The sequence below is a fragment of the Dasypus novemcinctus genome, chromosome 6, assembly GCF_030445035.2.
Source record: "Dasypus novemcinctus isolate mDasNov1 chromosome 6, mDasNov1.1.hap2, whole genome shotgun sequence".
NCBI classification, from domain to species: domain Eukaryota; kingdom Metazoa; phylum Chordata; class Mammalia; order Cingulata; family Dasypodidae; genus Dasypus; species Dasypus novemcinctus.
In genome coordinates this window covers 54495836-54567924 of record NC_080678.1, presented here as the reverse complement: position 1 = coordinate 54567924, position 72089 = coordinate 54495836, and the positions used below count along the sequence as shown (strand labels likewise).

Here is a 72089-nt window from a genome sequence, read left to right as displayed (position 1 = left end):
GATTCTCTTTTAAGATGTTCTGTCCAGAGTTGATAGTGTTGTATTAAAATCCCCCAGTATAATTGTAGATGCATCTATTGTTTCACTTAGTTTTTCCAGCGTTTTCCTCACATATTTAGAGGTGCCCTTGTTAGGAGCATAAATATTTATGATTGTTCGATCTTCTTGACAGATTTTCCCTTTCACTAAAATGTAGTATCCTTCTTTGTCTCTCACAATTTTTTCACATTTGAAGTCTATTTTGTCTGATATTAATATAGCTACTTCTGCTTTTTTTTGGTTATTGTTTGCTTGTATGATTGTTTTCCAGCCATTCACTTTCAATCTCCATGCGTCTCTGAGTCTAAGATGTGTCTCTTGTAAACAGCATATGGATGGGTCATATTTCCTTATCCAATGTCTCAGTCTGAATCTTTTGATAGGTGAGTTTAACCCGTTGACATTCAGTGTTATTACTTTCAAGGAATTATTTGTGTTAGCCATATTTTGATTGGATTTGTGTTTGTCATATTTTGTTTGTATTTTTTTCCCTTCTCTTTTTGTCTTTTTGTTGTTGTTGTTGTTGTTGTTGTTCTTATACTCTCCTCCAACTTTGCCTGTCGTGTTTTTTCCTTTCTTCCTGCAGAACTCCCTTTAGAATTTCTTTAAGGGGAGGTTTCTAGTTGGTATACTCTTTCAGTTTCTGTTTGTCTGCGAATATTTTGAACTCTCCATCATGTTTGAATGCTAGTTTAGCTGGATAGAGTATTCTTGGTTGGTAATTTTTTTCCTTTAGTACCTTGACTATATCATACCACTGCCTTCTTGCCTCCATCGTTTCAGATGAGAAATCAGCACTTAATCTTATGGAGCTTCCCTTGTATGTGATGGTTTTCTTTTCTCTTGCTGCTTTTAGGATTTTCTCTTTGTCTTGAGCATTGGATAATTTGACAAGTATATGTCTTGGGGTGGGCTTGTTGGGGTTTATGACCAGTGGAGTGTGCTGTGCTTCTTGGATATGTACATCTGTCTCTTTCAGTAGATTTGGGAAGTTTTCAGCCATTATTTCCTGCAACACTCCTTCTGACCCCTTTCCCTTCTCTTCTCCTTCTGGAATGCCTATAATACGTATATTTGAGCGTTTTGCATTGTCATTCAGGTCCCTAAGTCCTAGCTGGATTTTTTCTATATTTTTATCGACCCCTTCTACTATCTGTTTGATTTCTGATGTACTGTCTTCCACATCACTAATTGTCTGCTCTGCCTCTTCTAGTCTGCTGATATTTGCTGCAAGTGTATTTTTGATTTCTTGAACTGTGGTGTTCATTCCCATCATATCTGTTATCTTTTTGCATATGTCTGCAATTTCCCCTCCAAGTGATGTCTTCATGTTGTTAACCTCTTTCATTACTTCATCAAATTTGTCGGTGACAAATGTTCTGAGATCTTTCATTGCTTGTGCAAAGTTCTGCTCCCCTTCCTGATTTTTGGTTTTTTGATTGGATTCAGCCATGTTTTCCTGATTACTGTTTTGGTTTGTAGATTTTTGTTGCTTTCTGGTCATTATTTAATCTTGATGGATTTAATCAGTTCCTTAGCTTCTTTGTCTACTCTTGGAGATTAATTAGCTGTTGTTTTTGCATAAGTGTTATATCTTCTCTTTGTCACTTTGTTTTTCTTATTCTAATTTCTTGTTGTTGGTTAAGTTCACTTTAAGGGAAAGTACTAGTGCTGGGGAAAGGCAAATGTGTAAGCAAGGGAAAAGTGTAAAGTAATATTGGTGATATATGTTAACAAAGCAAGAATATGAGATCTGAGAGGATGGAGGTTAGATTCGTGTAAATTGTGTAGAGTTATAGCAGTAGGTAGAGTACTTATTATGAGGTAGATGATTGAATATGGGAGCAATATGATATGAGCTAAAAAGCTATTATTTTTGTGAGAGAGGGAAAGAGAAAAGAAAGGTAATAGTTTCAAGAGTGGATAACAGACAGAAAACAAAACAAAGGTATTAGAAATTAAGACTTAGACACTTCGTGGAACAAAGAAAGGGAGTTGGGAGGTGGAATATTGGAAAGACAGTAGATGATGGCAAATATCAAGATGTAGGGGAAAGAGGATAGTGTAGGTAGTCTAAATCAGTTCACATAGAAATGGAGGATGAGAAAACCCCAGCATATGTGAGGTGTTTCCTGGCGCACCTATTGTATAATTGAGTTAAAATAAAATAAGTAGAAGATGAGGGACACGAGGGGTAGAGAAAACAGAAAAAGAAAACAAATAAAAAATAAAAAATAAAAATAAAAAAGGGGGGGAAGAGAAGAAAGGAAGACAGGAAAAGGGGGTGGGCAAAGGGTGGGGAACAGGTAGGGGAAAGAAAAAAAAAACAGATATACACGACCCACAATTAAAACACTAGCTACACAACAACAACCACCAAAAAAAAAAACCCCTAAATAACTGAATAAAAAAAAGACTTTGGTGGATATGCTGTGAAAAAAGACTAGGGGATAATGCAGTGTTAGCAATCAGGACATTAAAAAAAAGTAAAAAATAAGACAAAATGAAAATAAAAACAAAACAAAATGAAACAATAAAGAAAAAATGCGAATGTTGAAGGCTAGGGCATTCAAGGACCTCAGATGGACCTCCGGGCGGTATGGATTCAGGGGTGGAAAGTCTGAGATATTAAAGACTCAAGAGGTGTGATTCTCTGGGGTTTGGGCCACCAGAGTTTAGGGGATTCAGACCAGGCAACCTCCAATCTGGTCAACAGGAAGCCTAGGAGCCCCGTAGTGTAACACAGCCCTCAGGGATCCCCACAGCTGAATGCCAGCCCAGTGGGGGAAGTCAGATCCACAAACTCTATATTATGTCTGAACCCTGCAATTCACTTACTTAGTAGGGCTCATTAATGTGGGTATATCGTCACTTCAGCTTTTGGACAGCTCCCACCCTGTGCTTCCAGAACACTGCCACTTGAGGATGCCTTTACACCACAGCCACTTTACTGGCACAGATTCAAAGCCTGGCCCGTGACGCCAAAAACAGATTCCATAACCGGAATTACCAAGCTTTGCAAAATATTCCCTAATCGGCTTCCAGACATGTCCCCCTCCCTCGCCGCACTCTGAAACAACTTCCCAATTATGTCCCTTTATTGCCTTCAGCCTAATTTGGTTGCAGATCGGCAGCTGGGGTGTGGGGGCGGGGCTTCAGGCGGAAGCGCTATTATTTGTGTCCGCCATCAAAAATTTTCCCCGCTTCACAACAAAACACCATCTATCTCCCCAAATTGATCCGCAAATGCGACCCATTGCATCAACCCGCCAACAGCCCACCCAGGAATCACGAACTCCCCAGCACCACAGAGCTACCAAAAAGCTGAGCCGCTGCGCAGCACCATGCTCCACCCACCCCCAAAAGGGAGGAACCCATGTGCGGGTCTCACCTCTGAGCAATAGAACCCAAATTATATCTTATAGACCAATCCTCTCCGTTACCTTTCCACCAAATCGATGTCCAGACACTTCCTGCCCTGCAAAAATCCTGAAAAAGCCCCACCTCAGAGAACCTCCAGCCGAGCCCAGCCATTTCTCCCCAGAAGAGATCGCAAGGCAAGTTCACTCAGTGACCATCTTGCTTCCGCCCCCCTCGGTTAACTAGATTTTGATTCTCGTGCCACACGCACGTGCAGATGGTTATTTGGCAACGTCCATGGAAAGACTTTCGTGCTCTTTAGGGTGTGCCCAATTGGAGCCTGGGGGAGTGGCATAAGAATAGAAACTTAATTGCTTCAGCGAGGGTGGGGAAAGGAAACTTAACGGGTTAGTATCTAAAAATAGCACTTAGCAACAAGATGGCCAATACAGCACCTGTGCCAGAGGCAGCTTCCCACAGGTCCCCCTTTTCTTTAATATTTTTAGCAGAAAAGGAAGACTGACAAGACGGCCCATTCTGGGGGGACTGTGACTGTCTTAGGTCAGGGCTGGCAAACAGATGACTGCATTAAACCTTACTTGTCATTGAGAATTGTGGCAGCGAAATGCCATGTCCCTGTCTTAGGTGGTTGCTATCATGAGAATGCCTTGCCCAGTTGCCCGTCATTGACTAACCAGTCCAGCGCCTCAGAAGATACTGACGAGATATTCATGGTCTGGGATCAGGCCTATCGGCTGGATCCATTTGCAAGTAGTGGTTAGACCCTCGTTGTAGTCAGCCATGTCCAGTCTATGATAATGGACCTGGATGGGCTGCATTTTTATGGCATCCAGTTGTTGCTTTACAAAGGCCATAATCTTGTTAAAGAGAATAGGTCCTAGTGATAGAAGTATTAGTAAGCCAAGCAGAGGTCCCAAGAGGGGGAGTATGTAGGGTAACAGTTCATTAAGTCCATTCCACAAGGGGTTGTTGGCGTATAACAGAAGGGCTCCAATGATGGTGACGAAGCTGCATAGAAGGATTCCAGGGGGGCTGCACAGCTGCATTGGTTTTAGCTTTGGTTACTCTCCGAGGTGCCAACCAACAGGCAGGTTCCCTCACAGCATCCTCCGATTCTCACGTCCTGGCCGGCTCCTCCATCGGCGTTCCTCACTTCATCCCTCGTACTCTGGTCCCTGTTTGGGCACCACTTGACCCGACCCACAGATCAGTCAAACCGAGACCTGAGGGAGGGAGTGGGAATGAAAAAGGGACAAGAGACACAAAGAATGGAGGCAAGACAGGATTCTGATCAAGCCTCATTTATTGAGGGTCAATCAGGGGTTTTTATAGCCAGGGATGAATGAGGTGGTACATACTTACAACACATGTGTCAGTAAATAATTGGTTAACTAGGTTTTGATTCTCATGCCACACGCACGTGCAGATGGTTATTTGGCAATGTCCGTGGAAAGACTTTCGTGCTCTTTAGGGAGTGCCCAATTGGAGCCCGGGGGAGTGGCTTGAGAATAGAAACTTAATTGCTTCAGTGAGGGTGGGGAAAGGAAATTTAACCCGGTTAGTATCTAAAAATAGCGCTTAGCAGCAAGATGGCCAATACAGCATCTGCGCCAGAGGCAGCTTCCCACACATAACTATATCAAACTGCTACCACCATGAAGAGAAAAACCCTTCTGCTATACTGACAACAAAATTAAGAGGAGGAAGGACTACATTTCCCACCACTGGCCAATTCTTCAAATCTGAAATGGAAGTTTCTGGGCAGTGGGAGGGGTGACCAATGTACCTTGAGGAGAAAATCTGGAAATTTTTGGGTTCTGATGCTCAGATTTTGTTGATAGAAATTTGGGTAATTTTTATTTTCTTTAAAATTTGCTTTCTTTAAATCAATACATTTATTTATAATCACTGTAAATAAAACATGCATGTAAATTTTAAAAACCATTTCTAAATAATGGAAGTTTAACCTGGCAATCTTGCAGCTAGTTTGGCTCCATTAACTTTAAAGGTCAATGTATTATCTTGTATATATATTTTTTAAATTTGTGAACTTATAAAACTTCTTGTTTTCCACCTTCCAACATTCATATATATTGCTTTAGTAAAATTCATAATATATAGTAGGCTCATCCAATTTCAATGGAGCCATACACAATGTTTATCCATTTTTATTATAATCTGAATTTCTAGAGAAAACCAAATATTTCCAAAATTCCTTGCCCTATCTGTTATTTCTGCTTGGCATAAAAACAACAACAACAAACAAACTTGTATGTGAACTGACATTATTTCTTTATATTTCACTTTTTAGAACAAATGCAGGGAAGCGGATGTGGCTCAACTGATAGAGCATTCACCTGCCATATATGAGGTCCAGGGTTTGAAACCAGGGCCTCATGGCCTGTGTGGTGAGCTGGCCCACGGGCAGTGCTGCCACACACAAGGAATGCCATGCCATGCAAGGGTACCCCTGAATAGGGGTGTCCCATGCACAACAGGTACGCCCTGCAAGTAGAGGTGCCCAGCATGAAAATAGGGCAGCCTGTCCAAGAATTGAGCCACACACACAGAGAGCTGACACAGGAAGATGATGTAACAAAAAGGGAGACACAGATTCCTGGTGCCACTGAGAAGGCAAGTGGACACAGAAGAACACACAGCTAATGGACACAAGAGAGTAGAGAGTGGGGGGGAGGAGTGAAGGGGAGAGAAATAAATAAAAATAAATCTTAAAAAAAAACAAATGCAAGCTCTGCAAAAAACAAAATCAGACATTATGTAAACTTTCCACCTTTATTACATACCTACAGTGGTGCCTTGGGAATGAACCACATAATACAATTTTTCTTGGCCAGTTTTATTTAAAATGTAGTTAAGTGACATTGGTAGGTCATAATGTACCATCTCATCATAACTACAATCTAAAAAGGAACTGATTCAGTGAAATATTACACACAAATGGAGCAGCCTACAAACAATACCAGCATATACATAAAGACTATTCACAAACTGAACACATCTGGACAAACCAGCACTGAGCAGAGGAAGCAGAACATTCCCAGAAACCCAGAAGATTGCATTAGCCTGCTTCCTGTCATGCTTCCCAAAGGTAACTATTATCCTAATTTTTCACACCAAATACAGTTTTATCATTCTTGGAAATTTTATATGAATGGAATTACACAGGATGTATTCTTCTGTATCTGACTTCAACCATGTCATATAATTATGGGTTGTTATTTCTCATTCCAGTGTAAGAATATACCACATTTTTATTTTCCAGTCCATTGTTGATGGGCAGTTGGGTAGTTTCCAGTTTTTCACTATTGTGAACAGAGCTACAAGAAACATATTCCTGTTGTGTCTTTAGGTAAAAGCTCTCATGCTTGTGTTTCAAGTCCTTGGCAAGCACAGTTTGACAGATGGAAAGCAAGCCTGGAGGAGACCATAGAGCTTCCTTCTCTAATGCCTAGTCCTGGGCACAGGACTCAGAAGCCCTGCAAGTGAGTAGTGCACACACGTGTGTGATCTTCACCAGGGATGGAAAAGCTGGCTCTTCATGAGCATTTATGATGGGCCAGACTCTATGCCAGATGCTTCTCACTTATCTTCTGTAACCTCCCAATTATCTTATGAGGTAGGTGTTCATTATCCCCATCATCAGGTAAGGAAACTGAAGCCCAGAGGACTTAGGTAATGTATCCAATGTCATACAGCTATTAATTGCTAGAGCCAGAAGTAAGAGAAAGAAGAGAATTTCAGAGGAGAGAATTTCTGGAAAGAAGAAAAATGAACATTTGGAATACATGTTTATGGAGGAAGGGGAAGGAGAAGGGATAAAATTTGCCCAGCAGTCTCCAAACCAGCAGGAATGACAAAATGACTCAAGAATTCCTAACTCCTGAAAAAGTCGAATGCCTATGATGTAATTGCTTATCTATAAGGTCCTCTACTGCTTTTTATTCATTTAAGGAGGTGTAAAACCTTTCACAAGACATCAGTTTCCCCTCTCCTATGACCTCAGAGTCCCACTCTATCTGCCATCACTGCTGAAATCCCCACATGTCTGAACTAAGGGCACTAAGGAAAGAGGCCCGTGTCGAAATCAACTCAGGTATACCTGAAAGCCCAAAATTCATCCTGAGAAACTGAAAGAGTCCTGTGTTTCCGAGACCAGGTGTTACCCCGGCTGTTCCCCATCCACACGTCAAAACCAGCATCTGTAAGAATGAAGCCCAGGCTGCTGTTGGTGAGGTTAGAGACCCAGATGCTGGAATCTGCAAGGAGGCCATGCTGCAGAAACACAACTGGCTTGGGACCTGAAAGACACTCACACTTAACAGTTAGCAGCACCAAGCTTCAAAGCAAATGTGATATACCTCTAAATGGATAATTTGTAAAAGATTCCACAAATAATGAAAGAGAAACAAATCATATGTTGAGATAACAATGTACATCTACATAACATTAGTAAGAATGTTTTAAAACAGTGCTGGCAGGGTGGCAGCAAAACTAGACTATTTTTACATGCCTAGAAGAAAGACACATTGGCTTATTAACTTCGTAATATATTTTTAAGAACTTATAAATAAATGATGTCCATAATTTGATCCAGTAGTTGCATTTCTCACAATGTACCCTGGAGAATAAACCAAAAGAAAGAAAGCACAAGTTCATAAATAATAGTTCACTTGAATATTCATATACATACATGTATATATGAATTTATTTTCTTCTCACCTGTCCCTGGGACTCTGTGACATGGTGGAAGTAACACAGACTTGGGAGCTGAGAAACCCCATTTCATCCAGAAGAAAAGGGCCTTTGGAATGAAGGAGATGCAGGGGATATAACCCACTGCACTTTAGAAGTGCTGATACTGTTAAACATCATGTGCCATCCGCAAAGAAAATATTAAATCCCGGGATAGAAAATCAGTGAGAACTGGGCACTAATTGCTTGATTGCATGAAGGCAAGAAAGTGCTGAAGGGACAAGGGCATGGGAAACAGGCCTCCCTCCTGCCTGCCAGTTCTCTCACTGCTCCCAGCAGGGTCTGAAGGAAGGCAAAACATAGCTCTTACACATCCCAAAACCCATCAAGTATTTAAGTATTTGCTGGCAAAAGAAGATTTCTGTGGGCGGGTTATGGCCTCTGCATTCACAACTTCTATTCCTGGGTTCTTAACAATTTTTGTTCCATGGACCCCTTGGCCAGTCAGGTGAAATGAACACTGCTGTAATTTATCCACTGTACAAATTCATAAGTGAAGGAAAATGCTAGATTTCATTTAGATGCTCAAAAAATAACTTGAAGAAGTTGATGTATTTTTTCAGTTCAAATTCATGGAACCCTGGTTAAGAACCCATGTTCTGGTGAGTTGTTTTAAATGAATTTTTTTCTCACCTTGCTAAGACAAGCTGATTGAAATGATAATCAGTTACTATTGAGTGCTTGTGTGGTATAGTTAGTGGGGCTGAAAATGCTGTGAAGTTGGTCCTATTCCCAATTAACAGAATGGGGAACTGTGGCTAAGAGGTGTCAAGCAACTTGCCTAAGGTAGAATTACAGCTAGTAAGAGGGGGGTTGGGATTTGAACAAAGTATATCTTATGCCAGGTTCTGTGCTTTTAGCCACTTTGCTAGAGGAAAAAAGGTTTAACAAGAGAGAAGTCAACCTAGAACATACAGAAGGAACCCAGGGAATGATGGGCCAAAGGAGGAAAGCTATTTTAGAGGGATGTGCATCAAGTGCTTAGAAGAAAATAATCTCTTGTAGTTGGAGGAGATAGAGAATGGAGGCAGGGACACCAACCTCAATCCTGCCCACCTGACCCTGCCCACCTGGGCAGTTCCTCTGAGGACCAGCCTACTGCATGCACCCCAGCTCCACAAGGACTAGCTTTGTCTGGCAACAAACCAACAAGAGAAGGGCTGCCCCCCACAGATGTGCTCCAGGAAGACTGGGACCTGATGGCAAGGCCTAGAAGGATCACTTCTTGGACCAGAGATGGGAAGGGGCCTTATCCAGGTCAACAAAGTCATTATCACAGAGCTGGCAAGGAGAAGCAGCATGATGGTGACCACCTGGCACGGCCCAAATGTGGGTGGAGGTGAAGAGACCATTACTTAGGCTCCAAAACTGAATCTGCTGTGGCCACAAGCCACAGAATGAAGTTGATCAGGTGAGTGGGGAAGTTCCTCCTCTCTCCCAAGCTCCTGCCCTTCTCCACTGCAACACTTGTTTCAACAAGCCTCCACCTCACTCTGAAAAGGTTGCAAACACCCAAAGTGCTCCAGGGAAGAACCAAATGGAAAAGTAAGCAATAGGTCAAGAATAGGGGCAAAAAGATGGCTGTTGGCATGAGCCAGGCCTTGGCTTTTACTAGTTGTGAAACTTTGTAGGAGTTATTCAACCTCTCTGAAACACAGGTGTTCTTTCATAAAGGGGATGATAGAGTGCCTGATACCTATCAAAGATTTCAAACAAATATAGTCACTGATGATCATAATAAATATATAATATATAATAAAATAGTATTAGCACTATAAAGAAAGATATAATGAAGTGACATTCATTAGCTCAGAAAATCAGAGTAACAGTAAGAGCATACCACGTGTTGACTATGTGTTAGGCTACCTGTAAGGACTTTCATGCATTATCTCCATAATCCACATGATAAGCTTCTGAGTTGGCATGGTACACTGAATCCTGGACTCCCAAAGATGTCCACTTCCAAATCACAGAAATTAGTTACATGGTAAAAGGGACTTTGCAGATATTGTTGACTTAAGGATCCTGAGGAGAGAGCATCCTGGGATGTCCAGAAGGACTCATTGTAATCACAGTGGTCCTTATGAGATAGAGGCAAGAGATCAAAGTCAGAAAAATGAGCTGTGACAATGGAACCAGGGATTGGAATGATGATCTACAAGCCAGGGAATGTGTGCAGTCTCTACTAGCAGGAAAAGGCCAGGGAACAGTGTTTCCTCTAGAACCTCCAAAAGGAACATAGCCCTGCTGTCACCTTGATTTATGACTTGTGACCTCCAAATGTTAGATGATAAATCTGTGTTTAAAGCCACTAAGTTTCCGGTAATTTTCCCAGCAGCGCTAGAAAAACTGATACAACTGGAGACCAGTTTTTACCCCTATTTTGCAGATAAGGACTTTGAGGAACAGAGGGGATAAATAAGCTGTCCACAGTCAAGAAGCCAGCAACGGTGGAACCTAGATTCCAATGCAGGCAGCATGACTGTTGAACCTGGCTTTAACTACTCACTGCAAGGCCTCCCCAAAGAAGAAAGAGGCTGGGGAGTGTCTTCAAGGGGGTGTCAGATCCCCACAAGTCCCTCTCAGCCTCCTTGCCTGGATCTACCCTCAGGGTTCTTAAATCCTGACATCCCCTGTGTGGGCGTGACGGGACAAAACCCTTTATGAAACTGTGTGCTATATCTTGGGTATACAAGCATTTTTTCAGAGTCTACCCAGTAGCTCCTATCCTGGCTGCTCACCAGACCCACCTGGGCAGCTTGTTAAGTACTCAGCTTCCTGAGCCCATGTCCAGAGGCTCATAGATGAGGTCCAAGAATCTATATTTTCAAAATAGTTCCCCAGAGGACACTGATGCAGCCGAGGTCTTTAACTTATCTGGAACCACAGTTCCCTCCCCAGCCTGACAGCCCAGGTCCATGTGCTCTGAGATAGCAGAGGAGAAGGCCTGCACCTTGCTAATTTAGAAGAAGCCTTATAACCCAGAGCCTTCTAGAATAGCTGTAAGTTGCTTAAGGATCCCCTGTCCCCTGCAATGGCAGGATCTAAACAAAAGGGCAACAAGGACGTTGCTTCACACACATTCCTATTACGTTGTGGTTCACACACATTCCTATTACATTGTATTGAGAAATACAGTGATTTGTCCCACTGCATAACTCTCTGTAATGGTCTGTGAGTCTGAACATGTCAGGAAGACTTGATATCTATCAAAGTAAACATTCGACTCTGCACAAACATGAAATTCAAGGGCTGGTTCAACCATCCCAAAGACAGGCTAAGAAGGAGGCTACAGAATTCATTTTTACAGCCTAATTCTAATTTTGAAGAGGTGGCCCCCAAAACCAGCTAAAAACACTGTAAATGAGTAACTGTAGTGAGAAGCTTCTGACATGAACTCTGGGACCTAAGGAGATTCCTCAGCCTGCCCCACCTACTCAAGATGAAATTCTGACAACTGGTGAATTGTCCTTATTACTAGTGTTTAGCCTAACTTGCCAAGCATGTGCAGGCACTGTATGGTTTACGTTAGAAGGAAGATGGTATAAGCAACTGGCTTTGAGGATGAGGCTACTCAGGCCTGGAGACAGAAAGTAACCTGCCCTGGAGCCCTGGGCTAGGAGTGAGCCAGAGATGAACCTTGAGCCTTCTCTTTTCAAAGCCCTTGCTTTAACTACTGGTCTTTTAACCACTGGAGTGAATGAGAAGGAAAAGCTTATCTCTAAATCTCTTTTGACTAGAAACTTAAACAACAGAAGCAGATCCACCAGGCTAAGGTGGGACTCTACCAGGGCAAAGAGCAAGAAAACTTCCAGAGGCTGGGAACTTAGGCCAGCGCCTGTGTGGATCCCGTCTTCATTACCAACCCAATTAGATAAGTTATTTAGCCCCTGGAAAGCTTGGTTTTCTCATCTATAAAATAAGGATAGTAAGATAATTATGTCAAGCTGAGTGAGAACTCATATAACAATCTCCACTGACCCCAGAAACCAGCACTTTGCACTTACAGAAGCAGCTTTCAGGAGTCTGCACCCTCTGCTGCTTCTTGCAGCCTCATTTTACACTGTTGTCCTGCTGCATAGGGATGACCCTCTGTAGGAGTGAACACAATGACACCTGCACCACAGAGCAAGGAAGAAAACCATCCCTCTTCAGAGTGCCTTTCTCCCTCCCACCAGCCAGAGTCAGTGTGATCATTAAGCTCCATGGAGGCAGTGATTTTGTCTGTCTTCTTTCCTGTTGTGCCCATAGCATTTAACTCAGAGTATGGCACATGGCATGAAAGAAGGAAGGAATAAATGATGACAGAAAAAAAAATTACATTACTTAATGTCCACTGCCTTCATTAGGTTTTTGAAGAATGCACTGATATGACTCGTGGTTAGGCTTGCCATGCATAGGGGCTGTTTGTTGCTAGGAGGGCTACAAAAATCTCCCAGTCTCTTCCTTTGAAACTGCTGTAGGGAGAAGTTTAGGGAAGGAGAAGTACACAAACAAGTCGACCTGAAGCTGAAAAAGAGAAGCATCTCAAGAGGCATTCATTTGATCAGAGGAAGGGGTTTCCTCTTCACTTGAGCAATCAGGGAGAGCTGGAATTCAAGTCTGGAAGGATGGAAAGAATTATTATTTTTAAAAAGACAAAGTCTTTCTGCCACCTTTCCAATCCACCACAATGGTGCACATGAACATCCTGGGTGATGTGAGAGAGAACTGCCAGATTATTATCATGCTGTGCTTGCAAATCATCAGCTGGTTTCTAAGTGTGATGATGAAACATGGCTACACTGGCAAATTTGAAATCATTTATGATCAGAAGCCTGGGAAAATTGTTGTGAAACTCACAGGCAGGTTAAATAAGTGCAAAATGATTAGCCCCAAATTTAATGTGCAACTCAAAGATATGGAAAACTGGCAGAATAATCTGCTCCCATATGTCAGTTTGGTTCCCTCGTACTGATGACATCAACTGGTATCATGGACCAAAAAGGAACCAAAATGAAAACACGCAGGAAGGACAATCCTGGGATTATTTCCCCCCTGGGATGTAATAATACATATGAATAAAATGCCATAGCTGGGAGAAAAATGATAGGATTGAGGATGGTAGGTATCGTCCCAGTGGTGTGTCACCATAAAATTGGGTGTGCACAGCAGCACTCCATAATAAAGTGGAAGTGGTCTATATGAGATAGAGATCAAGTGGGTCCTGAAGGCATGAGTAAGTTACATGAGGAAGTAGCCCAAATGCCCATGGTCACCACCCCTGCCATGTTACCTTCTCTTTCCCATTTCACAGCTTTGAAATCTTGGGGAGTCCCTTACAATCAGTTGACTGAGGAAGAGAAAACTCAGGCCTGATTTACAGATGGTTCTGCAAGATATGCAGGTACCACTTGAAAGTGGACAGCTGCAGCACTGCAGTCCCTTTCTGGGACATCCCTGAAGGTCAGTGGTGAGGGTACATCTTCCCAGTGGGCAGGACTTTGAGCAGTGCACCTGATTGTTTATTTTGCTTGGCAGAAGAAATGGCCAGAGGTGTGTTAGTATATTGATTCACGGGCTGTTGCCAATGGTTTGGCTGGATGGTCAGGGACTTGGAAGGAATATGATTGGAAAATTGGTGACAGAGGTCTGGGGAGGAGGTATGTGGGTTGAAAATTTTGAGTGGGCAAAAATATGGAAATTTTTGTGTCCCAAATGAATGCTTACCAGAGGGTGACTTCAGCAGAGGAATATTTTAATAATCAAGTGGATAAAATGACCCATTCTTCGGCTAATGCTCAGTCTCTTTCCCAGCCATTCCTGTCATTGCCCAGTGGGTTCATGAACAAAGTGGCCATGGAGGTAGGAATGGAGGTTATGCATGGCTCAGCAACATGTACTTCCCCTTACCAAGGCTGACTTGGCCACAGCCACTGCTGAATGCCTAATCTGCCAGCAGCAGAGACCCACATTCAGCTCTCAATAAGATACCATTCCTAGAGGTTACCAGCCTACCTGGTGGTCATTGGACCACTTCCACCCTGAAAGGAGCAGTGATTTGTTTTAACTGGAATAGACACATACTCTGGATATGGGTTCGCATTTCCTGCATGCAATGCTTCTTCCATATCTACCATCCGTGGACTTACCGAATGTCTTATCTACAGCCATGGCATTCCCCACAGCATTGTTTCTGATCAGGGAACCCATTTCACAGCAAATGATGTGCAGGAATGGGCACATGCCCATGGAATTAACTGGTCTTACCATGTTCACCATCACCCTAAAGCAGCTGGATTGATAGAATGGTGGAATGGCCTTTTGAAGTCTCAATTACAGTACCAACTAGGAGATAATACCTTACTGGGCTGGGGCAATGTATTTCCAGGAGGCTGTGTATGCTCTAAATCAGCATCCACTCTATGGTGCTGTTTCTCCCATTACCAGGATCCATGGGTCCAGGCATCAAGGGGTAGAAATGGGACTGGCACCACTCACTATTACCCCTAGTGACCCACTAGGAAAAATTTTGCATCCTGTCCCTGCAACCTCAAAATCTGCTGGTCTACAGGTTTTATCCCCCAAAGGAGGAGTGCTGTCAGCAGGGAACACAACAATGAGTCCATTGAACTGGAAATTAAAACTGCCACCTGGCCACTTTGGGCTCCTCTCACCTCTGAATCAACAAAGAAGGGAGTTTAATGTACTGTTTGGGGTGATTGTTCCTGACTATCAAGGGGATATAGGACTACATCTACATAATGGGGGTAAAGAAGATTTTGCCTGAAATACAGGAGATCCTCTAGGGCATCTCCTACTACTGCCATGTCCTAGGATTAAATTCAATGGAAAATTGCAACAACCCAATCCAAGTAGGACTAATGATGGCCCAGAATCTTCAGGAATGAAAAGTTGAGTCACCCCACCGGGCAAAGAACCTCGGCCAGCTGAAATGCTTGCTGAGAGTAATGGAAACATGGAACGGGTAGTGGAAGAAAGAAGTGATAAATATGAACTTCAACCACTGGACCAGTTAGAGAAATGAGGACTATAATGGTCATGAATCTTTCTTCCTTGTTCCATTATGATGATGATTGTGTATGTACACAAAACTAATTTATTTGTCTTCTTCCCCAAACTTTCCCTTATCATATAACAAGTTGTATCTGTTTCATGTCATAATATTTGAGGATGTCAAGTTCAAGTGTGAATATTACCCAAGAAATTGACTATATTCTGTGTGGAATTAATGTGTTTCTGGTTGTATGTAGGAGAGCTGAACATTGTTAAGTGGAAATATACATAAAAATGCATGTGTGTTACAGTTTTTACTTAGAGACTAAGTATGGTTTAAGATACAGTGTATGATTACCCAGTTGACAAGGGGTGGACCTTGATGGTTAGACTATTGTGTCAACTCAGTCAGGTAATTTTGCCCAGTTGTTTGGTCAAGGAAGCACTGGGCTAACTGTCATACAAGGGCATTTGTGGACTTTGGCCAACATTGACTTACTGCAGTGGTAAATTATAGATAGCTGGTTCTAATTACATCAATCAGGGAGATTTCCATTAGCAATGAGTGACACTTACCCAATCAATTGACTACCTTAAAGGGGAAGTGATTCCAGCATTGAGAGAGAATTTCCCAGGTCATCTTTGGATAGGCAGTGTCTCCCAGAACTTGTCAAGAATCTTCATTGGTCTTTCATTGCAGGCCCTGGTTGTAGCCTGCTTGTGGAACCTGGACTTGTGCATCCCCACAGTTGTGTGAGAGACTTATAGAATCGCATACTATTGACAGTTATCTCATGCTGATTCTATTTCCCTAGAGAACCCTGACTAATACAGGATCCCAGCGATAGGATTCAGGGCCCATTCTAATCTGTATGATCTCATTTAATTGCATCTTAATCATAAATGCAAAGACCGAATTTCCAAATAAGGTCAGGTTCACAGATACTGGGTTAGGACTTCAGCATATGTTGGGGGACATAATCCAAGCCATTACTGGTTTTCAAGTTGTAAAGAGCATGCCGTGTCATTTTTATAAAGTCTTAAACACACCTTTTTTGAGATTTAATTCACATACCAGGAATTTCACCTATTTAAAATGTACAATTCCATATCTTTTAGTGTTTCCAAGTGTTGTGTTTTAGACCATTTTCATCACCCCACAAAAGAAATCTGTACCATTTAGATATAACCCCACAGTCTGCCACAATCCTACCCCTAGGCAGCCACTTTTTTTGCTTTCTGTTTCTATAGATTTGCTTATTGTTCAAATTTCACAGAAATGGAATGATCTTTTATATCTGGCTTTTACTTAGCATAACACTTTCAATGTTCATCCATGTTGTAAATGGATCATTTCTTCATTCCTTTTCCTGCTGAATAATATTACATTGTATGCATGTATCACATTTAATTTCTCCATTCATTAGTTGATGACCATTTGGGTTGTTTCCCCTTTTTGGCTATTTGGAATAATTATTCTGTGAATATTCATGTATGAGTGTTTTTTTGTGAATAAACTTTTTCATTTCTCTGGGTATATACCTAAGAGTGGAATTGCTGGGTCATAGAACTACTCTGTGTTGGGCCTTTTGAGGAACTGTCAGACTGTTTTGCAAGGTGGCTGCACTATTTTACATTCCCACCGGCAGTGTGTGAATGATTCTGAAATCTCCACTCCACCAACACTTGTTATTATCTATTATATTAGTCAGCTAAGGGGGTCCTTATACAAAATACCAGAAACTGGTGGAGGTTTATAAAGGGTATTTATTTGGGATAGGAGCTTATAGACCAGGCCAGAAAGCATAACTTACTTCTCTCACCAAAGTCTATTTGGAGGAAGATGGCTGCTGACATCTGTGAGGGTTCAGGTTTCCTGGATTCCTATATTCCTGGGACTTGCTTTTCTCTGGGCTCAAGAATCCTTTCTTCCTGGGGCTGACCTCTCTTTCCTCTGTGAACTTACTCCCCTGGGCTCCAGCTTAAGGCTTCCACATCAGTCTTCAGCATCAAAATTCCAACATCAAAAACCCTCAACTCTGTCCTTTGCCATGCCTTTTATTGAGTCTCCACTAAAGGGTGGGATCTCAATGCCCTACTGGCACAAGAGATTTACATAATTACTTAATCAAGTAACCTGTGAATCCAATATAATCTAATATGCCCAGAGAAAATGATGAGTTTACAAACAACCCAATATTTCTTTTTGGAATTCTTCTATAATATCAAACTGCTATATCTATCTTTTTGATTGTAGCCACTCTAGTGAGTATGAGGCAGTATCTCACTGTGGTTATAAAAGGTCTTTTGAGGATCAAATTTTTTTTTGAAGAAGTCCAATTTATTGATTTTTTAATAGACTATGTTTTTGTGGTATATTTAAGAAAGCTTTCACAAATTCAAGTTCCCTAAAATGCACTCATATATTTTCCCTGAAAGTTATATAACTATAGCTCTCAAATTTTTAACTCTGATCTACTTGGAGTTAATTTTTGTGTAAGATTCAGTGAGGTAACGGTTGAGGTTCACTGTTGTGCCTATAGCTCTCCAGTTGTACCAGCACCATTTGTTGAAAAGATTATTCTTTCTGCATTGAATTTTCTTGGCACTTAGGTGAAAAATCGACCTCATTTTTAAGCAGCTTTAGTCTAGGGTTAATTTTGCCCCAGTCCTGTGGCAATACTCGCATGACTACTCTGCCTATTGCCCTGTACATTACAGCTCTCTCCATGGCAGTGTTCTGCCTCAACCTTCCTGAATCCCCATCTCTCCTCCATTCAGAGGCCACTGGGCTTGGCCTGGGCTCCCTGCTTCCTACACTGGAATTCTCTCCAGGTGTTAATCTGGGCAATTGCAGAGCCTCCTTCATGCATTTTCCTTCTCTCAGGGAGCAAGCACTGTTCTGCACTGTTGTTCTGTTGTCCAATGTCTGAAACCATTGCTTCACACCTTTTACTTTCTGTTTGTTTAAGGTAGGAGAGTAAATCAAGTCATGATTGCTCCAGAATCTTGGCATGAGGCAGAATTACTGTTAGTGTTCATGCTCCAATCATTTTTAGGGGTCAGCAAAAGAGCATTTATTGGGGATTTATGTGGGGAAGCTCTTCACATCATGGTGAATCTGATTCTGGTCACGGCCTCAACCCTGTCTTTGGCGGCAGGAAGAGCGCATGGTGCTTCCGAGGCTTGAGCCACACTTGCCACAAAGCACACGGATTCTTTCATACCACATGTCGACGTGCAGATGGGGATATTGCTCCAGTCTTTGATCCACTAGGCTAGCTTGCACCGATCACACACACACACACACACACACACACAATACCTGTCACCTCGGGTCTTCTGTAAACTCGCTTTTTTATAGTCAGGGTATAGGTCATTCATCAGTCATGTGGGTTACAATGGGTAAAAACAAAAGGGGGAGTGGTGGAAATCCTCCCTTACCTGGATGAAGGAACTTCTTGGTTGTATTCCCTTCCTCCCTTACTTTCATCATTCTTAGATGACAACCTGGAGCTAATTTCCCTGGGTTGCATTTTGGGCTGCTTTGCTTTATGACTGTAACAGTTTATTGATTAATTTCAAAAGAAATATTGGATTATGTTTTTAAACTGATCTTCTACTGTGGGCATATTAGATTATATTGGATTCATAGGTTTACTTGATTAAGTAATTATGTAAACCTCTTGTGCCATTAGGGCATTGAGTCCCCACCTTTTGGTGTGTGAGGACTCACAGATAAAAGGCATGGCAAAGGACAGAACTGAAGGTTTTTGATGTTAGAATTTTGATGTTGTAGTTTGATGCTGAAGCCTTAACCTGGAGCCCTGGCAAGTAAGCTCTCACTGGAAACAGAAGCAAGCACCAGAAAAGAGAGGAACCCTGAGCTCAAGGAAAAGAAACCTGAGAAATGGAGGAACTCAGGAAGCTTGAAACTTCGCATCTATCGGCATCCATCTTGCTCCAACACTTGGAAATAGATGTTGGTGAGGGAAGTAACTTATGCTTTATGTCCTGGTATATGTAAACTCCTACCCCAAATAAATACCCTTTATAAACATCAACCAATTTCTGGTATTTTGCATCAGAACCCCTTAGGCTGACTAATACAATGACTTCAAGAAATTAATTTTTTCAGCCTCAGTTTCCTCACCTGTAAAATGGCGATATGGAGGTAGTTGTGAGGTTTGAATGAAACACTCTACATAAAGGCTTATCGCAATGTCTGGCACACAGAACTTCTGCTAATTCTGATGCTCATTTCTCAGTGAGTGCTCACCTCCCTCAAGGTATCTCTGGCATTTGTCCTGACTGATCATTTCCTCTTTCTTGAAATATTTCTTCACTTGGTTTAATTTAAAATCTGTGAGTTCCCCTCTAACCTCACTGTCTTCTCACTGAGAAGTCTTTGGAACATAACATTCTTCAAACTCATCCAGTTTCATGGCTTTAAATACTGTCACTAAACATATTGTTTGCAAATTGTATTTCTAGCCTGGACCTTGACTTTGAAATATCTGTACCAGTATCTGTATCTACATCTGTATCTATATACTCACCTTCTTCACAAGGAAGTTTTGCTGATGTTTGCCTTTGTCTCCAGATCCATTTCCTGTCCTTCTCCTATTCCACTCTGTGCTACAGAGGCTGGAGATGGAGGTGTGGTCCCTGCAGTGTACTTTTCATAGACTCCTGTGTCAGCTGGCTTCTGGCTGAGGTTGACTCATGGGAGAGACTGGTGGGAAGTTGGGAGAGCAGAAGGCAGGGGAAGCCATGGTATTTCTAGCTTCCTTCTCTTGGCCCAGGGTGGTGTCTTGACAATGTCTCCAATCCACCAGCAAGTCCTGTCAGCTTCACTTTTTTAACATACTGGGTAGTTTACTACTGGCTCTGCTTCCACTGCCATCACCACCCTGATCCAATCATCATTAATTCTTGCTTGGATAATTGCAGTAACCTTCTATCTAGTCTCCCTGCTTCCATATTTGACCCCAGTGACCCCAGTGATCCTTCTAAACTGTAAGTCAGATCATATTGCCCTTCTAATGAAACACTGACTTCTCATCCTGGTTGGAGGAAAAGGCTAAATTTTTATCATGACCTACATTTGGCCCCCAATCAACAAACTACTGCCAGGACCTGATCTTCTACCAATCTCTATCTTATGTGTTCTCTTCCAGCTACAACGGTGTCATTGATCTTGCTCAAACCTACCAGGAATATTTCTGCCTCAGGACCTTAGCACTTGCTAAACTCTCACCCCTGAATAGTCTCTCCCCATTATCAACTTGGCTCTCAATCACCTCTTTCCTGTCTGTGAACGGATGTCACTTAACCAGAAGTCCTTCTCTGAGCACAGTATATATAACACGGCAGTCTCCTTCACTTATCCTCTTACTCTGTTTTATTGTTCTTCATAGCACTTACTGGTAGTGGAATGCTCTGTGTTCTGGGCTTCTAGGCTTTTGGCTGTGTTGCATAAAAGAATTTAAGGACATGCCATTGGGTAGCCAAGGGAGTAAAGAGTTTATTAAGAAACAATAAAACTGGAAATATGTACACGACTTGAAATATGGCTTATGGACAAGCTACAAGCCCCATGTTAGGCCTTTGTTGAGCCTTTCCTTCTCCCCTTTCCTAATGTTGGGGAGGGCCCCCAGCTGCTTGCTGTTCTGATTGGTTGTCCCCCTTTAGCACACAGGGGGCCAATGGGGAGGCCTGCTGTTTGGAGGAATTCATGGCTGGAAAGAGTTCCAAATGGGACCTTGTGGTCAGGGTGTCTTCCCGCTTTTCCTGGGTTTGTTTTCAGTAGCAGGGGAGTTGCAGGCAGCGTCTCACAGACTTGTTCTCTGCTGGGTCCCAGCAGAGGGTCTGTTTTCCCTTTTTCCCTTTACTAATGTGCCTCAAGTCCCCCCTCAAAGAGTTTACACCCTAATTCTTGGCCATCTCCTATGTTATATAGTTATTTGTTGATAGTGTGTCTCTTCCCATTAGAATGAAAGAGCCAGAGGAAAAGTGGCTTGTTTGGTTGGCTGCTATACTCCCAGTGTCTTAATAATTACCGGCACCTAATGGCGCTCATTGTAGTTTTTGTTGAATGAAATGTTCAATAAATAACATGCATATACTAAAACTATTCTATTTCTTCCGTTCTGTTTTCATCTCGGTAAATAATACTAGGTATTACAGCCATGCTTTGTGTCAGGCAAAACTCTAAGCGATTTAGATGGAGTAAACAATTTATTTTCATTTCTAGAGCCCGAACCCTCTGTGCGAGGCACAGAGAGCACCAGAAGTACAGGAGAACCTGGGGCAGAGCGGAGGCAGCCCCCTATGTGACCGGGCTGGTGTGACGTGGGGCAGCCAGGCTCGCCCCTCTCCCGCGACTGTGCTCCCTGACCGCCCCGCCTGGGGGCGCCCAAGTTCTGCTCCCGTCCAGGAGGGAGCCTGAGGAGGAGCTCACAGCGCATGCTCCCTCCAGGCCGCTGGAAGCTTTGAAACTGCCGCGCTCGGCGGGGCCGGAGTCTCTTGACAATGCGCGGCCGCCCGCTGCTCTGATTGGCTGCTGCAGTAGCCTGGGCGGGTCCAAGCGTCTGCCCTAAAGGCGTGGGGTCTCGTCATCCCCTCCAAGGCTGTCCCCGCTCTCGGGCCGGGCCGCCGCGGTCACTGCAGCTTTGGACAGCGGCCGGGTAGGACGGCTCCGAGGTGAGTGCGTCCCGGCCTCGCCTGCAGGCGCGGAGGCGGCGTGGGAGGCCGCGCCCCGCCGCCGGGGGACCTGCTGGGGGCGCGCGTGGTCCCAGGGTGCTCACCCTCCGCGCACCTGAGCCTCCGCTGGCCGCGGGACCCTCCGCTGTAGGACCCCGAGCGTCCTGCCTGGCGTCCCGAGCACCCAGAAGGCGAGGCTCTGCAGTTGCCCGCCCTTCTTCGCGCGGTCTTGGTTTCCCTGTGCAGCCCGAGTCCCCAGAATGGGGCGCGCCAGGATCCCTGATTTCCAGCTCCTCTTCGTTCTCCTCCTTCCTGCTTGCTATTAGGTCCCGCAGATACGCTGCTGACCTCTCCACTTGTTAGCCAAGGCGTGATTCAGAGCAGACTTTAGCCTCAGTACTGGTTACAATCCTGGCGATACTGCTGTTTCATCAAGTGGTACTTTACTCCCGGCTCTTAAGTGGATAAACCTCAGTTTGCTGAAAAATAGGTTTAACGGTACTGCATTGATTTGGTGGAATAATTGACATAATGCGTTGGGAGCGCTGCCTGCGGTCGTGGTTCTGCATAGCAGGAGTTTAAATGAGAGCCATATTAATTTTGAACAGCTCTACTGAAGCATAAATGATATATAATAGCAGAACATAATGCATAATGGAAGTGTACAATTTTAATAATTTTGACATACACATGAACTTGTGAAATCAGCAGTACAATCAAGATGATGAACATCTATCCCTCACCCCCTCATATTTTCTCATGCTCGTTGGCTTTCCTCCCCTGCTAACCCTCCTCTCATGAGGTGACCATTGACATACTTTCTGTCAAAGTGAGATTATACAGTATGTTTCCTTTTTTGCCTCACTTATTTCACTCACCATAATTATATTGACATTCATCCATGTCTTTGTCTTGATAAATAGTATTTCAATATATTAATATACCACAATTTGCGTTCTATTCACTATTGATGGGCATTTGGATTTTACCATTTTTTGGCTCTAACATAAAAAAGCTGCTATAAACATTTTTATACAAGTCTTAGACATACATTCATGCATCTTTTTAAGTGAGTAAATTTATTTAAAAAGGAAAAAGGACTGGACTGTAGTCCCAGTTTTGCCACCAACCGCCTGAGCATGCTTGGGAGAGTCTTTACTTCACCTTTAACATCCCCAAGGTCTTGCTACACTGTGGTTTTGAGTCATAGCCAGAGACTAGATGGTTTTGTTGGTGGTCGGAGGGACTCAGGAGGAGACAGGACTGTCCTTCCCCCTCTGCTTCTCTTTCAGGCTCTCTCTCCTTTCATTTCACTTTCTTCCGGAGTTGACATATTTGAATCCTGCCCCATCACTCCGGCAAGATAGTGGGAGGCAAGAGCTAGTATTGTCCCAATTTAAGTGGAAGGGAAGAGGTGGAAGGTAAATAGACTGGAATTTTGCAGATCTCCCCTTTTCTCACTCTGTCTACTTCTGAGCCCTCCTGTCTGTTATTTTTTCAGGAATGAGCTTGACATTGTAGTCAATTATTAACAGGTGCAAGTGTGTAGAGGGGGATGGTGAAGGTAGAGGTGGAGTTGTTCCTAGTATAATGTTTATGTATTTTTGGCTTCACTATATGGCCATAGAAATCTGTTTCATATTTGCCTAGGGTATCTGTGGGTGCCTTTTCAGAACTTGTTACAGGAGCACAATTCTGCCCTTGTAATATCATGTAGTAAAGTTTCAGCAATTAATAATGGACTGTTTTATACAGAATGAAAATGTGGTTCTTTGCGTGGGTGGTCTCGTTGATCCTTGGAACTGTGCAATGCCAGCAGGCCACAGGGAAGCTGACAACTGTGGATCCTGAAGCATTTATGAATGTGGTAAGTGTTCAAAGTTACCTGCTTTTAAAATGCCTTTGTGACAAGCGTTATTTCCTAAAATCCATTTGTGTGGCCTAAGTTTTGCCACCAACTCTAATCTCCATCTATCTCATATGCTTTTTACTACCTCTGAATCTTAGATTCAGTTTGCTAATTTTTTTTTAACCAGGTAATATGTGTTCACAAACCCCCTTTTATTGTTAAGACTTGATACTTCTCCATAAGGAAAAATCATTTTCATTAATTCATTTCCTTTTCAAGTTACACTACACTGGTTTTAAAAAAACAACTAAAAGTGTCAAATGTTTGCAAGAATGTTACTATTGAATGCTAGTTTTAGAATACATTGAACAGAGTTGTGATTAAGGATGTCCAGGGAACACAGTTCAGTTTCAAAATCTTAGGTATCTGAAAAAAAATTTATTAGAACAAATATGCAAAAATAATGTCGTGATTATTTAAAACATCTCAAAGTTAGTAATTTTAAGTAAACAAGATCTAGGCATGCCTCATTATGGTGTAAAATATGGGAAAATACTGTTATTAAAGAAAACAACTTGAAAACATGATTAGCAACTTTGAGATCAATTCATATTGAGCGATGAGAGTTTGACTGGACATCAGGATCTTAAAGTTAAGTCTTTTTTACATGCAAATATTTCAGAAATCATTCCACCCTACCTTCCTTTTATTATTCTTCCTTGTAAGAATGATAAAATTAAAACCTTGCAGTTGTTTATGGTCACTTACTCATTTACCTGAAGTTTTCTGTATTATTGAGTTATCCCTATTCCACTGAGGTCCTGATTAATGTAAAAGGAAAAAAAAATTGTGCCTGATATTGTTGAGCAGACAAGGATAACTTTATTCAAAGATGACTGTAGGAATGGGATCCTAGAACCTAATGTCCTCAGAAGGACAGCAGGGTTTTTAAGGGCTGAGGGAGCTAGTGGGAACGTAGTTGGAGGACATTAAGGGGGTTGCTCACTGGGATAGGATGTTGGCTACAGTTACAGCAGAGCAAAAATTCAAAAACAATTGATTTTTAAAAATAAAGTCTGGAGAATATCATTGGCTTTTGTCTTCTCCGTTGTTTTTTATTATGGGAGACCTTATCCGATTCTGTCCATAGCATTGCCATTGTTCTTTTTCTCCACAGAGTGAAATGATCTCTTACTGGGGATTCCCTAGTGAGGAACATCTAGTTGAGACAGAAGATGGATATATTCTTTGCCTTCACTGAATCCCTCATGGGAGGCAGAACCCTTCTGAGAGAGGTAAGGTGTTTTCCTGGGAGAGAAGAAAAGCTCTTAAAAGTAATCATGCTGCTGAAATTTGGCTGGTTTTTATGGCAGTAACTAACTTGAAATGACTTCAAATGAGATTATTTTTAGACCAATGTACTAAAAGTGTTATATTTCTGTTATATTCATGCAAGGCATACAAAATACTTCATCTTTTAAAGAAGTAAGGACAAGAGTCACCTGGTTTCATAATTTGTTTGAGACTTCAAATTGAATTTGTTTGAGCCTTGACCAGAATCTCTTTCCTTTGTTATAGGGAAGCAGAAAGCATCTTCTTGAGTGAATTCCTTTGAGCATTAAATAGCTTAGGTAATACATTTGCAGAGTTCAGAAATCAAGGAGAACTCCTTCCCATCTCATTCCCCATCTCCCCCATTTCTTGTGTATTCTTTCAAAATCTCTTCTTGTATATAAAAATGAATACAGAGATTCTCATTTTCCTTACCTTCATTTATATGAAAGATGTTACATAAGACACACTAATTTATTCCTTGATATATCTTTGTGATCTTTCTGTACACTATGTAGAATGCTTCATCATTCATTTCTACAGATACATGGTATTCTGCTGGGCACCGATATCAAGGTTTATTTAGCAAGTGTTCAATTAATGGACATTTGGGCTATTTCCAGTTTTCTGCTAATAAATATTGCTGCAGTAAATAACCTTGTATGTGTGCAAGATTATAATATTGGATTTCTAGAAACAGGCATTTTTTGGAGATAGAGGTTGTAAACATTAGTAGTTTTGATAGTTATTGTTAAATTATTTCCATACGAAGTTGTCCTGATATTTATTCTCCCTAGTAATATATGAAAGTTCTTCTGTGTGTATGTGTGTGTGTTTGTGTGTGTTTCTCATTTTATAACTGAAGCAAAACTGCCATTTCCAATGCAGATTCAGGAATTTTAGTCAGTTTACTTGAAACTGTTGGGATCTGATCCTTATTCATTCATCTTCCCAGAAGTAGCTTATTCTTTAACATTTTCTGTTTCTACAAACTTTCTCTGGGAAATTAAGGTTGAGAGTAAGGTAAGTATCTCTTATTTAAAATTTGATATGATCAGAAGGGCCACCTAAGGGCCTTCTTTTGCCTCAATTCCTTCCCAAATTATTATTCAAAGCAAATTTAAAAGCCTTCTGTGTTAATGCAACCTTTGTATTATTCTCTACTTTTTTTCATAATCTGATTTACCCTTTTCCTACCCCTCCTCCCAATAAATCCTAGCTGTAAAAGGCTTTGATAATTCTTATGTTCACAAGACACCCGATGGCTTCTTGAAATTTAATTTCTAACTCTTTTATGTGTACATGTTCTAAGATTCCTTCTTACAAACATGTTACCAAATGAGTGGTGGGTTGCACTGAGGACTTGTAGTTTTTCTTCTCGCTAAAACACACAAGTGCCGCAGGAATGAAAGACTTGCACACCAAAATTTATATGCAGGGAGGGCCCTGTCTGGTTTATTTCTCTTGCTTATGTATCATGTATTTTTGGATTCAGCCAAGGGCTGTGTTTAAAATTAAATTGCCCAAGGATGTTTTGTCTTAGAACAAGAAACCTTGTCTCTAGACTCACATCCTATCTAGCGGCAGAAAGGGCAAGAAGAAGTCATTTTCAAACTTCAAACATAAAGAGATAGCTTGTGCAGAGATAAGCAAGGACAGAGCTATTTTTCAATGAAGCAAGAACAGATGAGCTTTCATAAATCATTTAACCATGCCCTTGCCGAGATGTTGGAACTAATGCCCACATCTCCCCCCTTTCTTTTTGAAGAAACTTTTCTACTTGAGTAGCCACATATACAGTGGCCAGGTATTCATAGCATTGTGTGGTATGTTTCCATAGTTGGAAGAAGCATTGGTATCCTATAACTATAAAAATACAGAGACAAATTAATCTTCCTATTGTGGCCCACCATTTAAAATTTAGATTGGAAAACCATCTTAAATGGTTTTGCCACTGTAACTGTTCAACTAAGATATTTAATGTGATTTGTTGAGTTTGATTTTTTAATTTTCATAATTGCCGCCTTAATTGGAGATGGAAAGTTTCCACTTCATCCAATAGATGAGTGGAGAAGGCACTTTGAAGGTGTTTTTATATTTGGTTCCAATTATGTTGGGTGCCATTCCACTTTAAAGGAGTGACACAAATGTTAGAATGCCTCCAGTCAATTTCATGTATTAGTGGCCCTCCTGGAGGACCCAGTATCCTCCTATTCATGTTGAATCCTTTGAGGATAATGGGGCCTCAGGATTCCACCAGGAGGTGAGGGCAAATACCGGACCTGTTATATGGGCCCAAAAACTGTGATTAGCACTGCAGGGGTTAACAGACATAAGCATAAGCAATATGTTCATTTTCCATGTTCCCACCTTAGCTGAAGTAGCAGACTTCTGTGAAATAAGCTACAAAACTATTTTTAGGCATCTTAGGGCACCCAACTCCTGCCATAAGAGCTTATGCTTGGTTGCCCAATTATTTAAGACTCCCCATGTATCCAGTTCATTTCCTTGGGGCGATAGTGGTCGATTGCAGGTTGAGCGCTTCCAGGCTTGGTATTGGCTTGTGCTGCAGATTCTATCAGGCCATGGTATGGTTTTACGTGCTTTGGTTTTATGTGCTTTCCTAGGGAGAGAACACTTGCATACCATTCTCCCCATGCTGAATAAATTTACTGGAGCATGCCAATATTAGCCTCTTGTCCATCCAGGAGTTTGTATAACACTTTAGGGTAAATTTTTATAATTGTTATTTGAAAATGTTCTGCTGCTGTATACCATCCTCACTGCAATTTAAAAAAATAAAGTATATAAGGCTATTTGTATGACATCCTTTGGACTGGTTAGACCCTAACACCCTATTCCCCCTTTTTTGTTTTGTAAGCATAATTTTAAGGTGGAGTGAGATGATTTTGTCAAAAAAATTATTTGTTAACATAATATTATTAATATAATGAAATAGGGTTAAACCTACAGGTTTTTTATACAGTTAGGTTTTTGTTTTTAGTCTAGGATAGATGATTGGGTTGTGCACACAGCTTTGGGAAAGTGCTGTAAAATTTACTGTTGGCTTGTTCACATATGAATGCAGCTGGCTTGACTTGCCTAAGGAGATATCAGAGAAAGCTTCAAGAAATTTTAAAATAAAGTGATAGTGACATAATTGGCTATTAATTTTTGTAATAAATTAAGACTATTTAGGGTTGCTCCACACAGAAGTGGTGTTACTTTAATTTATGAGAGCTTACTGTTATATATCACCCTGTGGCAGTTTTTAATGTGAATTGGACAAGTATGAGTTAAAGTATCTGCCTTGTGGCAGCTTTTAGTGTAACTCAGATGAGTATGAGTTAAAGCGTTCACGTTTTGATTTTTAAGTAGAGAGAGAGGTTTTTATGATATATATAATTTTTAATAATTAAAATTACGATTAACAGCATTATATATTTTTAATATTATGTTGGAACATTATTACATTTTCAGGAATTTTGTATACTCTTTAAGTATTCATATGAACTTTTTACTCATACAACTTTAACAGAGGGTTAAAGAATCCTTTTAATTTTAGAATACTTTTAAATATTGTTCATTTAACTTATATCATATTAAATGAACTTAACATTTTATTACTTTTTTTTTTTTAAGGTAAAAGAACAAATCCTCTGCACAAGCCTGAAATAAAAGATATTTTTCAAGATCTGACTTTGGGAAAGCATGTTTGAACATTATGTTTTGTTAAACATGATAAGACTTGTTTTTTTTAAAACAGCCAAAGACATGATATGGTTAAAGTACAAGGAGCTATTTTGATAAAAGAGACTCTTGTACACTGATTAATCAAGAGAAAAACTCTTTGTAAACTTTTGCTAAAACAGATTAATGTCTTAAGAAGCGCTGAGAAAGAACAAAATTTAGATTTGTATTAGTAGACTGATACTAAAGCTTTTAAAACTTGATAGACCCATCAAATCTAAACTTCATCTACAAAAATTTCTTTTCCGCACACCTTCTGTACGTCTTATATTCATTCAGGTTTTGTCCTAAATTTTGCTCTTTTTTAATAACTAGTCATTTTATCTTAGGCCAAAATTATTTTCTGTTTCCTTAATAATAAAAACACGTTCTGTACACCCTACATACGTAAGTTACCAAAATGATTTTCAAAACTGTCTCTAAGCAAATTTCTTACAACGTAGTTACCATCAACACTAACAAATGTTAAAATAATGATTCAATTTGGTTATATGCAAATACAACTTTATTTCAAATACCTAGTAGCACGCAATATTACAAATAGCTTTTTAGAGGGGAGCTGGCAGGGGAGGTTGGCTGCCGATAACTTTTCTTGCTATGAAGTTACTTGTATTATTATCAATTCAGTTTCTGTTTAATAATGGATTTTTGGAATTAGCTATTTAAACACTTTAATTCAAACAATGCTTCCACAAACTTCTTATAATTATTCATAACCACATGGACTGTATTTACTTTATCTTAAGACAAAATTTACCTTCACAGAACACATTTTTTCACTGAATGCTACCACAATACTTTTTACAGCTTGCTGTATGCATTCATGTTTTATCCTGTGTATTTCCATTTTGATTTTATGAAAACTAGCCATTTTATTTTAGGACAAAACACACCTTTCTGAACAAACATCAAATTTCAGTTAGCATTCCAACAAACTCTTTACTTTTTTTAGTATTCCTCTGAGTTTTACATTCTTCACTTTATCCTGTGAAGAAAAATAAACTATTCATTTCATTTGAGGCAAGAACTATTTCTTATGAAGAAACTTGTAGAAATTTCATTAATCAGGACTTACAATTTTTATCATTGTAGAGCTCTGATTAGCATTTATACTTATCTCTTAATATAAGCTTTTATTTATTTTTAGGGCATTTGAATAGAGCTCTTTTAGGAATTTTTATTTATTTTACCATCTGGAGGTGTTAAAATATTATCTGACATTGAGCAAAGAGACAAATACAAAAGCAATGATAACACACTAACAGAAACAGAAAGTTTACAATTTGACTCATAATTCTAGGTCTAGAGTTCCCATAATTCAAAACCTAAGATTCCCTTGTCAGGGAAGTACGAACAAAAGGTCTGTACTGCTTGAAGCATTGTAGTAATTTATCGTTCTTTCATTTTACAATTAGCTGCTTTCAAGAGTTGTTGTAAAGTGTGGAGATAGATCTCCTAGTTGCTTTGATAATGTATTTCCCATGTTATACTAGTGTCTGCGATCAGCTTACCTCTCTCAGGGCAGCTGATGTCCTATCTGTGTAGGATGCATGGTTTGGACAAATGTCACTACGCAGACATGTTCTTGTGACTGAACCCAGGGAGCAGCTTACCTCAAGGGTGGCTGTGATCACTGGCAGCAATGAATGTCGGGACTGTAGTTCCACTGGGCTGTTCCCAGGGGCTGTCCCAAAAAATGCCCCTCAGCTGGGGGAAAATCAGCTGTCCCACTTTGGGCACCAATTGCTGTGGGAATGAAAAACTCACACACCAAAAGTCATGTGCAGGGAGGTCTCTGTCTGGTTTACTTCTCTTGCTTGTATATCATGTATTTTTTTTATTTAGCCAAGGGCAGTGAGTAAAGATAAATTTCCCAAGGATGTTTTGTCTTGGAACAAGAAACCTTGTCTCTAGACTCACATCCTATCTAGTGGCAGAAAGGGCAACAGGTGGCTGTTTTCAAACTTCAAGCACAAAGAGATAGCTTGTGCAGAGATAACCAAGGACAGAGCTATTTTTGCTCTAAAGCAAAAAGAGATGCGCTTTAATAAATCATTTAACCATGCCCTTGGTGAGGTGATAGAACTAATCCCACACACAAGCGTATATTTTATGCCAGAGGGAGCATATTATCTTTTTTTCCTTCCTTCCCTTTTTATTTTTAAACCCTAGTACACGGTATATACTGATTTCTGATCCCACATTTAGAAAAATATATATTGATATTGTTTAATGATATTTTATTATAATCATTAATTGATGATTATAATCAGTAATGTGAGTTATTGTTGAGAGGCCAGGACCTCAGTAAAACATGCTAAGGGAATGTGGCTCCTCTTTTCCTATCCTCCTCCAGGCTTTTCTCTCCATACAGTAATTAAAGCAAATGATGCTACCTGCCCTACAGATGTGTTTATTGCTCCTGCCACATGGTCAGGTGCCTTGCCATGGAATACTAAGAAAGAAAATTCTTGATTTGCTCCCAGATGGCAGGAAGAAAAGTTAGGAGACCTCAGTTCTATATATTGGTCTGCAGCCAACTGCTTATCTGCTTTCATCTCTGTGAACCTCAGATTCTTCAACTGTGAAAACAGTTACTTGGCCAGGACAATCTCAAAGTTCCCCTTTAGTCATCTTCACTCTCAGGTCTCATGGGTTTTCTCCCCTCTCCTCCCTTCCTCCCTTCCTCCACCTGCCCCTCTCTCTTTCTTTCTGGGTGGGTATGTGTGTGTGTTTTGGGGGGAGGGAGGTTGATACATTGGTCTCCAGAATGGGGAGCTTAAACCAAGAGTAGCCTGAGCTAAATCTGTTCATATATTAGTGCCCCCAAATGCCTACTCTGTTCTGAAGAGGCCTCTCTAGTTGGGTGATCAGTGACATGTATATAACTCCTGCTGTGAGATCAACTCAGAGGGAAGTTTTAAAGGGAATGTGTGAGAAAGGGGTGAGTAATCTAAGGGAATGAGTGATTTTCCTTAGACCTGAATAGGTACTTCTCTGAGGGTTTGCAATTCCTTGACTTCAGGCAGTACATGAGATTGAGGGTTTTAATTGTCCTTCAGCTCCCATCTGAATTGTCCTTCTCTCCTATTTGGGAGTGGTGGTGTTACTTTGGCTCTTTTAAGACCAAAGAGACAAAAAATATCCTGAAGGTCCTTCAGTCCTAGAGTGGCATCAAGAACTCATGGGACTCATCTCCTCATCCAGGCCACTCCTGACTTGGCCGGCTATTAATAGCACTGCTGTCCCTCTAATGACCTGGACTGTAAACTACAGAATATTTCTTCACTCCCATCTTTAAGTAGCTGTCAAGTTCCTCTCTAGCCTGCCCGTGTTATATGCTTCAATTCACCCCACCCTTTACTTTCCCTGCCCAGCATCTAGCTTAGGCTTTTGTTCACAGGGCACTAGAAAGAAACCAAGAGACTTGAACCATTTCCATTTGTGAGGCTCCCCATACATTAAGAAATACAAAGAAATTTCCAAATAGGACTATAGAAATTCAGTCTGCTTGTAATTTAGAAAAGCAGTGCTTTTAATACACACAAATATAATGCTATATATCTGTACAATTTATAAGAGAATTGGAATTTGTATTAAAGCATTATTCATTTACCTGTACCTCATTCAGCATGGAACTTGATGTGACAGCTATAGTGATGGTCTTTCAGTCCTGCCTCAGTGGGCCTCTCTGACTATCTGTAACCTCACTTGGAGATCATTAGAGACTTCTCATGAGCAGAGGGTTGGTCCGTGGCCCAGCTCTGTGTCCTCTTAGCAGCTCTGCTCTCCTCTCTGACAGACTCCCTGTTTGTTTGTTTGTTTTCTTTGTGCCTGTTAAGCTTCTCAAAGCCCAACTATAATTATGTGATTGGGCCATTCAACAATCTTCAGGGCCCTAATAAATGAAGATACCCACCTTTACTTACTTTCTTTCCCTCTAGCTGTTGTCTGTGCCATTCATCCTTTCTACGTAGTAGTAGAACTTTAAAATTCACCATGTTCATGATGACAGTGATTACTGTGATAGGCTGTACTGTCTATGGTGACCTACTCTGTAGGGGTAAGAATCTCTCTCAAGGTTTTTTGAGGAATGCTTGAGAACCATTGATTTTCAATTGTGTTTACTCATTATCGAAGAAATATTATTTATTAGTTGTATAGGTTTTAATTGGTGCCAGAGCAAAATTATAAATAGTGTAAGTGAAGTTGGGTCTGTTATATTAATAAATATTTTTAAAAAATGATTCCCTGGAATTCTCAAATCCAAATAAATTATTTCTTCTTGCTAAACTTCCCCCTGGACTGCAGCTGGTCACACACCACTGGAACGATGCCTACCATCCTCGGTCCTATCATTTTTTCCCCCCCAGATGAGACATTTTATTTGTGTGTACATATTACATCCCAGAAAAAAAATCCCAGGATTTTCTTTCCTGTGTGCTTTCACCTTGCTTCCCTTTTGATCCATGATACCAGTTGATGCCGTCAGTACAAAGAAACAAAACTGACAGATGGGAGCAGATTATTCTGCCATTTTTCCAGATCTTTGAGTTGCACATCAAATCTGGGGCTAATCACTCTGCACTTGTTTAACCTGCCTGTGAGTTTCACAACAATTTTCCCAACCTTCTGATCATAAATGATTTCAAATTTGCCAGTGTAGTCTTGCTTCATCATCACAGTTAGAAACCAGCTGATGGCGGCGGATTTGGCCCAGTGGATAGAGCATCCATCTACCACATGGGAGGTCCATGGTTCAAACCCCGGGCCTCCTTGACTCATGTGGAGCTGGCCCATGCACAGTGCTGATATGTGCAAGGAGTGCCGTGCCATGCAGGGGTGTCCCCCACATAAGGGAGCCCCATGCGCAAGGAGTATGCCCCGTAAGGAGAGCTGCCCAGCATGAAAGAAAGTGCAGCCTGCCTAGGAATGGTGCCGCACACACGGAGAGCTGACATAACAAGATGATGCAACAAAAAGAAACCCAGATTCGAGTGCTGATGACAACAACAGATGCAGACAAAGAAGATGCAGCAAATAGACACAGACAGCTGGGGGGGGAGGGGAGAGAAATAAATAAATCTTTAAAAAAGAAACCTGCTGATGATTTGGAAGCACAGCATGATAATAATCTGGCAGTTCTCTCACTGAACATCACCCAGGATGTTCATGTACACCATTGTATTGGATTGGAAAGGTGGCAGAAAGACTCTGTCTTTTTAAAAATAATAATTCTTTCCATCCTTCCAGGCTCAGCTTGAATGCCAACTCTCCCTGATTGCTCAAGTGAAGAGGAAACCCCTTCCTCTGATCAAATGAATGCCTCTTGAGATGCTTCTCTTTTTCTGCTTCAGGGTTGACTTGCTTGTGTACCTCTCCTTCGCCAAAACTTCTCCCTACAGCAATTTTGAAGGCAGAGACTGGGAGATTTTTGTAGCCTTCCTAGCTCCTAGCAGCCCCTGAGCATGGCAAGCCTTACCACAAGTCATATCAGGGCACACTTTGGAAACCTAATGAAAGCAATGGACATTAAGTAATTTAAATTTTTTCTGTCATCATTTATTTCATCTTTCTTTCACACCATATGCCATACTCTGAGTTAAATGCTATGGGCACAGCAGGAAAGAAGATAGACAAAATCACTGCCTCCATGGAGCTTAATGATCATGCTGACTCTGGCTGGTGGTGGAGAGAAAAGCATTCTGAAGAGGGATGGTTCCTTCCCTGCTCTGTGGTGCAGGTGTCATTGGGTTCACTCCTGCAGAGGGTCCTCCCTTTGCAGCAGGACGACTGTGTAAGATGAGGCTGCAAGAAGCAGCAGAGGGTGCAGGCTCCTGAAAGCTGCTTGTGTAAGTGCAAAGTGCTGGACTCTGGGGTCAGTGCAGATTGTTAAATGAGTCCTCATACAGCTTGACATAAGTATCTTACTATCTTTATTTTATAGATGAGAAAGCCCAGCTTTCCAGGGGCTAAGTAACTTGTCTAACTTGGTTGACAGTGAATAAGGGGTTCACATGGGCTCTGGACTAAGTTCCTAGCCTCTCAAAATTTTCTTGCTCTTTGCCCTGGTAGAACCACAAGGTAGTCTCATGGACAGGCTTCTATTGTTTAAATTTCTAGCCAGAAGAGAATTAGAGATAGGTTTTCCTTCTCATTTACTCTAGTGGTTAAAAGACCAGTGGTTAAAGCAAGGGGTTTGAAAAGTGGAGGCTGGCGTTTCAACTGTGGCTCACTCCCAGCACAGGGCTCCAGGGCAGGCTACTTACTGTCTCCAGGTGTCAGTTGCCTCATCCTCAAAGCCAGTCGATTATACCATCTTCCTTCTAATGTAATCCATATATAATACAGTGCTTGCACAAAATTGGTAACATTTAGGGTAAATACTAGTAATAAGGACAATTCACCAGGTACCAGAATTTCATCTTGAGTAGGTGGAGCAGGCTCAGGAATCCCCTTCAGTCCCAGAGCTTATATCTGAGGCTTCTCATCATAGTTACTTGTTTAGTGTTTTTAGCTGGTTTTTGGGGCCAGCACTTCAAAATTAGAATTAGGCTGTAAAAGTGAATTCACTAGCCTCCTTCTTAGCCTGTTTTAGGGATGGTTGAACCAGCCCTTGAGTTTCAGGTTTGTGCAGAGCTGAATGTTTACTTTGATAGATAGCAAGTCTTCCTGACATGTTCAGACTCACAGACCATTGCAGAGAGGTGTGTTTTGGGGCAAATCATTGCATTTCTCAATACAAAGTAACATAATGTGTGTGAACCATAAGCAACGTCCTTGTTGCCCTTTTGGTTCAACCCTGTCATTGCAGGGGACAGGGGATCCTTAAGCTCTGGGTTATAAGGCTTCTTCTAAATTAGCAAGGTGCAGGCCTTTTCCTCTGCTATCTCAGAGCACATGAACCTGGGCTGTCAGGCTGGGGAGGGAGCTGTGGTTCCAAGTAAGATAAAGACCTCAGCTGCATCAGTGTCCTCTGGGGAACTATTTTGAAAATATAGATTCTTGGACCTCATCTATGAGCCTCTGGACATGGGTTCAGGAAGCTGAGTACTTAACAAGCTGCCCAGGTGGGTCTGGTGATCAGCCAGGATAGGAACTACTGGGTAGACTCTGAAAAAAATGCTTGTACAACCAAGATATAGTACACAGTTTCATAAAGGGCTTTGTTCCCTCACGCCCACACAGGGGATGTCAGGATTTAAGAACCCTGAGGGTAGATCGAGGCAAGGAGGCTGAGAGGGACTTGTGGGGATCTGACACCCCCTTGAAGACACACCCCAGCCTCTCTCTTCTTTGGAGAGGCCATGTAGTGTGTAGTTAAAGCCAGGTCTAAGAGTCATGCCACCTGCATCAGAATCTTGGTTCCACCTTTGCTGGCTTCATGTCCATGGACAGCTTATTTATCCCCTTGTTCCTCAGAGTCCTTTTCTGCAAGATAGGGATACAAACTGATCTCCAGGTATATTAGTTTTCCTAGCTTTGCTGAGAAAAATACCACAAACTTAGTGGCTTTAAACACAGTTTCTCATCTTACAATTTTGGAGGTCACAAGGCATAAATCAAGGTGACAGCAGGGCTGTGTTCCTTTAGTAGGCTCTAGAGGAGACCCTGTTCCCTGGTCTTTTCCTGCTTGTAGAGACTGCACACATTCCTTGGCTTGTAGACCATCATTCCAAGCCCTGGTTCCATTGTCACAGCTCATTTTTCTGACTTTGATCCTCTTGCCTCTATCTCATAAGGACCCTTGTGATTACAATGAGTCCTTCTGGACATCCCAGGATGCTCTCTCATCAGGATACTTAAGTCAGTCATATCTGCAAAGTCCCTTTGCAGATGTAAGTAATTCTGGGATTTGGAAGTGGACATCTTTGGGGATCCAGGATTCAGCATACCGTGCCATCTCTGAAGCTTGTCATGTGGCTTGTTTGAGATAATGTGTGAAAGTCCTTACAGGGAGCCTAACACATAGTGAACACTTGGTGTGGTCTTACTGTTACTACAATTTTCTGAATTAAAGAATGTCACTTCATTTTATCTTCCTTTATAGTGCTAATACTATTTTATATTATATGTTTACTATGATCATCAGCGGCTATTTTTGTTTTAAATCTTTGATAGGTATCAGGCACTCTATCATCCCCCTTTAGGAAAGAACACCTGTATTTCAGAGAGGTAGAATAACTCCTACAAAATTTCACAGCTAGTAAAAGCCAAAGCCTGCCTTAGGCTTACAGCTGTATTTTTACCCCTACTCTTGACCTACTGCTTACTTTTCCTTTTGGTTTTTCCCTGGAGCACAATGTGGTGTTTGCAACCTTTTGAGAGTATGATGGAGCCTTGTTGAGACAAGTGTTGTGGTGGAGAAGGGCAGGAGCTTGGGAGGCAGGAGGAACTTCCCCACTCACCCAATCAACTTCTTCCTGTGGCTTGTGGCTGCAGCAGATTCAGTTTTGGAGCCTGAGTAATGCCCTCTTCACCTCCACCCACATTTGGGCCAAACCAGGTGGTCACCATCGTGCTACTTCTCTTTGCCAACTCTGTGCTAATGACTTACATGACCTGGATAAGGTCCCTTGCCATCTCTGGACCAAGAAGTGATCCTTCTAGGCCTTGCTGTCTGCTCCCAGTCTTCCTAGAGCACATCTGAGGGGGGCAGCCCTTGTCCTGTCGGATTGATGCTCAGATAAAGCTAGGCCTTGTGGAGCTGGGGTGCATGCAGTAGGCTGGTCCTCAGAAGAACTGCCCGGGTGGGCCGGGTTAGGCAGGCAGTGTCAAGGTTGGTGTCCCTGCCTCCATTCTCTATCTCCTCCACTTAACAAGAGATTATTTTCTTCCAAGTTCTTGTGCACATCCCTCTAAAATAGCTTTCCTCTGTTGGCCCATCATTCCCTGGGGTCCTTCTGTATGTTCTAGGATGACTTCTCTTTTGTTAAACCTTCTTTCCTATAGCAAAGTGGTTAAAAGCACAGACCCTGGCCTAGGACATACTTGGTTTCAAATCTCAACTCTCCTCTTACTAGCTGTAATTCTACCTTAGGCAAGTTGCTTAACATCTCTTAGCCACAATTACCCATTCCTTTAAATGGGAATAGGACCAACATCACAGCATTTTCAGCCCCACTACCTACAGCACATAAGCACTCAATAATAGCTAATTATCATTTCAATCAGCTTGTCTTGGCAAGGTGAGAAAAAATTCAATTAAAACAATTCAACAGAACAGGGGTCTTAACCTGGGGTCCATGAGCTTGAATTGAAAAAAATCAATTGACTTATTGCTTTTATTTTTCTGGCCCCTAACTGAAACTTAGCATTTCCTTCACTTAGCAAGGTGAGAAAAAATTCAATTAAAACAATTCACCAGAACAGGGGTTCTTAACCAGGGGTCTGTTGCTGTTCTCTTGGAATGCTGTGGACAGCGCCTGTGGGGAGGGGTCAACGGGGACAACCGAGGAGGCTTAAGCCTGGGTGAGTGATGAACAGAGCAAAGATTCACACCCAGTGACCACTCTGGAGTTGCGGGCTCGTGGCGCAGGTCTGGTTTATTGAAAAAGCGCAGTGGTATATATGGGTGAGTGAGGGGAGTTTGGATGGTGTGTAAGAACTGGATTGGTTATGTTAATTTGATAAGGCTGATTGGCTCCAGAGGTCTTGTTACTGAGGGCAGGGGCAGTTTAGGTGGGCTCAGTGGTTGTTTACTTGAGCGCTTCAGTGCCATCTTTGAGGAGTGGGTCTTTTGTCTCATAATTCCCCCATTTTTGTTTTCTAAAAGGCGTAAGGTAGCGGCATTGGAGTTGTGACTGCCTAGATGTCAGTGTGACTGTGCCTGTCTTAGGTTGTCACCATCTAAAGAAAATCTTAGGTTGATTTCTCCTGCAGGTGATCTTACCCGTCATTGACTACCAGCCAAGCACACTGACGTGAATATCAAGGGTGACTGTGCCTAACTTAGGTTGTCACGATCTAAGGGGAACCTTACCCGTCATTGGCTAATGGACAAGTTAAATGGCCGCGCCTGTCTTAGGTTGCTTCTTCCCGCAGGTGACCAACCTATTATGGACTGCTAGTCGTTGCATTAATGCTGCTCTCCAATCATGTTGATAGGCTCGCTATATACGCATTATATTGTCTTCGGTGAAGTTGTGGAGCACTTGTTACAGCCTGTTAGGAAGGTTGGGAAGTACACAACTTGTGAGGGGAAATGGGGAGTGGGTGTATGAGGGGAGAGAGTATGGGGTAGAATGAATGCTGGTGGTGGAAGGGGACATTCTTCACATAGTGGTCTCGCATTTGGGGTCTGCTTGTGGGAGTTGCTGGTAGGGAGCGAGCTGTAACTGAAAAAAGGTTAGTCTGGAGATGTCTTGCAGCTTCTTTTGAAGGAATTTAATGAAACAGGGTGCTATAATGAGAAGAAACATGATTAGAATGAGGGGACTGAGTACGGGGGCAATCCATGCCATGAGAGGGGAGGAAACTCAATCGAGGAAGGAATTTTGACTTCATTGCCGTTTGATTAATTCATTGCATAGATTATATAATTTATAAATATTTTGTTCTATGATTCCAGATTCATTAACATAATAGTAGCACTGTTCTCAGAGGAAAAGCCAGGTTTCTCCTTTTTCAGCTGTGAGTAAATCTAAAGCCCTTTGATTTTGTAGGGTAACTTGGGTGAGAGAGGTTAACTGACGTTGCAAGGAATAGAATCTGTTGTGGTTTCTATTAACAATTGCAACTGACTTTCAAAGTTTTGGGAGGTGATAATGTTATGGCCTAGGGCACCTCCAGTTGTTGCAGCAGCTGTAACTGAGGCAGTGAGGCTTAATCCTACTAATATAGGGAGGAAGGCAGCTCTCTTTGACACAGATGGGGATAGTAAAATTTCTAATTCGCCTTCTCCATAGTATGTTAGTTGTGGGGTAATGGCTACTAGGATGCAAGGCCCTGTGTAGCTGGAGTTGGGACATGTAGTTAGGGTGTGGTTACACCAAAAATGATAGCCTGCGTGTGCATGGGTATTACTGGGGAGAATTATATCATTAGCGCACTGGATAGGGGGATCTGTCTGAGCTATTTGAGAGGTGAGAAAACATGTGATGTTATTGGAGTTAACTTTCCACAGGGGGATGTTAGGTATAGGGTTTTTACAGGGAAGGCTTAATGTAAAATTAGTATTGTTGACAGGTAAATGTATAGCAGCAAGTAATGGGTGATTGAGTGCAGCACAAAGGAAGCAGTGAGAAGGGTTGAAGATAATGCTGGAGTCATTAAGGAATGAAAGAGTATAATTGAGTATAAGAGACCAAGAGGGAATAGAGGTATAGAAAGGATGTGGACTATATTGGTCAAGGGTTTCTTCAAGGGTTTTTTCAGCATTTTGGATTTTCTTTTGGGTATTTTGAGGGATATTATAGAGGACAAAGATTCTATAGATATCAAGATGACTGGTGGGTAATTTATCCTAATCATGATGGTATAGTGCTCCTTTTACACCAGTGGCCCACCTGGGGTGCCATGGGTCATGAATATAAAGATGGACAGAGTTATTAGAGGGGACTAGATAAAGAGGATGACTTTGTGGGTGGTTTGAAGTCTCCCTTTGTACGGGGCAGTGGCGCCAAGATAGGACAAGACAGGACCAATAAGGGCACCCTCCATAAGTGGCATTGTAATTATTTTGGGTGCAGTATGAGTTTTTTTGCTGGAATGGGAAGCATGCATATGGCCAATAGAAAGTACCTAGGGAACCCCAGTTAGACGAGAGTTCGGCGGGTGTTATAGGGATGAGAATTGCACTGGAACATCCAGAGACAGGGCAGGGGGTGCTGCCAATGTTTTGTCTTTTTACATGTCCATTAGTGGACACAGTTTGTCTTACCTGGAATTTCCAGAGATAAACATTACTCTGGACACTAGGAAGGAAGGTAAAGAAGCAGATGAGGATCTTTAAGAGGTAGGAGCTTGCGTGGGCCATTCTGAAGCAGTGAACGTTTGAACACAATGGCTGGGGATCCAAATTGGTTGTTCTGTATTTTCTGGAAAGACACATGCATACCCTGGGCTCTGTGTTAAAAGTGGGTGAGGCCCCTTCCACTGATTTGTGAGGGGATCTTTCCATTTAACTAAAGGTAGAGGGGTTGGAGCATCTCTAAGTCTGCCCCAGTGTTGGAAAGCTGGAATGCAGTTTTCGTTGTTAAATGTGAGGAAATTTAAAGTAACTAGCACTTTGTTTAAAATATCTCTGGGGTTGTCTCAGGGATATTCTCCCCTTAGTTTCTGAATTTGTTGTTTGAGTGTTGAGTGGGTACATTCAATTATGGCTTGACTTTGGGGATTGTATGAGATGCCAGTTTTGTGGGTGATGTGCCAATCACTGCAAAAGTTCTGGAAAGTCTTTGAAGAATAACAAGGCCCATTGTCTGTTTTTATGGTCCACAGTATTCCCGTTTGGTTAAAGGCTTGTAGGCAGGCAGTAATGACATGTTTTGCCTTCTCTCGTGCAAGAGCAGTGGCAAAGATATATTTGGAAAAGGTGTCTATTATCACATGAAGAAACTTGGTTTTTCCGAAGGCTGAAGTATGAGTAATGTCCATTTGCCAGAGAGCATTAGGACAGAGGCCATGAGGATTTACTCCTTGAGGCTGAAGAGGGCCCAGTGGAAGAAGGGGGCCACATTGTTTGCATGTGCAGGTGAGGTGTTTGCACTGTTGTTGTGTCAATGACGGAAAAAGCCAGTGAAGAGAGTGTGCTGACATGTGGAATTTTGCATGAAGGAGTCTCGCTTGATCTAATTTTGTGGTTACTAGTTTTAAAATGAGGGAAGTGTCTGACAGGGCTTTGCCAGCAGCAAGAGGTCCTGGGAGTCCAGTATGGGATCGGATGTGCTGGATAAACCAGGGGTATTTGCGACTTTCAAGGAGGGACTTTAAAAAGAGTAACATGTCATCTTGTAGAGTCATTTTGTTTTTAAAGACAGCATGTGGCAGCGCGCGGATGGCATTTGCTGCATACCCACTGTCAGTGAAGATATTGAGAGGAATGGATTAATGATATAAGAAAACTTGGAACAGAGCATATAGCTTTCCCTGTTGAACGGAGCCTGTGTGCCGTTCAATATGAATAGAGTCAGGGGCACCAGGGGTCTTGACTACTATGGAAATATGAGTTTTGTTAGTATCTGTAAAAATCATAGTGGCATGAGGGATAGGGGCAGTCATGGGAAAGGAGTGAGAGGAGAGAACGAACGGAAGAAGAGTCATGGCAGTAACAAGTTTATCTCTTGGTAGGTGATTATCTAATTGACCAGTAAATCCAGACAGGAGGATTTGCATATTTAGATCAGTTTGAATTAGGTGTTGAGTTTGTTCTTGAGTGAATGTTAGGACTAGGGTGTTAGGCTCTATGCCATACAGAAGAACAGCTGTCTTTCTGAGTTTTCTTCCAAGGATGCATATTGCATCACAATAGGAGGTAATTCTGCCTAAATGACTAAGAGCTAAATTCACCCAGAAAAGAGGGGAGTCTTGATATAGAAGACCAGTAGGTGTCCCAGGGGTGTTAATAACTAGGGCTGAGAGAGGTTGGTCTGGTCGAAAATGAGCTAGATTAAGGTCTCTTATTCTGTCATTGATAAGGTTGAGACAGGTGCATTCAGCAGTGACAATTGTGTGGTAACTGGAGGGATCAGGGTCACCCTCCAGAAGATCAAACAGTGGCTTTAACTCATGAGTGGAGATATTAAGATGTGGCCGTAACCAAATGATATCTCTACATAACCTTTGGAGCATGTTAAGAGTACAGTCCTCGGGCAGGTTTAAAACAGGGACTGCTGGGCAAATAGAGCTGGTGATGGTATATCCTAGGAAGATGTAAGGTGGGCAATGTTGTATTGTTTCGGGTGATATGAGAGACCCAACTGTTCGAAGTTATGCAGAAGGGACTTTAGACAAAAGCATAAATGGATGGTGTCTGGTTGGGCAATAAGGATATCATCCATATAGTGAATGATTTGACAGAAAGGTAGGAGGGGAGGTGTGGCTTCACTAACAAAAATTTGGCACATAGCAGGGCTATTTTTCACTCCCTGTGGAAGAACTTTCCATTGATAGCATTGTTGTGGGAGTGCATTGTTAGTAACAGGTATGGAAAATACGAAATATTGACGGTCATCCTCATGAAGGGGATGGAGAAGAAGCAGTCTTTGAGATCTACCGCAATAATGTTATAACTGCTGGTAATAGCGGAAGGATGGGGAAGAACTGGTTGTGGGGAGCCACGTTTTGTCATTTGAGAATTGATATTTCTGAGGTCATGTAACAATCTCCATTTGCCGGACTTTTTCTGTATCACAAAGATGGGAGAGTTATGGGGACTAGTAGAGGGCTCAATATGGCCTAGGCTTAACTGTTCCTGTACTAGGAGTTCTAATTGTTCTAATTTTGCTTGAGGCAGGGGCCACTGGTCTGTTCAGATTGGATTTTGGGTTTTCCAGGTTAACTTTATTGGGCCTGGCTTGTGTACAGTGAACAAGGACGGATGACCGGTGGCCTTTATGCTTGGGGGTGTATGCTGTTAGGTGTGGAGATGATGGCTCCTAATTGAGGAAGAACATCTCAGCCCCATAAGGTCTGACTGATGTTAGATAAGACAAGGGGGCAAAATGTTCCTGTTCTGCCATCGGGATCAGTTCACATGAGGGAAGTTATGAGTTGTTGTGAGGGTTTTAGCCCACCCACACCTTGTACTAGTGGTCCAGGCGTTAAGAGGCCAATCAGGACTGAGACCTTTTGTACAAAAGACAGAGGCGTCAGTGCCAGTGTCCACTTGTCCCATGTTGGGTTTTCCTTGGACAGTCAATGTAAGGAATGCTTTTCCCTGAGTAATGGGAATGGTCCAGAAGATTTCGGGTTGAGGGTTCTCTCTTACTGGTGGGGCTGAGAGTTGCCCCAGGACTCATTTCAAGGTGGTAAAGCGTTGCCTTGGAGGTCAGTTTTTGAGTGGCAGTCCCTTTTCCAATGGAGGCCTTTGTGGCATTTAGGACAGACTGAAGGGGGCAGATTTGTAGACTTTGGCATTTTTTAATCTGGGCACTCTTTGGCAAAGTGGCCAGGTTTGCAACATCTGTAGTAGGCTCTATTTTGAGACTGGAGATTTAAATGGTCAGCTAGCACTGCAGCAAGGACTGTTGCTGTGTGGGAGGCTGCTGCCACTGCAGATGATGTGGCAGAGCCAATATCTCTGCAATCTAAAACCCAGTCATCTGGAGACTTATTTCAGATGGGTGTGATTGTCTGGTGACATTCTGTATTGGCACCTTCCCACAGGAGGTCTTTTAAGAGAGCCTCCGCTGTGGCAGTGTGAGAAACTTTTCTGTCTACTGCCTCTTTTACCCGACTGTAAAAGTCAGAGAATGGTTCATTCCAAGCTTGTAGTAGCTTGGCAAGGTGTACAGGTTTGCATTGTGGATTGAGCTTCTGAAAAGTGGGTTTAGCTATGGTCAAACATTGTTCAAAGTATGGGGCGGGACAATCAGCTTGAACCCTTGGAAGGGTTTATTGTCCCTCACCTTTCAAAGCATCTGGGAGGATGGCTGTTATTCCGTTAGTAATGTTGCAGGTACCTACACGTTTGGCTTCATCATAATAGAGAGCTTTCCAGGTAATATAATCTCTGGGGGTTAAAATAGCATGGGCTAGGTTTTTCCAATCAGTAGGTGTATTGTGTGCATGAGAAATGCTGTCTAATAACATCTGAGCATAGGGGCTATTAAGACCATCTTCTTGAACAACTTTATGAAGGTGAGTAATGGTTTTCTGATCCCAAGGAGCCCAAAATGGAGGGGAACCATCATTGTGGTAATTTACCAGAAAGAAGTGAGGAGGAGTAAATGGGTGGTAGTTAGGGACAGTTGCAGTAAGCAGAGCTGAAAGAGGAGGTGTAGAAAGTGTGGCAGTGAAAGAGTCAGTAAGCAGAGCTGAAAGAGGGAGTGCAGTAGGTGTGGCAGTGAGAGAGTTAGGCTCCTGTGGTTTCAGAAGCAAACAGGGACTATGAGGGGGTGGAGTTTCCTGGTGCAGGGAGATAAGGTCTTTGTCAGGCTTGGTAGGGGGGAGAGGCTCCTCAGTAGAGGATTCCTGGCTAAGGGAAGTGGTGCAAGCTGTAGAGGAGGGGGAGCTGGTTTCTGAAGTTAAATTGATTAGAGAAGGATATAGAGGATTATATTTGGGGGGAGGGGTGGGGGGAGGAGATGGTTTTGTAGGCCCTAAGGTGGCAAGAGGGATATCAGGGCCAGTGTCTAGTGGGGCACCTGTAAGGCAGCCATGAATAGCTAAAAGAGTGGGTATAAGACCAAGAGGGAAGGTTTTGCCTTCATGGGTCTCGGCAGATCTGACTTGCTTGAGCAATTTAGCCCAAGTGGCAGGATCCCATATCGCACCAGTGGAAAGCCATGGGTTGAAACAGACAACTATATCCCATTACTGACTTAACTCCTTTTCAGTGATCTTAACGTGCCTGCTGGCTAAAAGGGTATGTAGGGTGCAGGCTTGAGGTGCCTTCTCTGATGAGGAGAGGTTTCTCATCTGGAGATTCACTCACTGACTGTGGGAAGAGTCGATTTCACACTCGTTGAAGATCGGGCAGGGGCCCAAGTTGGGCGCCACTTGTTGTTCCCCCAGAATGCTGCAGCCAGCACACATGGGGAGGGGGCAATGGGGATGACCGAGGAGGCTTAATCCTGGGTGAGTGACGAACAGAGCAAAGATTCACACACAGTGACCACTCTGGAGTCGCAGGCTCGTGGTGCAGGTCTGGTTTATTGAAAAGGTGCAGTGGTATATATGGGTGAGTGAGGGGAGTTTGGATGGTGTGTAAGAACTGGATTTGTTATGTTAATTTGATAAGGCTGATTGGCTCCAGAGGTCTTGTTACTGAGGGCAGGGGCAGTTTAGGTGGGCTCAGTGGGTGTTCACTTGAGCGCTTCAGTGCCCTCTTTGAGGAGTGGGTCTTTTGTCTCACAGGGGTCCATGAGCTTGAATTGAAAAAAATCAATCAACTTATTGCTTTTATTTTTCTGGCCCCTAACTGAAATTTAGCATTTCCTTCACACAGTGAATAAATTACAGCAGTGTCCATTTCACCTGACTGGCAAAGGGGTCTGTGGAACAAAACGTTTAAGAACCCGGCACTAGAAGGTGTGAATGCAGTGGGCTTAACCCACCCACAGAGAAACTTCTTTTGCCAGCAAATCCTCAAATCTTTGATGGATTTTGGGATGTGCAAGAGCTGTATTTTACCTTCCTTCTTTCCCTACTGGGAGCAGTGAGAGAACTGGCAGAAAGGAGGGAGGGCTGTTTCCAATGCCCTTGTCTCTTCAGCACTTTCTTGCCTTCATGCAATCAAGCAATTAGTGCCTACTTTTCACTGATTTTCTACCCTGGGATTTAATATTTTCTTTGTGGATGACCCATGATGCTTAATAGAAATACCACAGGAAGCAGAATTGGCCCAATGGATTAGGGCATCCACTTACCACATGGGCAGTCCAAGGTTCAAACCCTGGACCTCCTTGACCCGTGTACAGCTGGCCCATGTGCAGTGCTGATGCGCACAATGAGTGCTGTGCCATGCAGGGGTGTCCCCATGTAGGGGAGCCCCATGCACAAGGAGTGTGCCCCATAAGGAGAGCTGCCCAGTGTGAAAAAAGTGCATCCTGCCCAAAAATGGCATTGCCTATATGGAGAGCTGACACAACAAGATGTCACAACAAAAAGAAACGCAGGTTCCCCGTGCTGCTGATAAGGACAGAAGGGGTCACAGGAGAACACACAGTGAATGGACACAGAGAGCAAGACAACTGCAAATTGGGGTGGGGGGGGAAGGGGAGAGAAATAAATACAAAATGAATCTTAAAAAGAAAAATAGAAATACCACTTCCAAAGCACCTTGGGTCATATCCACTGCATCTCCCTCATGCCAAGGGCCCTTATGTTCCGGATGAAACAGGGTCTCTCAGCTCCCAAGTCTGTTATTTCCACTATGTCACAGTGTCCTAGGGACAAGTGAGAAGAAAATAAATTCCCATATACGGATATGTATATGAATATTCAAATGAATTAATATTTATGAACTTGTGCTTTCTTTCTTTTGGTTTATTCTGCTAGGATACATTGTGAGAAATCCAATGACTGGATCAAATTATAGACATCATTTATAAGTTCCTAAAAACACATTAAAAAATTAACAAACCAGTGTGTCTTTTTTCTAGGCATGTAAAGAGTCTAGTTTAACTGCCACTCTTCCAGCACTGTTTAAAAACATTCTTACTAACGTTATATAGAAGTACATTGCTATCTCAAAATTTAATTTGTTTCTATTTCATTATTTGTGTAATCTTTTATGAATGATCCATTTAGCGATATATAATGTTTGCTTTGAAGCTTGGCGCTGCTCTTTTTTTTTTTTTAGCATTTATTAATTTTTTATTGTATGTATTTGAAGATACATAGATCACAAAAAATGTTATATTAAAAAATGTAAGAGGTTCCCATGCTCCACTCCCCACTCCTCCCTCATCAACTTCTTTCGTCACTGTGGCACCTTCAATTGCATTTGATGAATATATTTTGGAGCACTGCTGCTTCACATAAATTATAGTTTACAGTGTAATTTCACTCTCCCCCAGTACATTCACGGGATTATGGCAGGTTATCTAATGGCTAGCATCTGTCCCTGCAATATCATTTAGGACTGCTAACTCTTAAGTGTAAGTGTCTTTCAGGTCCCAAGCCAGTTGTGTTTCTGCGGCATGGCTTCCTTGAAGATTCCAGCGTCTGGGTCTCTAACCTCACCAACAGCAGCCTGGGCTTCATTCTAGCAGATGCTGGTTTTGACGTGTGGATGGGGAACAGCCGGGGAAACACCTGGTCTCAGAAACACAAGACTCTTTCAGTTTCTCAGGATGAATTCTGGGCTTTCAGGTATATTTGAGTTGATTACAACACGAGCCTCTTTCCTTAGTGCCCTTAGTTCAGACATGTGGGGATTTCAGCAGTGAAGGCAGATAGAGTGTGACTCTGACCCTTAGGAGAGGAGAAACTGATGTCTTATGAAAGATTTTACACCTCCTTAATTGGATAAATAGCAGTAGAGGGCATTATAGATAAATAATTACATCATAAGCATTAGATTTGATTAGGAATTAGGAATTCCTAAGTTATTTTGGCATTCTTACTGGTTAGGATGCTGCTGGGCAAATTTTATCCCTTCCCCTTCCCCTTCCCATTCTTTCATAAACATGTATTTGAAATATTCATTTTTCTTCTTTCTGGAAATTCTCTTCTTTCTCTTACTTCTGGCTCTAGCAATTAATAGAAGTATGACATTGGACATTTTTACCTAGGTTCTTTCTGCTTCAGTTTCCTTATCTGTTAAATGGGGATAATAAACCCCTATCTCATAAGATTTTTGGAGCAAAGCCAGGAGTTCTGAACAACAGAGAAACCCAAAACTATACTCAGAGATGTAAGGAACAGATTTATTTTGTGCAGACTCAGAGAAGAGTCAGTCTCCAAATTCTGAGACCTGTTTTTCAGTTTTCATAGGTTTATATAGGATTTTATGTGGGATCCGCATGACTTTTGCTCATTGGTAACGTGTTGCTAGGCGATATTTTGCAAGTGGGGTTACAGAAGCAGAATGCAGGTGCAAGGTCACCAGCTGATTTTCAGAAGCGGGGGCTGGAGTGGTTTGTTAGATTACAGAAGTGGGGGGCAGGAGTCTTTCTGTGATATTCTCCTGCAAGACCATGTTCTCATGGGCTGATTTACAGAAGCTGGGGCAGGAGTGGCTCATTAGATATCTTTTCTGCAAGGTTATGCTTTTTTATTTCTCAACAAGGTAATTGGGAGGTTAAAGGAGATACATGAGAAGGATCTTGCCCAGAGCCTGGCCCATCATAAGTGCTCATGAACAGCTGGCTTTTCCATTGTGGGTGACACTCACTCATGTGTGTACTGCTCGCATGCAGGGCTTCAGAGTCCTGTGCCCAGGATCAGGCATTAGAGAAGGAAGCTCTATGGTCTCCTCCAGGCTTGCTTTCCATCTGCCAAACTGTGCTTGCCGAGGACTTGAAACACAACCATGAAAGCCTTTACCTAAAGACACGACAGGAATATGTTTCTTGTAGCACTACTCACAATAGTGAAAAACTGGAAACTACCCAAATGCCCACCAGCAGTGGAGTGGAAAATTAAAATGTGGTGTATTCTCACACTGGAATGAGAACTAACAACCCATAACTCTGTGACATGGTTGAAGTCAGATACAGAAGAATACATCCTGTATAATTCCATTCATATAAAATTTCCAAGAATGATAAAACTATATTTGGTGTGAAAAATTAGGATAGGAGTTACCTTTGGGAAGCATGACAGGAAGGGGGCTCAAGGGAACTTCTGGGCTTCTGGTAATGTTCTGCTTCCTCCGCTCAGCGCTGGTTTACCCAGATGTGTTCAGTTTGTGGTCATTCTTTATGTATATGCTGGTATTCTTTGTATGTAATATTTCAGTGAATCAGTTCCTTTTTGGATTACAGTTATGATGAGATGGCAAATTATGACTTACCAGCTTCAGTTAACTACATTCTGAATAAAACTGGTCAAAAAAAATTGTATTACGTGGCTCATTCTCAAGGCACCACAATAGGTATGTAATAAAAGTGGAAAGTTTATAGAATGTCTTTTTTTTTTTTTAGTTTGCTTTTGTTCTTTTTTTTGTTTTATTTTTATTTTTCTCCCTCCCCCGCCCCCCCCCCCCCATCTTCTGCTCTCTTGTGTTCCTTCTCTATGTGTTCTGTGTCCAATTGCATTCTTGGTGGCACTGGGAATCTGTGACTCTCTTTTAGTTGTGTCATCTTGCTGTGTCAGCTCTCTGTGTGTGTGGCTCAACTCTTGGGCAGCCTGCACTTTTTTCATGCAGGGGAACTCTCCTTTTGGTGTGCACTTATTGTGCATGGGACACCCCTATGTGGGGTCCTCCATGGGTGGCATGGTGCTCCTTGCATGCCACAGCACTGCATGTGGGCCAGCCCAACACACAGACCAGGGGGCCCTGGGTTTGAACCCTGCACCTCCTATGTGGTAGTCGGAAGGTCTATTAGTTGAACCACATCTGCTTTCCTGCATTTGCTCTTAAAAGTGAAATACATATTTTAAAAAAAGAGTGAACTATAAAGAAATAATGTTATTTCACATGCAAGTTTTTTATTTTTTATTTTTTATGCCAAGCAGAAATAACACACAGGGCAAGGAGTTTTGGTAATATTTGGTTTTCTCTAGAAATTCAGATTTTAATAAAAATGGATAAACATGGTGTATTTCTGTGTTGAAATTGGATGAGCCTATTATATATTTTACTAGTTAAGCAATATATAGGAATGTTAGAAGATAGAAAACAAGAAGTTTTATAAGTTAAGAGACTTAAAAATGTATATATAAGATAATACCTTGACTTTTAAAGTTAAATGGAACAAAACTAGCTGCAAAATTGTTAGGTTACACTGACATTTAAAAATGTTTAAAAAATTTTTTTCCAACTAATTTTTTTTTTTGGCATGATGTTCTCAGGGTAGTTAGACTTTTTTTTTTTTAAGATTTATTTACTTATTTATTTATTCCCCCCTGCTTATGGCTTGTTCCTTTCTTTTGCTGTCTCTTCTCTGTGTCCATTTGCTGCACATTTTTTCTGTATCTCCTTGCCTCTCTTTGTTGTGTCACCTTGCTGTGCCAGCTGTCCATGGTACACAGGCCATCAGCTCTGCTGCATGTGGGCCGGCTTGCCTTCACAAGGAGGCTCAGGATGCGATCCCAGTGCCTCCCATATAGTAGATGGGAGCCCAAATGATGGAGCCACAGCTGCTTCTGGTTTTTAAAATTTATATGCATTTTTATTTGTGGTGATTATAAATTAATGTGTTGATTTAAAGAAAACAAAAATTACCCATGATTCTATCAACAAATTCTAATATGAAAACATCAGAATCCAAAATTTTTAACTTTGTTAAGAGGTTATGGACTTGCCCCATGATTTGTTTAATTCTGTTGCATATCTTAGTGTTTACTGTGTGTAACACCTTTGCGGTCATGTTGCATGATCTCCTTAGAATAAGTTCTAGAGGAATTACTATACTGCAACTACAAATGGTTTTCAGTGTCTTGGTATGTTCAGTTAAATTGCCTTACTCTCACCACCACCAAATACTCTTTGCTAATTTGGGAGGCTAAAACCAAAAAAGCAACTTGAATATATTTGCATATCTTAGGAATGGGGTTAGGCTCTCTTCTTTGACCTATCTACTTGTGTCCTTCATCCTACTTCTTTGTCAGGTGACATTCTAGGATCTAGTTTATGACAGAAAGTAGCCTGAAAGTAAGCAAAAAAATATTTTAAAACTACAGATTCTAAATGTGCATAGTTCCTTTTGAAGTGGTTATGCAACTGGAGAGCCTGATAGTCCTTGGGGATGGAAGAAAGGAGGAGTAGGGGAAGAAGATGACCAGGTGGAGCTGTTAGGGATAGTCTTTGCATTGCAAGGTTCAAATTGTTCAAGGAACAGGAAACATCTTCTGCTTCGGGCAATCTGGATTTCTTTCAGTGCATATCTAGGTTGAGATTTGGAAGAAGCACTTTGAATATATTGGTATTACATGTTTAGTCTTAGAATTTTTGCACATAGAAATTCAAGGGCCCCATTTCAAATGTTTTGCTCCCTGATTGCAGCACTGCTGGCATGGTTCTCAGGCTTTCTCTAGAGCATGACACAAAAGGGCAGCCCTTGCCTTTAACAACAGATTCTCAACGTGGAATTCCCATTTTCTTCCTTTTGTTTACATAGGTTTTGTAGCATTTTCGCAGATCCCTTGGCTGGCCAAAAGGATTAAAATGTTTTTTGCCCTGGCTCCTGTGACTTTAGGCGAATTCACCACTAGTCCTTTAGTCTATTGCTAAAACTTCCAGATCTTCTCCTCAAGGTACCTTGATTGCCCCTCCCCCTGCCCAGAAATTTCCTTTTCAGATTTGAAGAATTCGCCAGTGGTGGGAAATTTAGGCCTTCCTTCTCTTCAATTTGTTTTTCAATAAAACAGAAGGGTTTTTTTCTCTCCATGGTTGTCACAGTTTGAAGTAGTTATGAATTCAAAATATATATATATTGGATTATGTTTGTAAACTGTATTGTACCTGGGCATGACTAAATTATGATTATGGCTCTGATTGGGTGACATCAGTAGTGTGTTGAGTCCCCGCCTCTTCGTGGGTGGGGACTCACAGATAAGAGGGGCATGACGAAGGGCAGAGTTGAAGCTTTTTGATGCTAGAAGTTTTTTGATGTTGGAGTTTTGATGTTGTAGTTTGATGCTTAAGTCTTAAGCTGGAGCCCCAGGAAGTAAGCACAAAGAGGAAAGAGATGCAAGCCCCGGGAAGAGAAGAACCCTGAGCCTGGAGAGAAGCAAGACCCAGGAAGAGAGGAACAAGGCAACCTGAACCCTGGCTGTTGTCAGCAACCTTCCTGCTCCAACATGTAAAAAAAGACTTCTGTGAAGGAAGTAACTTATGCTTTATGGCCTAGTATATGTAAGCTCCTACCCCAAATAAATACTCATTTTCAAGGCCAGCAGATTTCTGGTATTTTGCATCAGCACCTCTTTGGCTGACTAATACAATGGTTTTTCTTAAATACACATGTCTTTCAGAGAGGCTGTACCAGTTTCATCCCCAATCAGCAGGTTACAAGCACCCCATTTCCCCATTCTGAGGGGACTTCATAACAATAAAAATTCCCAAATACCTCAGTTCCTGGAGATTGTGAATAAGTAGTGTGTAAAAATACAAACTTGTTCTCCCCCTTCCTCTCTCTCTGCACTGGAGAAAGTATTTTCTTAAATCTTCAGTGGGGCCTTGGGATGTGTGTCTTTCACAAATCATCCTGTAGATTCCGATGTAGGCAAAAGAACCTGGATTTGGGATCATCTCTTCCAGATGATTGTGTTTTGGAGTATCGCAGAAAATTGACAAATTGAATGGTCAAATATTCATAAAACCTTTGAATTAGCTGCTCTGATAAGTGCATGTGATGTCCATGAATGTTAAATTTTTCTTCTAATTCTTTCTCAAAACAAATTATAAAGAAATCAAAGTTGATATGTGTAGTTCTGTATATACATAAGGTGAATTTTGCTTTGTCAGTATATTCTGTCCTTCAGTGTAATTTTGTGGAGTTTGTCACACTAGTGCTGGGTAGTAGTTCTGAAGTACAAGGCCAACCTCACATCCCATGTCAGTCAAAAGGAAAACTTGAGTTATTGTGATTCAGGTCATTGATGAGTCATACTATTAACTTGTTTGCTTGGTGTTTTTTTTCTTTGTTTCTACTTGTTTTTAACAGAGAGCCTCAAAACCATGATTTTTGTCACATGTGACCCTTATGTAGTCTCAAAGCAAGAATTTATAAAAATGTCTTTTCATGTCTCATGACCTCTGCATGTGAAATTTACTTCCTTGATCTCCTGAGCTAATACTAGAGTGATAAGCCTGGAAAAAAGAAAAATTAAAGGAGACACAGTGTTGGTCTTTAGATCTTGATGGGATGTCTTGTAGAAGACAGATTTCACAGAAATCACAAGCTTGTGTGCTTATGAGTCAAATTTTCCTGGAGAAGGGCTGAATATGGTCTGTAACATGTTTTAAATTTAAATTCCACAATTTAAAAAATGGAGTATTTAACATTAAAATCTTGATAGCAGATTATTTTGGGGGGAGAGGAAGAAGCTGTGCACCACTGGGCCCATAGTCCTATCCCCAGGCAGGACAGAGCCTGCTGCAGTTGTACCCTGTAGACTGAGCACAAGCTTTCCAGTTCTCCACAGTTGTCAATAGTCCCTAGTCTTAAACACTGAGGCAGGTGGCATTTTCCCATCACAGTTTTACTAATTTATATTTACATGCTGCCTTTTAGGCATTTGAATTTTTCATTCCTATTTTTCATTGACCATCCAGAGGGTAGGAATGAGCAAGAGTGTAAATTATAAATGAGTTTGGGTTCAATATAAGGAAGATTTATTTCCTATTGTACAAGTGTGGGAAGGTTTACATTGAGGGCATAATAATTACCCTGGATCTACTTGAACACAGGTCCAGTGACCACTGGTCAGGAAAGATGTAGACCAGGTGTTGACAAATGTTTTTTGTAACAGGCCGGAGAGTAAATATAGTAAATATTTTCAGCTTTGGGGCCATATGTATGTTGTTACCATGACTCAATTCCACCATGGTGTGAAAGCAGCGAGGACCAATATATACATAAATAAGTGTGTCTGTGTTCCAATTAAACTTTATTTTCAAAAACAGGTAGGGGACCAGATTTGGCTCATGGCCCCTGATTGGACTAGGCAGATATACCCTCAGCAGAAATTGTTAATAAATCACAGCCTCAAGTCTTTCTCAGAAATCAGGATCAGTCCATCACAGTCAGGTGAAACCTGTCTGGGGCTGGCTCTGGGATGAGTGAACATTAAGACCCTTTCTCACTATACAAGGCAGCTGTAAAATGAGTAGAATTTCTACCTCCTTTCCTTCATTTTGAGAAATTAGGCACATGTCTGTAACATTGGGGTAGATTATCAGGTTTTGCCTTAGTCAACTTATGGCATCAGTATCCTGTTTGAATCTCCACTGGTCATTTTACTCCTGAGTTCATCTACAGATATTCTTGCCTCTGTTCTCTGCTTCTAAGGTGAGTCATGGAAACCTTTGTACCAGAAAGAGATACTGAATATATTCTTGGGTTTGTTTCTCTTTTATAGGATTTATTTGGAGTCAAAGAATTTCTTCCCCAGAGTGCATTTTTGAAGTGGTTTAGTACTCATATTTGTACCCATGTCATTCTGAAGGAGCTTTGTGGAAATCTCCTTTTTGTTCTGAGTGGATTTAATGAGAAAAATTTAAATATGGTATGTATGTTTATAGTAAGACTACTTTAAGCTTTCAATATCTTTTTTTTTTTTTTGTCTGTGAATGTATTTGGATTAGATGATGTAGGTGAGGCAGGAACGACCTCATTAGAGCTACAAAGGGCTTTTCATTTCAGAGACGGGAGAGTAATTTCAGTAGGTGCCTAGAATGCTCTGTGCTGTGGTCATCAGGCAGGCAGTTATCTCCTTCCTACATTTATCTATATGGAAATATTGAATGAGAAGATTTGTAATAAGTTAATTTCTGATATTCTAGTGATGTCTTTCTTTTAAAAAAATTACTGTGTTTAAATTTGTTTTTTGTTTTTTGTTTTTTTTTTAAAGCTTCTAAGATTTTATTTCTCTTCAGAAAGTATTTTAGGAGGTTGATTCTTCTTTAAAAACGAAAAATAAAAATTTCCCTAAACAGTGGAGCCTAAAGAAGATAAGAAAGCATTATTTTTCCTACTGGAAAATTATTTCTCTATTAAACCCAATCTCCTTACCCTAACTGCACTGCCCTCTCCCATCCCCCTTACAGGATCAAAGAGAGAGAGAAATTACACGTTTCCACCTGGCAGCATGAGCGTGTGAACGACCCAGAAGTGTCAGGGACATTATGATATCCAGGCTCATGGTAATGGGTAAAGCTCCCCTTGAAAAACATACGCCGAGTTAAAAAGAAAAATAATGGCCCCCAAAACCCACACACTCCTTTCTTGGAGATTGAGAAAGTCCCCGAGACTTTTTATGTGCCATAAAGTACATTTTGGACCCGATCTCTATGGGGAACAAAAAGAATAAATACAACAATTTTAAATGACCACACCATTCTGTTCTTTACCCTGCATACCCACGATTAGTACCCCTATCTCACCCTCTCCACCTGGGAGCCTAGAAAACCAAAACAGCTCCTAGTCCGTATTTGCATAGTGTTAATAATATTGGCTGGAGTTGGACGCCTGCCCCCTCTGCAGCAGGCTTCTGAAGGGCACTGGTCCACCTCACACGTTCAAAAACAAGACATAAGTGTCTGTAGGCCAAAAACTGAATCCCGTTTAGCAGCAAGCTGTCCAAATTACTGAGAAACAGTCCTTTTCTCAGGGGTGAGAATTAGGCAGTTTTGTCTGCACCTTCAGATTTTGCTCTTTGCACCATGCAGCGACGAACTATGTTATCAAAGCTTCCAAGGTAAAACAAAGCAATAATGCGGAAAAGGCCCATGGTGACCACCTGCTGAAGCCCTTCAGTGATTGAAGTCACTGGAGCCATCCCACAGGTCAGAGACGAGAGCATGTACCCATCTGAGCCCAAGGAACTGTTAAAATTTCCTTGTATGGCAACTTTAACAATTTGTTTGGCCACTTGTTCCGGTTTGCAAACAGATGTGGTCTCTGAAATAAGTCGAGTCTCCAAAGGCTTAGTTTTGTTTTCCTCTGCAAACCCAGGAGTGTCTGTGTCTGGAGGGTAGGCGACCATCACGTAGACGTTGTACGGCTTCACCTCCATCTGCAAAGCTTCGGCCAGCCCCCGCAGGACAAACTTGGACGGCTGTAGGCCATGTACCCGAACAGGCCCACCTGGCCCGCCTGGGAGGACACAAAGACGATCCTGCCCACCCTGCGCTCCTTCATGGTGGTGATCACGGCGAGGCTGGGGTACACACTGCCCAGGTAGTTGATGCTCATCAATCTTTCAAAACTGCTAACTTCAGGATCTTCAAATTTTCCTGGAATTGACATTCCTGCACAGTTTACAAGCATATCCACTGGACCTAGTTTCTCCTGTGCTTGTTTTATGACATTCTCTACATGGTTATAGTCCTGTGATAAATCAACTGATATACAAAGCACCACCTGTTTATCATTAATAGAGTGCTTTTCAATTTCTTTCTTTGCCTGCAGCAGCTTATCCTCATTTCGTGCCACCAGAGTTATAAATGCTCCTTGTTTATAACATTCAATAGCAACACACTTCCCAATGCCACTGGAGCTTCCTGTAACCACCACATGCGCCCCTGGGCAGCGCAAGGGGCTTGGGGCTGATGAGCGGCGACACCATGTACAGGAGCGGCTCGAAGGCCACGAGGAAGGCGGCCGCCAGCAGCAGCATCGCGCCGCCGGGCCGCGGGGCTTCGGCGCCGGGAGCGCTCACGCACCGCTGTGTTTAAATTTGAATGACTGTTTTCATATATATGCACATATGTGTATATGTGCATGTGTATTTGTTTTATAATGTGTAATCCTTTGGCCAGCAATATACTGGTGTTCCTAAAGGTGTTTGTAGTTTGCAATGTTGCATTTTTGAAAACATGTTTTAAAATTCTGGAGTGAAGTTTGCAGAGATTTTTTAAAATGTTGTCTACTTTTCTTTTTTTCTGCTGATGAAAGTAATAAGACATTTTTATATAAGATTGTGTAATTCAGAGAAGGATTAAGAAGAAAAAAAAACTACCTATAATCACAACCCATTAGGCTGCATGATTACCATGTGGTTGCTTTTCATTTCCTTCCTATAGAGTCTTTGTGTGTGTGTTGTACATATTTTATGGGACTTATTTATAGTTGAGAAATTTTTCCTGCCCTTAATCTCTCATGTATTTGAGGTTACAACTCTGTAGTTTTTCATGTTTTAAAGGATAATATATATGTATTATTGATATTACCTTAATGGTGTTTTCATTCATATTTCAATGTATTTATTTTGCAGTCTAGAGTACATGTATATACAACACACTGTCCTGCTGGAACTTCTGTGCAAAACATGTTACACTGGATTCAGGTAGGTATTCCAGGAGCAAAGTTGGGGGTTTGTGTAGCATCATTGCTAGAAAGGTCTGCACATTCCATGCAGTAACTCTCTGCAAATGTTTTCCAAGTAGAAGGACAATCTGCTTACAAATATGAGCTGATTTCCTTCCCCAGAGTCCTGGATTCCTCATTGAGTTAGTCTGGCTTTTACTGTCCTCTCTGGAGCATACTACACCATACCACGGGCTCACCAAACAGTAATTGTGTTGATAATTTCTTTTTTCCTCCCTTCTTTTCAATGTTCTGCTGTTCACTGAGACTCAGATTTATTTTATTTCCATGGTGCTTCATAAAACATGATTTTAGAGCAGCATTGGGGATAGAATCTTCCATTTCAGTATTAAACTATAAGTATAATATGCCTGGAAGATCTGTAGATAGACAACTTAAGCCTATTTTATCACCCAATCAGTTGTCCCTCCCTTTGATTGCTGAGCAGTGAGAATCTGTATTTTAATAAAATAAATTAACAGCTGCCCAATAGCTTGCTCAGCTTTATCAGATTGGGGAACCTCTGCCATGTGATAGCCCTTCAGTGAACTCAGTGGTCTCAGAAATGTCCTCCCCTGGGAATCCTGTTCTTAGTGTCTCCCTGGGACTCAGGAACCAGAAAGGGCCATGTGAGGCTTCAGCACCTTGTCATGAAGGTCGACAGCATTTCAGATGTCAGTGACTCAGTGACAGATTGCTAAGGTATATAGCCCAGGGCGCCTGCAATGGAAAGTAGTGCAGTACTTGCTGCACAGCACACTTTCACTTTTAAGGTGTACTGGACCCTTAAAAGTCCTCATATTCACACATTCATTCAGGCTCCTGCTTTTCTCCTAGTCACATGTGTGCTTACAGTCCCTTGTTTTCTTTCTAGACCTACCACCAAAACACCCCTACTGTTTTTGTTTTTGTTTTTGTAGTTGCGACTCTTGCCTTCCTGCCTTCCTGCCTTCCTGCTCTTTCTTTCTCGCTTCCTTCTTTTCCTTTCTTTCCTTTCTTATCTTTTTTCCTCTACCTTTTCTGAGCCTTTTCTACTCTCTCCCCTAAAGGACATTTTGCCAGAAATGGTGAAAGTCTGTCACCTCAGCAGTTAGTGCACTCCTAAGGATGCATGGAGGGTGACTCAGCTGACTGAAGGCACAGCCTGGGCTATGCTCTAGCTCAGTGGCTTTTGCAAGTGCCCAATTCTCAAGTCCTTGGCAAAGTACCCATGACCACCCCCTAGCTTTCAGGAGCCCTGCTCTTGTTCTGGCCCCTTTTATGTGGCAGCTGACTGGAGTCAGGGTTGCAGGCTGAGTTCCCCAGCACAGCTCTCTTGCCCACTTGTGACCTTGTGACTTTAGGCTCTACTTACTTTGGAATTTCTTTCATAACCATTTCCAAAGCCCAGACTCCCTGCAGAAGGCAGCCTTGCCCTTGACCCTTGTGCCTTCTGTGTCATCTCTTTGTCAGTAAAATAGCTGCTCTGCAGAGTGACTTCACAGGACAATTTCCTTGATCCCGCCTCCTCTGGGCTGTTGGCCAGAGGCTGCCACCCTGCCCTTTGGGGACCCCTTGGTCAGGCGCTCCAGGATGCAGCCCCGGTGCCTGCTGGGAGCAGCTGCTGAAGATGGGTGGGGCCTGCGTGTTGGCAGCTGAGAGCCCCAAGTCAGGTGTGGATTTTGGAGGTTCCTGTGGTATGAGTTGGGAGGTGCCCTCAAAGTCCATTTTATTCACAGTACAATCAGAAGTTTGCTTTTTGCTTGAAAATTAACCTTCAGTTATTCATTTCCAAAACCTAGATCTTTACTAGGCTGTTAAATTTAGTTTACAAATGTTATTCTTGTTAGGGACTGACAAATTCCAAAGAGCCCCAGAGCTGAGACTCTCGTTTCTCTCTCTGGCCCTCTTGCGGGCCCTGCCTGAAGCCCCGGTGCTCATTCCTGTGTGAAGGCTGGTTCTAGTACATCTTTATTTTTGGTCAGAAATACTTCAGGTGCAGGTGAAAATGCGAACTCTTGGACCCTCCTCAAGATCTGTTGAACTCAGAATTCCTAGGGGGTGTGTCCCTGGGATCTGCATTTTTAATGAGTACCCCTCGATGACTCTGTCGTACTCTGTTGTTTGCAAACTAAATTAAAAAAAAAAAATACAAAGACCTGCCAAGAAATATTCCATAAAACTGTGTAACAACATACGAACATGGGAGAGTGTCAGGTGTTCGTTGTGAACAAAATGTTGAGAAAATCGTATCAAAGTATAAGTAGGAGGGTTACCTGTTTAGAATGCTCAGGGGGTATGGTCTGATGCGGGACGGACTCTGGGCGAATAGCTGAAGGCTCATTTTGCCAAGGTGGGTTGTACCATTGGGAAGAGACCCAAGAAGTGAGAGTTGGGGTGGACCCACATCGTGGGGAGGACTAATGCCATCAAATAGAGAGAACTGTATCTCTAGTGAGAAAGGATGGCTCCCAGGGCATTAGGGCAGTTGAGAAAGTCAGGCCCTGAATACTGCTGCAAGTATCTCTGGACATGGCTTCTCGGGAAATGGAGATTGGCTGGCATTGTGGGCCCCAAGGGGAGGGGAAAATGGATGTGGAATGGATGGAACCAAGGTAAATATGGGGGCAAGAGAGGAGTTTTGTGAGAGTACATGAAGATGAATATAAAACATGTAATATTACCCCCCCCCAAAAAAAAAGGGGACGACAGACTAATAATGTAAACCATAAGGCAAAACATAGGATAACTAAAAAAATTAGAAAACTGTACAACGTAAAGTATGGACCACATAGTAAGCACAGATGTCATCTTGTTTGAAAGCTATTGTCTCAGAAACTGTACATCAGTTTCAGGAAATATGAACAAGTTAAAAAATTATCACTGTGGAAGGGAATAGGTTTTATGGTGAAACTGGGGAAGTACTGTATATTGTATATATGAATTTCGGTGATCTAAGACTCTTGTGAAGCTGACATTATGTTGGGATTCACTTTACAGGAAGTTTTGGATCACAGAGTGGTTCAACAATGGCAGCGGAGAAATACTGATATAGGATGTTATTGACAGGATATATATGGTTGACAGGGAGTTATACAGGGCATATGCCCAGGGTATATAGTAATATCTAGATATACTCATAGTGGAAACAATTAAAAACAACAGCTGGGGGGGTACTGGGCCCCTGGCTGGGGCGTCACTGTCGTGGACCCTGGGGGAGCAGCGGTAGTCCCCCAGGTGCAACGGCAAGAACCAGGAAGGAAGTAGGGCCCAACAGTGGGCTCCTGATAATAATGGCTATGCTTTTGAGCCTATACATCTGCAATAAGAATAAGGCCTAGAGTAGCACTGTGCCTGGGAGTTTCCTCCTGACAACCTTCATGTTACTCAAATGTGGCCACTCTCACAGCCAAACTCAGCATGTAGATGCAGTGCATTCCCCCCCAGCGTGGGACATGACACCCGGGGATGAGCCTCCCTGGCACCGAGGGATCACTACCACATACCAGCTGAAGATGCAACTAGAAAAGGACCTTGAATTAAAGGTTCAACACGTTTCAGCAGAATATCCCTGTCTGCATATAATAACATGACTTCAAAATGCTGTTTGACCTAATGTAAGGGGGAAATGGAAAGGAGAAATGAGAATATAAGGCTATGAGTCTCTAAAAAAGAGTCTGGAGGTTGTCAGAAGGAATGCCCTTATGCACAACTGAGCAGAGTCTGAGAGACAGATAAAGTAGATACAACCCCAGGTATTGGTTCTTTTGAGGAATAAAGAGACCCACGGGTTCTATGGTCATGGCAGATGGGGTTCACTGCCATGGCAGATGGCCCTTCTTTGGAGCTGGTGTTTCTGCATGATGGAATTGGACTCAGAGGGGATCTCTTTTCACAAGACTTGCATGCTACTTTATTGGAATTGTAGTTGGTGCTGGGGTTTTAGATATATTTAGGGGATTTGAATCTCTGGACTGATAATATGACACCCAGGCCCAGAGCCTCAACAGACTTCAGCTCCTACACTTTGATTTATTGGAATTACCCCACTCAGCTAACATCGAGTTGAAGAAGGTCAACCACCACATCATGGAGCCTAGAGTGTCTACAACTGAAAACAGGAGGAGTGCATCCAGTATCCATGTGGAATCTAAGCCCCTACTTGACATAGATGTGCAATGGACACAACCAATCCAATGTCCACAGAGAAAATGTGGAATGGGTGTGGGAAGGGTAGCCATGGTGGCTGCTGGGTTTGGGGAATGGGAGGAAGAGATGAGATGTGGAGGCATTTTCAGGATGAGGAGATGTCCTGGGTGGTGCTTCACGGACAATTACGGGACATTGTAGAGCCCCCCAGGGCCCACTGGATGGAACGTGGGAGAGTGTGGGCTATGATGTGGACCATTGACTATGGGGTGCAGTGATGCTCAGAGATGTACTTACCAGGTGCAATGGATGTGTCACGATGATGGGAGAGCGTGTTGCTGTGGGGGGAGTGGGGGCTGGGGGCAGTAGGGTTGAATGGGACCTCATATTTTTTTAATGTAATTTTTAAAAATAAATAAATAATTTAAAAAAAACAGTGAAAAAGACAAGATATAATATGTGTGCATTATATTTTAGAAAACACGTGAGTGCAATGAAGAAAAACCACCTGTGTGTTTACCACCCAGGGATAGTAGTGTAGTAATTTGGTATAATTTTACAACTGTTTAGTATAATCATTCCTGTTACTAAAGTAGGATCATAGGATACACACTTTCTGTAACATTCCTTTTTATTGAATGGAATAGCATTGTATTTGTTAGATACAGGCTGATTTGTATCAGAGACCAAAAAATATAGGCACTGAAGCAATTTCTTTCTAGTAATACAGAGATCAGTGGTCTGGGCTGGTGGTGGAGGGGTGTGGGTGTGTACCACAGTCATTCAGGGACCAGTGTACACCACCCTGTAGCTCTGCCACCCCTGGGTGCTGTCCTCCTTTGCCTGGGTGAAGCTGGGTCATCTCTATGTCTGTGCCTGCCCATAGGAAGTGGGGAGCAAGGAAGGACAAAGGGCTTGATGTTTAGGAGGTAGCTCAGAAGTGAGCCAGATGGCCATGCCTAGTAATGAGTGGGGTGGGAGGTGTGCTTTCTACCTGGGTGGTGAGGTGTTCAGTGAACACCTGAGCAGTTCTAGTACCAAAAGCAGGAAGACAAGAATGGACACTGGGGGTGAGAATGTCCAGGTCAAAACTAAATTTAAAAAATATTCCTAATGCAGAAAAAGTTTTCCATTACATGAATTTTTTTCTCCTCCTCTTCCTCTTCCTCCTCCCTGACCCCCTTCTACTCCTCACTACTCCCCACCATCTCTTCCTCATTATAGTCTCTTTGCAATATCAAACCATCCTGGGAATATATTGTGTTATATTGTATTATAGGTATGTCTTTATACATTAGGCAGATTGTTTTTCTTAGGATACACTTGAAGAAGGAGACTTAGTGGTCATACTGTTGGACTATTTTCAAGACTATATTTAAGACTTTGATACATACTGTACTATAAAAAGGTACTATTTACATTTTTATTGGCAAATGAGACTTAAAAATAACTTTCTAAATGTCACTTTAAAACTGTATAACCGAATATTACAATTATTTCCTCCTGCTCTTCAGCCACATGTTATTACATAAGTGTAAACGTAGTACCTATTGTGTTTCACTTTCTGACTATTTCCCACCTATTATTATTTATAAATATTCTTTAGAAACAGTTTTCTGTTTCTGTCTTATATTTGTATTTATTATTATGCCATGGCATACTGTTTGGGCATATTTTTGTAGCATAATGCAATTAACCAATATCTATTAAAGAACTTGAGCTTATTTCCATGTTTTTGTTACTATAAAGAAACTTTTCCATATTTCCCTCTTTCTGAGGTGCTTTTCAAGTAGATAGTTTTTAAAGTACTAAAGTTAATCTTAATACAAATTTCAAGCTTAGAAATTTAGCCTGAGTTATAGGCAAGTTTTCCCTTTATATTCATACTCAACTTCATATAGATGCTGAAATATGGATTTGACCAAGTGGTAAATTCACGTCTGAGTACAGCAGCAGAGCAGCTTGCATTGAGATATTTTCACTGATAATTGGAGAGGGAACATGTGTCCTAAGAGGTGCTGTAAATCCACATTTTGTTCTGATTGTTAAATGTGCCACATATATTTAATATCTGTCATTTGAAATAACAAAAGCAGATGCTAAAATTTCTCCTTTAGCAATGCTCTGTGGTATCTGATCACACTACATTTTATTATATCAAACAGAATTTTATACAATTGATAAGAACTAAAACTTCACATACATCAAAAGCATGGTTGGCTCTCTCTTTGTACCAGTTAATGTTATGCCACCATGTGGCCCAAACTTACACATAGTTTCCAGTTCATTAGGAATGCCAGTTATGGATTTAATTCTTGACATATTTTTAACTTGGGTATCTGGGGGAAGTATGATTTTGCATTATTCCAAATTTTAAAAATAAGTGAATTTTTGTTAATAGTTTTATATCGGATTCTTGTAAATATGCATACATTAAAATAGTAAATAAGGGAAGCTGACTTGGCCCAGTGGATTGGGCATCCGTCTACCACATGGGAGGTCCACGGTTCAAACCCTGGGGCTCCTTGACCCGTGTGGAACTGGCCCATGCACAGTGCTGAAGTGCAAGGAGTGCCGTGCCATGCAGTGGTGTCCCCTGCTTAGGGAAGCTCCATGCACAAGAAGTGTACCACGTAAGGAGAGCCGCCCAGTGTGAAGGAAAGTGCAGCCTGCCCAGGAATGGTGCCGCACACACTAAGAGCTGACACAAGATGATGCAACAAAAAGAGACACAGATTCCCATGCTGCTGACAACAACAGAAGTGGACAAAGAAGAACACGCAGCAAATGGACACAGGAGACCAGACAACGGGGAGGAGGGGGTGGGGCAGTTGAGGGGGAAGGGGAGAGAAATAAAAAAAATTGTAAATAAGGTATTAACCCATGGCTTTATTCTCCCCAACTAGGTGCAAGTTGTACTGACCTGCAGTACAATATGGTGATTACACCAGCTCTGCTATGCAAAAAAGAAAAAGTGTTACATTATTGAAAAATAAAGAAATAATATTACTAGACAAGTAGGATGGGTATATAGAACACATAATGGTTTTGTATCCATATATATTTTCATTCCCAAGTAAAAGAGTTATTCTCTGGAAAGTTTGATTCAAATTTAAGCATAAAATATCATCTAAAGGTCATCCAATGGAAGCAAGTATTGGTTCAGTATAATTCAAAGCATATATTTGTAACTGCTTTTCTGTGTCCTCTTATAGCTACTGTCCAATAATACTATGAAAAATTGAGTCGTTTAGTAAAGGAAAGCGAAAAAAGAGTTATTTAATTTTAACTTACAGTTTGGAAATAAAGATTCAATGTGGTTATCTATATAAAATTGATTTCTGAGGTTGTGACTAAGTCCAGCAACCTATGAGTTTATCTCAAACATCTGTATCAGATAACTTTTCCTCAAAATGTTTCTTTTTAGGTTATTAAATCCCAAAAGTTTCAAGCCTTTGATTGGGGAAGCAGTGCCCAGAATTATTTCCATTACAACCAGGTAAAGTCTTCAAAGTCTTCAGAATAAAATAGGCCCTGAAACCTCATCAAGGAAGTCAGCCTGGGTTACTGGGTTCTGATAGGGGTCATTACTATAGGAATTATTTGGGAGAGTTAGACAGGAATGCATTTGTGTTTCCTCATTAAATTCCAAAACAACACAAGCCCTGTGGTGGGTGTTGTGGGATAGGCCTCTCCTCCTTGCCCTGTCGTGGGCATTAAATACAAATCTCCAATGTGATGTGTCATTTCATCATACTACAGACACGGACTTAGCAGTCAGACATCCTAGGGCTGTTACCTGCTGGCTCTGGGGCCTTGGCCACATTACTTTGCCTAGGCCTCCTTTTCCACATACAGGTAAAATTACCATTTTTGAGTTCTGAGTGTATGGCACATTTCCCCTGCCTCCTGGACAATTGGTGTGATGATCTCTGGTGTACAGATGAGGAACCTGATGTTTAGAGAATTTTCAGAGCCTGCCTTCCATCCCCAAGGGAGAACATGGGAGGCTATAACTCAAAAGCACCTTCCCCAGCCCTTGGTTCCTCTACCTGCCATCTGGTAGGTGGGGAGAGCTGCACCTCTCACAGGGGACCCAGCCTCTGTCATGGTGCCCCATGTGGCATATGGTAGCATCTCAATAACTAGCAGTCTTTATCATTTACTGTGGGTTTGAGCTTTTTGATTGTTCTGGTAATGGTAATTGAAAAGACAACCTGGTAGTGATTTTCAAAAGTTATTCTCTTCTACTCCCATCAAAGTGACTAGATGTTTAATGGGGACTGTTCTTATTGATTTTGAAAATTAAAAAAAAAAAAAAAGTCCCCCTGTTTCTTTTTCTAAATTGCAGAGTTACCCTCCCACTTACAATGTGAAAGACATGCTGGTGCCAACTGCAGTCTGGAATGGGGGACATGACATGCTTGCAGACGTCAATGACATCAATGTCTTACTGACCCAGATCACCCGCTTGGTGTACCACAAGAGTATTCCTGAATGGGAGCATCTCGACTTTATCTGGGGCTTGGATGCCCCTTGGAGATTGTATAATGAAATTATTCATCTCATGAGGAAATATGAAAGCCAGACTTAAAAGATGTAGAGTTCTTTCCCAGGTCTTTTTTCTTTTTATATCCAAGGAAATTGTTGAACTTTGAAGATGCTCAATTTTCTCCAGTGAGGATTAGAAACTCACTAGCTATTTTTGTTTAATTAAAATCACCAGCTGATTAAGGAATTAATGTCGCAACTATAGTGTTGTTTCTTTAAGTCTTTGTGAAAAGATACTTATAATCTTCTGTTTATCCTTCCCATTTAAAATGCAATGTATTACCTTTTTATTCCCACCAAAGACAAATCAACACGTGTTTGGCTTTTTAAACTGATGTTCATTAATAAATGACTTGAGAAAATTTCAGTGTAAATGTATCTAGCTTTCATCTCCTTGCTTTCCCATCTAAGGATTTTGTATTTATGCATCTAAGTGATACTTTTTTCATGCTTATTCAGTAGGTACAGAGCTAAATCCAGTGAAATCCCAGCTGTGCCAGTTACAGAGATCCCACGATGAATTTTATTTATCAAACTTACTTGCAATAGCTGTGAGTTAGTAAATGGTTAAATGGCTCAGGCCAAGCAAAATAATTTGCTGAAATCTTTGAAAACTAATTGCACTGAATCCAATAGAGAGACTTTACCACTAGTTTTCTCTGAAATTAGTGTGCTCTTTTAACCAGCTGCTGTATCTCAGTAATGATGTCATGGTGTAGAAAAACCCTGTGGCTGCCCATGAGAATTTTCCAAGTTTACTTTTACACAAAAGAAATGTGACCATGACTGTTTTCGCACCAAGATTCAGGGGCTTGTCTTCTTTTTGTAGTTGTATGTTCATATTTCTAGTCCTGATTTGCATCCGTCTGTCAGGAAGCCCATATTCTAATACTTTTATTGCAATGTTTCCTTACAGTACTCTCAGGTGGACAGATGTTTTTGTGATAGAGTTACTTTAGCTGCAATAACAATATTTAGTATTGATTAATATATGCAAGCAGAATACTACTACTTTATAACATTTAAGAGTCTTATTTAAAGGTTTCACTAAAACTCAGTGAGCCTCAGGCCTGAAGAATTGTGTGTATGCAGTTTGTCCTTCATTTAATCACCTTTTTATTCTTCCCTTTTCCTTTTTGCTGGACTTAAATCTTTCTTTCTCATCTTTCCCCAGTCCTTACTCATTGTAAATCTTGCTGCTACTGCTCATGAACATCTGTTCCTCTCTTTTGGGGAGGAGACCACAGTCTCAAGAGTAAGGAAGGTTAAAGACGTTTGGAAACACAAGATTCGTAAGTTATCCTGCAGGCACCACGTTAGTGAGGCTGTGGGTGGAGACTTGGCAGCTCTCAAACCCTGTGCAGGTAGCCCGTGGGCTGCAGGCAGGAGCATGGATTTGAGGACTGTTTGTTCGTCTTCTTCCTTGTAGAGATGAGACAACTGTAATAGTCAGCTAAAGGGGTGCTGATGCAAAATACCAGAAATCCGTTGGCTTTTAGGAAGGGTATTTATAGGGGATGAAATTTACAGTTAGCAAGCCCTGAAGAGTCTGACTCAAAGTAGCATTAAGAGGTACTTTCTCCCCCAAAGTCTGTTGCCATCTGTAAATGTAACATGGTGGACAATTTCTGCTAGGGTTGAGCCTTCCTCTTGTCTCTTAAGGCTCCATGGTCCCAGTTTCTTCCAATCTCAGCTGTAGGCTGTCCTAAGGATCATCATTCTCCCTGGGACTCATTTCTTTCCAGGCGCAGCTGCTCTGTTTTCTCCACAAGGTCAGCTGTAGGCTATCATGCTCATCTCTCTTCCCAGGGCCATGTCTATGGAGCACTCTCTCTTCCTGCATGTCTGCTTCTGTGTTCTCCTCTTCCATGTATTTCCTTCCATGTGAGAGTCTGTTTTACCCCACCAAGGGGGTGGGGACTCAACGCTACATGCCCTAAAGATGTGATCAAATAAAAGCCCTAATCTTGATTAAATAATGTAAAATTGAAACCTCTGAATCTAATACAGTCTAATATGCCCAGGGGAACTGACAGTTTACAAACACCATCCAATATCTACTTTTGGAATTCATAAACAATACCAATCTGCCACAGCAACCAAGGTCAGGAGAGGTCGGTCTCCTCAATGAGGCCCTGGAATATAGACTTGGAGCCCCAGTAAGATCTCTCCCACAGGGTGTGGTTGGAAGAAAGAGGCTACACCTTATCTGTCTCTGTCTACCCAGAATCTAACCCAGGGCCTGGACCATAGTGAGTCTCACTAGGTATATGTGGATAGACCAAATGTGTGAAGAATGAGTGGACTTCTTCATGCAGCTAAGAAACATTAGATGCTCAAATACTATCTGGGAAAGTGTAAGGAGTGAAGTGGTATCAGAGTGATTTTTCTTAGACCCAGAGTAAGGAGTAAAAATGTACTAGAAGCAAAGGGTGTGTGTGTGCAGGAGGGTGCCCCCATCCCCCACTGGCCATATGTCCCCAGGGAGCTCTTCTTTTTCCTTGAACCAAGACAAAGTGTTTTTGCCAGGCACATGCAGGTTCTTAGGGTTGGGGAGGAAGAGATAGTGAGTGGGTATCTTTTGTGGTCAGTAAAGCTCCCACACACCAGACCATAAGCTGATGAATGTGTAGGGGCTGCCATCCCCTTACCTGTTTTGCTCTTTGCCTCTTTTCCACACTTTTCCCTGGGGATTCCTTCAGTGTGTGGACCAGTCTAAAGGTGGGGATGTTGCTCATTGGTTCTTACTAGTTGCACATTTGGCTTTTCTAGAGGCTGCTTACCCATGACACAGTTGCACAGACCCTTTGTATCCTTTTGACCCTGGCTTCATTGACCTAGTTAAGGTAATGACTGAGAGTGTGACACAAGGTTGGAACTTTTGCCTAAAGAAGTCCTGGGACAGGTTGGTAGGGGCTCTGAGTCTATTTTCAACTTGCTTTGATGTGTATTTTGTTAAACAAAATGCGATGTTCCCCCACAGATCCTCGGAGCAAGGAGAGGACTAGTTATTCTGTCAACTTGGAATTCTTCTCTAAGACATGGGGAAAAGAAGAGCCACCAAACATCACAATTGAGAAGGAAGAAAGTCATTTTTCCTGTTGCCACAAGTGGGCAGGCTTGGGTCAGCTTGCAAACCTTCCCCAGCACCTGTGACTTCATTTCTTAGGGAGGCTTTCCCCAGGGAAGGAACTTGGCTGCTTTAGGTGGCCCTTCTTTGGAGCCGGTGTTTCTGCGTGATGGAGCTGGACTCAGATGGGATCTCTTTGCACAAGACTTTCATGCTACTTTACTGGAACTGTAGTTGGTGTTGGGGTTTAAGATATATTTAGGGGATTTGAATCTCCCTGGCTAAATATGATAGCCAGGACCTGAGCCCCAACAGACTTCAGCTCCTACAATCTGATTTATTGGACTCACCTCACTCAGCTAAGATGGAGTTGAAGAAGGACAACCACCACACCATGGAGTCTAAAGGGCCTACAACTGAAAGCAAGAGGATTGCATCCAGTATCCATGTGGAATCTGAGCCTCCTCTTGACATAGATGTGCAATGGACATAACCAATCCAAGGTCCACAGAGAAAAGGTGGCATTGGAGTGGGAAAAGTGGACATGGTGGCTGATGGGTATGGGGAATGGCAGGAAGAGATGAGAGGTGGAGGCGCCTTTGGGACTTAGAGTTGCCCTGGATGGTGCTTCAGGGGCAATCACCGGACATTGTAAATCCTCCCAAGGCCCACTGGATGGAATGTGGAGAGTATGGGCCATGATGTGGACCATTGACCATGGGGTGCAGAGATGCCCAGAGATGTACTTACCAGGTGCAATGGATGAGTCATGATGATGGGAGTGAGGGTTGCTGGGGGGGTGGGGGTGGGGGTGGTAGGGTTGAATGGGACCTCATATTTTTTAATGTAATATTTTTACAAAATCAATAAAAAATAAATTAAAAAAAAGGAGCCAGTCGGTAGTTTGAGGATTGATAAGATCAGCTGGGGGAGCGGTCATGTCCATCTAGGATCGTGACTAATTCTTGTCTAATGGATAACATCTGAAACAATTCCCAAATGATAGCTCTCTCCCAAATGTGACATATGTAAACAAAATTTTGCCTAGAAGGTGAACAAATGGTCAGCACACAGGCATGGGTAGGTGGGTGGGGAATGAAGAAGGCATTAGCCCAGACCTCAAAGAAAAGAAGGTCTAACATTTAGATTGTTGAAATGATCTCCAAATAAGGTTATTTTATGTTTGTGGAGATTAAAGGTGTTAATTTATTCAATGTAAGCATTTACAATATACTGTATTTTTAACTTTTGGAAATGTATTTTTTAATATATGGAGAGATTTAAAAAATGAAAGTAACCCTTGTCTCTTGTGACTCCTGAAAGGAAGCATCAGGTAGCAATTATTCTGATTTTTTTAAAAAGCCTGTCAGACATTCATTCAGAGTATGAATTGTAATGTGCTAAGCTCTAGATTCCATCTTCCATTCCAAATTAAGCAAGTGAAACTCTTTCTCTACTAGGTGGCTTTAGCAGTACTAAAATAATACTTTACATTTTTACAGTGTGCTTTCAGAATTTTGAAAGCCTTTCCTAAGGCTGTGGTCTTTGCAACACTATCTTTGGAGGTGAGATGAGTATCCTTATCTCTGCTTGACAGCAATGGTATGCATTTTAATTGGGGATGATTTTTATATGGTACAAATGTTTGAAAGGGGTTGGTAGTGGTTGCAACAATTTCAGCAGAAGCTTAGCATAGATGGGTGAAAAATATAAAAGTGTTTAAACCAAATGTACCTCAGTACTTTAGGGGCAGTAGGGGCATCAAGGAGTCTCTTAGGGGAGCTAACACCCCGTGTTCTTCATCAGCATCCCCTGCTGTTTTTGATAGGAATAAAGTTTGCCAAGTCCTTTGTAAAGTGCCAGCTAAATGCATCTTCCAATTCCAAATTTCTGTGGAGATACCATGGTAATGACCTGATTCTATTCTCTCTTTGGCTGTTAATCTTGACTTTCCTGAGCTAAGTCTTCATCTTCTAAAGGAGGGGTTTGATTTTGATCTTTGAGATAATCCCACTGTCTCTGAGTCTCAAGTGTAACATGCTATAATAAACATTCCTCTCTGATAGCCAGACATCGTTAGGTTTGACAGAGGCCAAAAGAGTCTCACCCTCTTTTAGAAAGAAAAATAAATAAACCACAGAGGTCATTTTAAAAAAAAGAGTTCACATCATTGTTATTAGGCTTTGCCAATTACATGTGCTATTTCTTTTTAATGGAAGAGTGGCTCTGAAGTTTTGAGAGCTGATATTTTATAAATTTGAGATAGTATTAAATATGCAGTCTTAATTACTGTATTTCACATGAGTCACTTGATCCTTGTAGATAGATAGTAAAGAAAGGATTCCTTTCCTCCAATCCTGTCAGAAATTCTGTACCAAGATAAAAACAATGTACAAGAAGTCAGGATAAGCTGGAGCATGTAAGAAATAGTGTGACTGACACCCTGTAAGCATCAGAAGTCAGTAAGCACTTCTTCCTTGGGAAACCTCCCTGTAGGTGAGTAGCTCCAACTGCAGCAATTAGTGCTCCAGAAAAAAATGGGTTCTATTTTTCAGGCTTGACTTAGAGCCCCCTTCCCCTTCCCCTTCCCCTCCCCTTCCCCTTCCCCTTCCCTTCCCCTTCCCCCCCCTTCATCCCCCTTCCTTCCCCTCCCTTCCCCCCTTTCCTCCCCTTCTCCCCCTCTCTCCACCACCCTGCTTTTTTTGCTATC

The 72089-nt window shown here is 41.8% G+C and overlaps 2 pseudogenes; one reads left to right on the top strand and one right to left on the bottom strand.

Moving 5' to 3' along the window:
* The first annotated feature begins 21796 nt into the window (after positions 1 to 21796).
* Positions 21797 to 66620, top strand: LOC101426710 (lysosomal acid lipase/cholesteryl ester hydrolase-like; annotated as a pseudogene).
* On the bottom strand, positions 55162 to 56984 carry LOC101424465 (3-ketodihydrosphingosine reductase pseudogene; annotated as a pseudogene).
* Positions 66621 to 72089: the final 5469 nt, after the last annotated feature.